Here is a 72,089-nt window from a genome sequence, read left to right on the forward strand (position 1 = left end):
TTTGAGACTGAACTCCTTTCTATCTCTTCTTCTCCCTCTCCCTCTCCTTCTTCCTCTCTATCTCCCTCTTCTTCTAGCCCTCCTTTTCTCCCTTGTTCTCTCTCTTTGTCTCTGTCTGTGTGTGTGTCTCTCTCTGTCTCTGTCTCTCTGTCTCTCTCTCTCTCAGATTGGATTAGATAATAATAGAGTGCATACAGAATAAGGCTGAGAAAATAGATAGGAGCCTGACTATGGAGGTAATCCCAGGCTAAGAACTGTGTATTTTATCTCCAAGAGACTGCTAAATTAAGGAAAATTTTTTTAGCAATGGGAGTGATGTGCTCTGACTTCTGTATTAGGAATATTACATAAATCATATAGGACACTCTATCAGGGATAGATGTAATGTGGAGAAACTGAAATAGAGGTAAATTAGGAGACTGGAGTACAAAGAAGCATACAGATTAAGATTTAGTAGGGAACATGATATATACACAGATGTCTGTAATATCAATTTGAACATGAAGGGGCATTAGAAAGATATCCAGTGCTTGGGAAGGGGTGGTGATGAGAGTTAGGAGAGAGCTTTTTGGGTAGAAGGCATCATCATAGCCATCAGCAACTTAGTCATCTCCAAAATTCTGGCTCTGTGCCTTTCATGACAAGGTAAGATAGAACTTAGAATCAACAAAAGAACAATTAGACATGGATAGGATGGTTTGAGACACAATATTTGGGAAGTGAGCGCTTAACTTATGAATTTTACAGATATTTAAAGAAAACATGAAACATCTAAACATCATTTAATTGTCCTTTTTACCTTATAATTTCACTTTAAGGAATCATCAGTTTTTTTTTTCTTCCAGTTAATTCACAGGTGTTCTGATAACATGTACACAGAGACATTAGAGTGGTAGCTAAAAGTAGCAGTTGCTTGGTATCCTAGGAAACAATGCAAGAACACAGTGACTCTTCCCCTCAACTAAAGACAAGTTTAGTCAATGTCCAACTTCTGCCTAAAGTTTAGCATTCAATACTAAATCTGTTAACTCTATGTCAAAATATATGGACACCATTCTGCTGGATTCTTTAATCACTTTGCAAGTTGTATATGCATAAGTCTTGGGAAAAGATTTCTGAAAGCTGACCATTAATCTGTATCATACAGGAACTGTTTGTTTAAATTATTATCATATAGACACTGAAAAGAAATTAATATAATTAAATGGAGAGACATACATTTACTATAACCCCTCATAGGCTTTCTACTCTTTTGAGAGCTTTCCAGACGAGCTTCAAGAAGTATAACCTCCTTTTTCAACCGCTGAGTATGCCCTTGTCTTTTTCCACTCTGATTTCTCCTATCCCTCTATGCTATCATCCTCTTCTGAAAATAAAATCCTAGACACAATTTCTTCTTAAAGAATAATTTCCTGAGAATGTCAAAAAACCAAACCAAAACAAATAAACAAACAAAAAACCAACCAACCAACAAACAAAACAACAACAACAAACACCCTCCAAAGACATGGTAGCCAACCATTAGATTTTTTAGAAATGGCAGAAAATATTTCAATTCTACACTGAATAAAGATAACTTTAATGTATTTATGCTTACTCTTGCCTTGCAAAGCATAAAAAGTTGTGAATTAAACAGAAATCTAACAAATCCATTTTCTTCTACAAGCTAGGGGGGTAAAGGGGGTGAGGAAATGAAAAAATAAAATGTATGAAATATTCTCACAGTGTGCAGGGGGGCAGGAAGGGAGAAACACTTTTCTCTGAGTAGAAGTACCAACAACAGTGTAACAGAGATCCATTTAGGATCTCTGCTGGGCAGTTTGAGGTCAAGATTCTTTAGTTTAACCATCCATACAATTGTCACTGAATAAGAAGTGATAGAAACATTTATTCTGTGTGTTAAGATGTAGGTAGAGGACAGAGACAAGAGGAGAAAGAAAAGATATACTCGAGTACTCTAAGGAGTTCAATCTTCTTGAAGTGTGACTGAAGAGCTCTCAAAAGTAGAAAATCTAGGAAAAGGTTAATTAAAATTGATTTCAGTCAAAATGGTTAAATGGGTTATGGGGATAGATACCCTCTTATTTTTAAAGGCTTATTTCTACTGCTCTCTCTCTATAGTATCTGCACACCAAAATCTGATTTCTAAGTCCTCTTCCAGCTCTAAATCACATAATCTTATGTTACTCTAAACTGTAAATATGCCTGAAAGCATCTTCTAGCTCTAGTTAGTCTAACTTTAATTTATGGAGGTCATGATCTCCTATTCCCTACACCATGTTTATTTGAATGGTATTATTATTATTATTAACAATAACAGCAATAATAATAATAATTTTTAACTCAAGTGCCACTTCCTACATAAAACCTTATGTAACCCTCTTCTATCTCCAACACCCCCTTGGTTTTTGTTGTTGTTGTTGTCGTCGTTGTTGTTGTTTGGGGGGGATTATTGTGTGTTTGTTTAGATATTTTAGAGTTCCTTACATGCGTCTACTTGGTAAACAACAATGAACTTAAAAAAACATTTATGTACAACATATATTTAGGCTTAAACTGCATTATTATTTTCTCTTTTATTTTCTTAAGTCAGTCATTAAGAAAAGAGTAAATTAAACCCTCATCTATAGTCTTTTCAGATTTTCTCTTAAGAAGCTAGCTCCAGAATGCCCATGTGCACACATGCACATTTGCATATATATATATATATATATATATACACACACACATATCTGTGTGTGTTTGTGTATGTATATATTTGTATATATGCATATACACATATATATTGTATATATGTCTTATTTTATAGGTACTATTCCCTATGTTTATTACCTATATTACCCACATTTATGACTTTATACCTATATTCACTGTACAGCTATTACTCCTATGTCCCCTCTCACCACCATCTAGTAAACTTCTTGCAGGGAAGGTATGTTTTATTTCTGTTTTTGTATCATCTGGAAAATAGTAATAGCTTTAATAATAATAAAAAAAATTGATTGAAATGAATTGGTATATACCTATCCACATAGTCTGTATCCAGTTCAGGATCAATGTAAAGGATCAATCAAAAAGTACTCATTAAATGCCTACTATCTCCCAGACAGATGACCTAAACAATTACCCCATGCAACAAAACATTCTCCAACTGATATTTACTTTGATTTTCTTTTCAATTCAAAATTTTCAAAAGAAAATTACCAAATATATAAGGCACTCTGCAAGGTGTTCTGGAAAATACAAAGTAGAACCGGGCATAACCTCTATCAGTTTGTTTTATTCTACAACTACATGTATAAACTTAAGTGAGAAATGGAATGATTATCAAGAAATGTTTTCCCCGAAATCTACAAACAAATGATCAAAGAATTTTAGGTCTGAAATGCCGTATCCTTTCCTCAATCTATTGGAAGATTATTAGGCTATCAGAACTGTTCATCCTTTCAAGTACCCAAGAAAGTTTATCTCAATCTGAAGTTGTGGGTTTAATTGTTATGTAATGGATGGACTTCCTGAGAAGTTTCCCTGAAAAGAGACATTGAAAGTTCTTTTGGTTTGATGCACTATGTAGCAAAATGTATATAATATATTTAATTTTATTAAGCTCCAGAGAGATAAATAAAAATTGAAAAAATATATTTATAAAACAGAGCCATCAGAATTAAAATATAATTCTTAATGTCATTTTAAATGTTTATTGATATTTGTTTTTTGAATGTGTGGTGGAAAGAAAAGTCAGATGAGAAAATACCTTAAAAGCTGATATATAAATATGTTTTTCCCCTTTTTTTAGAATAAAGCTTTTTTCTCCTTTCTGTGAGATGGAAAGAACTCTTCCTAAGAAGACAGAGATAACATTTTGAATGCAACGTCTTCCAGACAAACAGGTATCTAATGAAATTTAAACTTCAAGAATATTTACAATATGAGGGCATCTAGGTGGCATAGTGGATAGAGCAGTGGCCCTGGAGTCAGGAGGACCTGAGTTCAAATTTGGCTTCAGACACATAACCCTTACTAGCTGTGTGACCCTGGGAAAGTCACTTAACCCTCATTGCCCTACAAAAACAAAACACCAAAACAATAACAACAAAAAAACCAAGAATATTTACAATGAAGCAATGGAATTTTGTTTTCAAAAATGAGTATGGGAGACATCTGGCTGACAATATGAATTTCAGTTTTCAATTAAAAGAAAATATGCAGTTACTGAACAAGAAATATCTGGTATCTTGATCCTCATCTATATTATAGTAGTTTCCTATATGACTTATTCATTGTTACACTTTCAGTTATCTGGTTTCTACCACAATGAATGAATGAATGAATCAATCAATATTTATATTAAATTCCTACTATGACATAGGCATTGTTCTTAGGTATATTAGATGGATCAGTTAATAATATATAAATATAATATATATATATATATATATATATATACATATATATTATATATACACATCTACAAACACATACACACATATGTGTATTTACCCATGCATATATGTATATGGAAAGACAATGTATATATAAACTAATTACAAGGGATTTAAAGGTGTGGAGGATCTATGCAGATGAAGGGGTATAGAAAGGTGATATATAGGAGAAGTCTCTAGCTGAACTTTGAAAGAACCTAGGGATTTTAAGAAGTAGAGATAAGGAGAGAATATCTTCCAGGAATAATACATAGCCTGCATGAAAGGGAGAAAGACTATAGAATGCCATGAGTGAAGGAGAGCTGTTAGATCCATTTATTAAACCTTGGAGTGCATGAAGTAGATGAATATGCAATACACCTGGAACATTACATCAGATCCAGGGTATCTAATGTCACATGAGGAATTTGGTTGCAACAGAAGCCCCTAGAAGTTTTGTATAAAATATTTGTGTGTCACTTTAAGGTTTTCAAGCACCTATTTGATCCTCACAACCACTATTAGGCAAATGATTCAGGTATAAGTAGCCCCATTTTGAGAATGAGGAAACTAATAAGTGTCAGAGATAAGACACAATCAAAGCTCTTCCCTCCAGATCTAACATTCTTTTCACTGTACAACTAGGTTATTATTGCCAATAATGAATCCTGTGAAGTGTTTACATTTTGTGAATTCACACTTTATTTCCATTAGGCTGGAACCAGTGGCTATATTTTTACAAAATTAAAAATCTAAATAATATGAAGTGGAATATTTATGACCTCTGACATTCATTATTTGTATTTGTCTGGACCTGGATTTACTGTACTTCATCTAGTTGTAATGAGAGAATGAGGTCATAATTATGAAAAAAAAAACTTTAAAATCTTGTAGCTATGTTATAAAAATAACAAAAACAATAGGATTTACACATTGCTTTAAGTTTTATAAAGTGCTTTAAAATTATTACCTCATTTTATCCTCACAGCAACCCTGTGAGTTAGGTGCTTTAATTATCTTCATTTTAGAGATGAGAAAACTGAGACAGAGAGAATTGACTTGCCCAGGGTCACACATCTAGTATGTGTTTCTGGAATGGATTAAACTTAAGGTTTTCCTGACTTCTGGCCAAGTGCTTTAATACATTGTACCACCTACCTGCCCCATCAGGCAGTGTGCTATAAGAGAAATTTCAGGATCTTCAACTGAGAGATTTGGTTTCAAATATTATCTTACTAGTTGAATTGCTATGGACAAGTTACTTAACCTTTCTCATAATCAGTTTCCTCATGTGTAAGATAAGGGCATGATTCAGCACTTGCATGGCTTACATCAGTTAGCAATTATGGGGGAGAAAATTTTGTAAACCTTATGGAGCTATAAGAAAATAAAGTATATTTCATTAAGTCACCCTTCTTGCTCTGCATTGAGCAGACTCCCCAATATCATTTATGTTGTTCTTTTCAAATATTATCTTCATAACCAATCCTTTTGTAGGTATAGTTTTAACTAGTTTTAAAGCATATAGATACATGTGGTCAGGATCTTTAAATGTTGGGAAATGATTCATAAGAAGAAAAGTTTAAAGAAATAATAGTACTCAGTCCTGAGTAAAACAAAGGTGAATTTATTCTAAAATTTATTCTTATTCATTGCAGTTGTTTTTTGTTTGTTTGTTTGTTTGTTTTTAAGATGACTGGGTTAGTGAATGGTTCTATGGAAGCCTGAAATGGAGAAAACATAAGGAAGGCATTTTCTTGACTATTAGGAATGGGATACTGAGGGAAGATCTTCAAGAAGATATGAGACAACTTTTCACCTTGGATGGTTTAATCAGCTCTCTACTTTAAGGCATGGGCCTGGACCAGATCAGATAATCTCTGAAGTTCCCTTTATGGGCTATCTTTACCCAATTCTGTGACATCAAAAGGAGCTAAATTTAGGTCTGAAGCCTCAAATACTTGTTCTTTTTGTTTCTTTCTCTTTTCTTCTTTTGTTGTTATTAAAATTTTCAAACTGATCATTTAGCCATATCTTTATGTCCTTCAGGCAAAAAAGAACTTGTTAGTGTAATGACAGTTTGCAGATATGACTCTCTGAGATAATTTTGGCTTTATTCTTCAGAAGCATGTGATAAATTTAGACCAGTAATTAATCCCTAGTAGACATAAATATCCAAGCTAATTAACGTGCTCATAAACCTGGAGCCTAATGTCAATGATAGCATAAAGAATATCTACTCTCTGCATAGCACAGTTCTCATAACTCTGATAACAAATTCAGATAAGTTATGGTTCCTACCCTCCTGGAGCATACATTCTAGTAATGGGGCATGAGCCTTGCACATAATAATTATATAAAATAATAAATATTCAACAATTATAAATATTTCTATACAATAGGGATTTGGGAACATGTGACTATGCTTTCTTCCACTTCACTAAGGGAACTCTATCAACTATGGAACCATACATACCTGACTGCTTTCAGTCCATACTGAAGGTGGTTAACCAATTAAAAGAAAATTCATCCTCTGTTTCATAGTCCATGGCATTTTATATATCTCCCCTTTCCCAAAACATCCAGGTACTCTTAGGAAGCTTGCATTTAGCTTACATTTTAACTAATTTCTTGAATTTTAGAAGACGCAAGAATAATAATATAATATCAATGTAAATACGAATCAGACATCAGAGAGATAAAAAGATTAATAAATAAATATGTAAAACACATTGGGCTCCCTAGCATTCATTCACAGAAAATTATTCCAATGGAATTGATATTAGGGAATAATTTGAATAAAAAGCAAATTGTTCCACTTTATTAAAAAATAGTAATAATTCAGTGGCTTTTTCTACAGACGTTCGGGGTGCTCCCTCTCCTCCCTCAATGGATTTGTTATATCCCTCACGTTTTTCTTTCCTCCCCAAATCCTGCCCTCATACTAAGGAATTCGAACATATATATTGACTTTCCCTCAAACATCATAACCACTAAGTTCTTCAATCTACTTGCTTCGCATATCTACTCCTGTGTCCCACCTCAACCACACATATTTGTATGTGCTGGTAATCTTAGCAACATATACAAATGCACCACATTCATGTTCAAGAATTCTAAAACCCCTTATCCAACCACTACCTATTGGCTTTTCACCTCTTCCCTGTTTTACTATACAATTTGTCTCCATCATGACCTCCAATCCCTTAACCCCTCAATTCTCCCTTAAACTAGCAACTCTTTCCTTTTCCCCACAACCAATCAGTTATCAAAGCTTGTTAATTTCACCTTTGCAGCAACATCTCTCAAATAAACCTTCTCTTCTCTGACAATGATGACAACTTGATGCAGGTCTTTATCATGTATCTTGGACTACTGTAATAACTTACTGGTGATTTTCCCTGCCTCAAGTCTCTCCCTATTCCAATCTGTCTTCTATTTAGCCAATAAAGTGATTTTCTTAAAGCAAAGGTCTAAAAATTTTACCCTACTACTCAGTAAACTTCAATGGTTCCCTATCACTTCCAAGATCAAATACAACATCCTCTTTTTGGCCTTTAAAGCCCTTTAGAACCTTACCCTTTCCTATTTTCCTATCTTCTTATGCCTTACTTCCTGTCATATTCTATATAATCCAGTAACACTGACCTCCTTGCTGTTCTACAAACAAAAGACTATCTCTCAGATCTGGACATTTTGTTTGGCTATCCCCCATGCCCCAAATGCTCATCCTCCTCATTTTTGCCTATTGTCTTCCCTAGATTCCTTCAAATTCCAACTAAATTCTCAATTTCTATAGGAAGTCTTTTCAAACAACTCTTGTTCCTAATGCATCCTCTATGTTAATTATTTTCTATGTGTCCTGTATATAGCTTCTGTGTACACATTTGTTTATTGTTTCTCTTTTTAGAATTTGAACACCTTGAGGAGAAGAACTATCTTTTGTATCTTTATTTTTTATCCCTAGTGCTATCACAGTGCCCAGCACATAGTATGGACAATTATTAATAAATGCTTATTGACTTATTAAACTTGTGTTTCCTAATGTCCAAAAGACAAGAAGACAATGAGCCACACCAGTTCGTATCTATATTTCCACCTTTCCATCTGATTTCTGAAAACCTTTCTTCCACCACTTGACAATAATTTACAAGCTCTAACCCTTCCCATGCCCATTTCCATAGGTAGACCAGTTTTTTGTTTTTTGTTTTCTTTTAAGTCAAAGTGCCATATTTTTTATGTATCTTCTGATATGGTAGACAATGTTGCCTGAGAAGGCTGGTCATCACTGGTGAACTCTATTTTCCCTTCTCCCCTTCTGTATAAGACCATAGTACTTGACACTATTTTAGTATAACAGTGAAGAGTATGAGTGGGGTACACATGTGTAGAGAAACTCAGATGTTGCTAGAGTTCTATCCTTGTGCAGCTCAAAGGGCGATAGAATAGTAATCTCTAGCCTCTTCTCCCTCTATTTTTCTTCATTCTTGCCAAGAGAGAAACCTGGAGTTTGAATCTGGAGGACACTACTCTGCCCTTCTGAGAAAAAAAGAGGGCTACCAGGTTATAAGTATACCTATCTACTCCCATGGGCATCTATTTAAGACTTGAGAATTGTTCTACCAATTACTATTCCATAATGAACATACTTGGAGAATAACAAAGACGACTCATTTATACAAATTGTAGCAAAAAATAATAGAACATATACATAGGTTAATATATACATATGCATAGACATATACATGTACAGATATGCATATATGTATGTGTATGCACATATGAATATGCCCCAAATGCTCATCCTCCTCATTTTTGCCTATGTGTATGCATGCATGCCTGCATGTATGTCTATGAATTATATAGATTGAATAAGCTCTCCCATTGGGAGAAAGCTGATAATTTACCCCTGTCTCCCCAATCTCTCCTCTGTTTTATCAGCCCCCCTCCATTTTCTTTACCCTTTTCTCCCCTGCTTCTTCATTCCCTTCTATCAGTGCCCCCTTTTTGACCTTGACCTTTTACTTTCCTAAAAAATAAAGGAAATTTCTTTCTCCAAATGAACGTATGTGTTATTCCCTCTTTGAACCAAATCTGATGAAAGTAAGGTTGAAACAATGTACACCCCTCCCTTCTTTCCCTCTATTGTAATAGGGATTTTTTGCACCTCTTCATATGTTGTAATTAGCCCCATTCCACTTCTCCTTTCCTCTTCTCCCCATTAACTCAATTTTTCACCCTTTAATTTTCTTTATATAATCACATCAAAGATAATGTATATTTAAACACTCTATGTATATTCATTCTGTGTGTCCAAATAGAGATACAGTTCTCAAGAGTTATAAGTATTATCTTCCTATTTAGGGATATAAATAGTTTAACTTTATTGAATAACATTTTTTGCCCCTGTCTACCTTTTTAAATATCTGTTGAGTATTGTATATTAAGATCAAATTTCTTATTCAGTTCTGGTCTTTACATCAGGAATTTTTTAAAGTCCCCTATTTTATTGAATGCCCATCTTTTCCCCTGAAAGACAATGATCAGTTTTGCTGGGTAGTTTATTCTTCGGTGCAATCCAAGCTCCTTTGCTTTCAAAAATATCATATTCCAAACCTCGTGATACTTTAATGTTGAAGCTTCCTGGTCCTGATACAATCCTGACTGTGGTTCCATGATATTTAAATTGCTTTTTTTTGGCTGCTTGAAGTGTTTTCTCCTTCACCTGATAATTCTGGAATTTGGCTATAATATTCCTTGGAGTGTTCCTTTGGGATCTCTTTCAAGAGGTGATCAGTGGATTCTTTAAATGATGTTTTTATCCTCTGATTCTATAATATCAGGACAGTTTTCCTTGATAGTTTCCTGGAATATTGTGTCTAGACTCTTTTATCTGACCATGGCTTTCCAGCAGTCCAATGATTCTCAAATTGTCTCTCCTCGAACTGTTTTCCAGATCAGTTGTCTTTCCAATGAGGTATTTCACATTTTCTTTTATTTTTTCATTCTTTTGATTCTGTTTGACTGATTCCTGGTGTCTCATGGAGTCAATAGTTTCCATCTGTCTGATTCTGATTTTGAGGCATTGATTTCTTCAATAAGCTTTTCCATCTCCTTTACCATTTGGCCAAAGGAATTTTTAATTTTAATTTTTTTATTTATTTTTTTTTCATGAGGCAATTGGGGTTAAGTGACTTGCCTAGGGTTACACAGCTAGTAAGTATTATTTGTCTGAGGCCAGATTTGAACTCAGGTCCTCCTGACTCCAGGGCCAGGGCTCTATCAACTATGCCATCTCGCTGCCCCTCCAAATGAATTTTTTAAGGAATTCTTTTTGTCAGTCAATCTTTGTGCTTCCTTTTCTAAGCTTTTAATTCTTTATATTTTCTTTTCCAAGCTGTTGATTCTTTGTGCTTCCTTTTCCAAGAAGTTGATTCTTTTTTCACAATTTTCTTGTGTTGCTTTCATTTCTCTCCCCATTTTTTCTTCTACCTCTCTCAATTGATTTTTAAAATCCTTTTTGAGCTCTTCCAAGAAGACTTTTTGGTCTTGAAACCAATTCATCTTCCATTTTGAGGCGTCACATATAAGCAATTTGAGAGTATTGTCCTCTCTGAGTTTGTGTTTATCTCTTCCCTGTTGACACAGAAGTTCTCCATGGTAAGAGCCCTCTTCTGTTTCTTACTCATATTGCAGCCTATTTTTTTTAAAGTTGAGGTCTGCTCCTGGGGCACAAGGGTCACTGTTTCAAGTTTCTTGTGCTGGGGAATAGGGGCTGTTTCACTGGCTTTCTACTCTGAGGGATCTATGGGTTGTGGATTTCTCACCATCCTGAGCTTGCTTCCTGAGCTTTCTCCAGGTGATGGGATGGCCAGGCCCAGTCATGACTGTCCCATGGGTGGTCCTCCAGGTGGCAGCCTGCCCTCTCTGCTGGTGCTGGGGGATCTCACAACTGGCATGCTGTGCCACCAGCTTGCTGAGCCAGGATCAAGGGGCCTCAGTTGCTCTGCTCTGGCCAAGAGCTTCCTTCTGACTTGCCAAGACCCCTTCTGTCCTGCACAGCACCATGAATGGTGCTGCACTACCCTTTTGCCTCAGTGAGACCGACCTTTCCTCAACTCTTATAAATTATCTCAAGTTGGAAGATTGTGTCTCTCTGTCTTTTTGTAGGTTGTGTAATTTGAGAATCCATTTAGAAGCTTGATTTAATGTTGTTTTTGAGGGAAACTTGGGAGAGCTCAGGCAACTTCCTGGTTTCTCTCAGCTACTTTGGCCCTGGGCCTCCCCCCCTTCTCCATCAATTATTTTATAAGTAATACAAAGACAGATGTCATCTACCTGCTGTATGCCTTCAATAAGTGTTCCTCCTTTCTTCACAACTTCCCATCTAATACATCAAATCTCTGATACGTGTTTCCTTTTAGAAGGGTGTGTTTATCCCTAAGTAGAAGTACATTAATATAAAACATAAAGAGAATTTTTATTTTGGGGGGTTCAATTATCTTTTATATTTCTTTTGACATTGATGCCCTGAGATAGATCATTTAGGACAGAATTTGTTAATCCCATCTACCTTGGCTGAAAAAAGAATTATTTGATAAGTGGTAAAATAAGCTTACTGCCAGCTCCTTCTCTGATTACTAGGGAAGCTGAAATAATTCCAAAATGTGCTGTACATTTAGCATTACATGTTCTTCATCAGTTTTGATCAATGTTTTAAAGCTTCACTGCAGAGAGAAAAGAGGAAAAGTAGCTATACTACATTACTGTTGATCTTAAGCTCCAACTTAAACTCCAACTTAAGCTCCAACATAATAACTTTTTCAAATTCTTTTTTTTTCTTCCCCTGCTTTTTAAGATATATTTTGGATCACTGACATAAACTATCCCATTTTATTCTGATCTATTAAGGACTTCCTTTCTTACAACTAAGGCATTGATAAAAGCTTCTTTATCATGCAGAGAGCTAATTGAGGCCTTTGTGTATGGGGGAGGGATAGAACATGAAGACAGGTCATGTGAATCCTTTTGTTACATTTTTTTTTTTTATTTTAAGCCTGGGTCTAAAAGAAAGCACTTTTAGAAGTATGAAAAGACAACTGATGCTGTATTCCATGTATTTGTTCAAATGTCTAAGGATTTTTTTTTCTTTGATGAATCTTTCTCTGCTAGGATGACCTTTCCTCAAAATTTCCAAGCATTACTTCTAGATTACAAAGTCATTGGTTATTGATGCACAGTGGACAAAATAAGAATGAAGGAAAGACTTAATTCAGACAAGGGTTTTGAGTTCTGAAGGCTAAATTAACATAATTGATATTTTTTATCTCAGGAAAATTTATGTAAGGGGCTAAAATTCTAGCTAGTCTGTCTAAAATACCTAATGAGTGGTTGCCAATAAATTATAAGCTTTATTAAGAGTTAGACTTTTAAGCATTTATTAAGGAGAATAAGAATTTGGTGAAAAGAAAGAGAAAGGCCTAGAGTAATCTATTTATTAAAGGGAGAACACATTTCTAGCTCCTTCTCCACCCGAGTCCTGAGGAAAAAGAGCAAGAGTACCAGCCTCATCCCCCTCTTCTTCCCACAAGCAAACACCACTTCCTGATGCCAAATAAATGCATGTCTTGCCCTCAGACACCTTCTCCTCATGGCGGAGCTTCACTACAGTAAGTCTCCAGCAGGTGGCATCATTCCAGTCATTACATTTAGTAACAGTAAAATAATTTTGCTATGATCTGAATAAAATTCATTTCAATTCAACCAAATGAAGAACAGTGGAAAGAACATCTACTCTGAAATCAATCTTATCCTGCCTGTTCCACAACTGGTGTGATATTAATCAATTCATTTATCTTATTTTTTTTTTTTGGTGGGGCAATGAGGGCTAAGTGACTTGCCCAGGGTCACACAGCTAGAAAGTGTCAAGTTTCTGAGGCCGGATTTGAACTCAGGTCCTCCTGAATCCAGAGCCAGTTCTCTATCCACTGCTCCACCTAGCTGTCCCCATTTATCTTCTTGAACCTCAATTTCCTCATCTCCAAATTAGGGGAATGGGGTAGCTTGATTCTGAGAACCTGTCAGTCACTAGATCTGTGAATCCACTGTGTCTATGATCAGTACAGTATACTAGGCCCTCTGGATACAAAAAGGAATAGAAACTATATTTGTGATTTTGCTTATATAGGGTTCTCTTAGTTGAGTAAACTACAATTGTAGGTTCCCACCTTCTGTGCAACTTTTAATCTTAGAGATATGTATAAAATTATGAAAGGTTACGTTTCTTGGCCAGGGTAATATATGTGTTGTAGACATATACATATGAATGTTCTTGATGTGATGAAAGGTTTGGGGGTGGGAGGGATTTTTCTATCTTTGACAACAGAAATCTATCCATTTTGCCATATAGTTTCTCTAGGCATATAAATATAATAATTAAAAAGTTCATGCCTCAAGTGTATTACATATTTCTAATAGGTGCACAGGTAAAAATGTACAAGGTATTATAAGGTGGTAGGGATAGACTTTGGTAAAGAATCTTCTTTCTACTTTCCACTTCTAAAGGAGAATATTGTGGGGCTCAAAAAGAAGGAAATTGTGAAAGAGGTATTGATATTGTCAGATTTATAAAGAAGGCCAGGGACTAAATTGAGGGAGTAGACATTTGGGAAAACTTAAGGAAAAATTAAAGGAGAGTAACTCAAATTGAAGGAGGAGAAGGACTTAATCTGGGCAATGGAGAAGATTAAAAACAAGACTATAAGAAAAAGGACTAGTGGAGAAGAAGGGGGTAGTCAATAAGACAAGGTAACTAAGAAAAATAAAACAAATAAGAAAAAGAAGAGAAAAAAGGTTAGTGAAAGAAGGGAAAGTAAGTTGGCTGCAATTGTGTAATTGAAGGGGCGTGGAAAAATAAAATGGATAAATTTTTATAGAAAAAAGCAAATGTAAATGAATGTGATTATGCAGTAAAACAGGTGAAAAAAGAGTATATAAATTCAAATACCCAATTAGATTTCTGTTCATTTTGAGTCTAAAATTCTGTCCAATAATGAAAATGAAAAAAAAAATCCATGTCAGCCTGCTCCATTTAAATAGTGTTACTGTCTTCCAAAGTTTACCTTAATGAGTCTATCCAATGTGATGGAGCCCTACCTTGATTTTTCCTTGCAAAGTAAAGGAACCAATAAAACACACTCAATGGCCCCATGTCATCTTTTATCATTTAACAGGTGACTACTTAATATTCTTTTCCTAATACACAGTTTCATTATGATAACTTTTATTCCTGTTCTTCAGTTTGTCATTGGTTATATAATTCAGTCTGTTCACTCTTATGTTGTGTACCCCAGTGACATGTGTGCTATTCATTTTTGATTGTTCATAGAGAGTTGTTTCTCAGTTCTCATATGGCATATTTATATGCCAATATCTATATTTTTCATATGCCATATCTATATGGCTACTATCTATCTCCACTATACCTGTTGATGGAGAAAGTGCAGGATATAAATCTAAATATTTGTTCAATTCAGGATAATAGACATTCTTTATCTAATTCATCTTTCTACAGTGGCTAGGCAGTCAAACTCTTTTTGGGAATTCCAAAACTGTTCCAGATGGCTGCACTATCATGGGCAGGAAGCTATCAGCAGAGTATCATTCACTAACATAAGCAACTTTAAATCTTCAATATCCCCAGGGTATCTTCTCTCATACTGGATTATAGGATGAATCTCTTCCATCTCAGTGGCAAAAACAATTGTAAATGATACATATCACTAATCTCTTCTTCACCTGATGTTTCTTATAGGATCTTTGACAAGTAGTCTTTTTGTGGTTATATTTTAAGATACTTTGAGTCATTTTCATATAGGAATTGGAGAGCCTTGTAAAACAAATATGTAAGGAAGTGTTTTGTTCAACTAAATCTAATACTTTTTTCATAATGAATAAATAATGTCATTCATTAATTAAATCAGTTAATTTGCATTTATTTAGCACCTATTATATGTATGTCACTGTAATAAAAATGAAATGAAAATCAAAAAAGAGAGATAGTCATGCTGCAAACACCCACAGAGAAAAGTCTATCAAGGAGAAAATGGTGATATGATAACAGGTCACTGGATTTAGGTAATTAAGTGACATTTATTAAACTCTTACTGTGCTAGGGGATGTGATAAATCCTGGGAATAAAAAAGTAAGACAGCTCCTGCCTTCAGGAAACTAACAGTCCAGTGTAGGAAGAAAACACCTGAAAAGGCATTGACCAGGTTGAAAAGGGACAAGAAGAATGTTTGTATCCAAAGGATGTGGATGTGAAAGTTCTGTGGATATAAATCTGTAGTGCAGCCTACGGAAAAATGAAGAATTTTTTGCTCTATGCCTCTTCAAAGAACTGTAAATTGCTGGGATAACCATAAATTCGTGAATGGCTGAAAAAGTTGTGGTATATAATTGTGATGGAATACTATTTTGCTAGAAGAAAGCATGAGTTCAATGATCTTAGAAACAGAAATACATATGGAGTAATGAAGAGCAAAATTAGCAAAACCAATATAACAATGTATATAGTAACAGCAACATTGTTTTAAAAATGGCTAAGCGAATAAGCCATGTTGACTGTTTGATATATCAAAATTAACTACAAAGAACATATAAAGAAAGACACTGTCTGCATCCAGAAAAAGAACTGGTAAATTTAAGTATGTATAGAATAATGTCACATTTATATACATATATAATATATACATATATATGGGTATGTCAAATCATGGCTGTCCCAAGGTTGGGTAAGAAGGGGAGAAGAAAAAAAAGGAAAAAATAACTTTTCATAACTTTTTGTGTATTTAAAATCAGCAGCAAGTTGTAAACAGTAGATCTTTAATTTCATGTGCAATCATCTTTTTCTTATACTATGTTATAGAAATCATTGTTTTATTTTGTAAATTTAAAATAAAATAATTTTTAAAAAAATTATATTTACATAAGTAAAATGGGATATAATAATCTCTAAATCTTTCACTGAATTGCTAAATAATATATGTGGTCTATTATTGAATGTCTTTTGTCAAATTCTGCTTGTTCAAAAACCAGCTGGTTAACTATTAATAAACCAATTGAAGATATACTTGATTAGGGCATAACTGAATCACTGCATATAACTCTCATAAAAACTTTGTATAGATGAGAAAGTAGATATTTAATAGTAGTTAGGAATGCCCTCCTTCATCATCTTTTTTTAAATGAGAGTATTAATAAGGAAAGAGATTTTTCCTTCATCTTTGTTACTTTTCCTTCCTAAGCCTTCACAAAGAAGAGATAAAAGATTATAGATATGTTAACAAGTGCTAATGAGCTACTAACAGTATCATCTTTTAACATTCAGAGGACTTTGAAAGAAAAGGATTGAGGATCATCATCAGAAGGGAAGATAAGTAAAAGTAAAGTAATCTGTGTCAAACATACAATATTTCATTTCACCTAGGGCCTGAGAGCTGTTAGCTATGTCCTTGGGGAAAGGATTCTAGGAATGCATCTTTGCACTTCTTCTTGTCAAGGTCAAAAACAAGCCTTATAAAACATGAATTGAGCCTTTATTGAAAGGGAAGAAGTAGAGAAAAGGATCTGAAAGACAAAATAGAATCTTATATGTGTCAGAAGGATGAAAAACAGAAATTCATTGCACAGAGGATGTAAGGAAGACAAAGAAGCAGTGAGTAATTGAAGATTAAAAATGACTTTTCCTGAGGAAGATGTAGCTGGATACTTCAAGGAAGAAGAAACTGCTTATCTCCAAAAATGACAAAGTATATCTACGAATATCAGAAGAGATCACAAAGGGTCAGAGGTAGAATGGAAGAATTGTGGTGGTTACTAAATCCCAGCGGAGAAGGTATTAAAATGGCAGAAAGTGGGGAGAGAGATAAACAACAGAGATATCTATTCTTCTAAAGGTTTGCATGTAGGACAGAAGAGGACCCCATATAGCTATTCAAATTATTGGCTAAAACCAACCACCTTCTGGAGATCCATATGATCACAAATGATAAAGCCAAAAGGAACGTGATAGTGATAGACAAATATAAATTCCTGAGAAGTAAAACTGGAGAAGATAAATAGTGTTTTTATGGCTATTTTTATCATGAAGGTAGGGACTTCAGGAGAAAAGACAATTTGTCAACTGCTTATATAGCTAAGAGGGGGTGTCAGAAAATAGGGCTTGAATTAATGAATTAATTAAGAATAAACTTGGGGGCAGCTAGGTGGCACAGTGGATAGAGCACCAGCCCTGGATTCAGGAGTACCTGAGTTCAAATCTGGCCTCAGACACTTAACACTTACTAGCTGTGTGACCCTGGGGAAGTCACTTAAAGCCAATTGCCCAGCAAAACAAAACAAAACAAAACAAAAATACAACAAAAAAGAATAAACTTGGCAGGGACTTCCAGGGCTAGAGCCAAGATGGCAGAGAAAAGACATTAAAGGCACAGAGCTCCTGACACAATTATCCCCAAAACAGCAATAAAACAACCCCTGGAACAGCAAAACCCACAAAAAGATGGAGTGAGATTGTTTTCCAGGCAAAGACATATTAGAGGGGGCCATGCTGGGCTGTAAGAAGATACCAACCCCACAATCAGGCAGACTGACCCAAAGGAACTTACCTCTGAGCCTTCAAATTAGTTGCAGCACCAGCATATTCTAGAGATAAGCTTAAGGTCATGTGAGAGGACAGAATGGTTGGCCAGGGGAGAAAATACTGGGGTGCCTGTGGGACCTAAGGAGGAATTTGGCTATCCCACCCCAGCAGGGAACAAGGAAGAAATCCTGAGCAGCAGGAAGCCCAAGGCCAGGAAGGGGGCCAGCTCCTCATAGCTAAGAACCACCACAGCACACAAAGTTCTGTGGGCTGGTTAATAAGAAAGTTGGCTCGAGGTTATATTTGGACCAGAGAACAGTCCAGGCAAGAGAAAAACCTGCACTCCCTCAAACCAAAACACCTGGGACCCTATGAAGCTTGGGACAATGTAGCTTGGAAGTAGAGTCCCACTGTAAGAGGGAGTTAAAAGTGAAGTTAAAGATAGAAAGAAGAGCAAGCAAAGAAAGTTGAGAACTATAAAAAGTTTCTTTAGTGACAAGGAAGATTGAGGAGCAACCTCAGAAGAGGATAACAACCTCAGGGCCCTTACATCCAAAGCTTCCAAGAAAAATAGGAGTTGGTCTCAGGCCATGGAAGTGCTCAAAAGGGACTTTGAAGAGAAAGTAGGAGAGATTGAAGGAGAATGTAGAGAGGTGGAGGAAATAATGGAAAGAGAAATGTGAGTAAAGCAGGAGAGTCATGAGAAAAAAAATCAACAACCTGAAAGCAAAATGGGAAAGGAGATACAAAAGCTCTCTGAAGAAAATTATTGCCTAAGAATTAGGAGTAAACAAATGGAAGCTAGTGACTTTATGAGAAACCAAGACAGAGTAAAGCAAATCCAAATGAATAAAAGAAATAGACCTCCATATTAAATATCTCCTTGGAAAAAAGCAGATCTGGAAAATAGACCAGGAGAGATAATTTCAAAATCATTTGACTACCTGATAATTTGAAAATCTTTGGACTACTTGAAAAACATTAAAGAGATCCCAAAAGGAAAACCTTTAGTAATATTATAGCCAAATTCGAGAGCTCCCTAGTCAAGGGAAAAAATAGTGCAAGCAGCGAGATAAAAGGAATTCAAATACTGTGGAGCTACAATAAGGATAAAATGAGATCTAGCAGCATGTAAATTAAAGGACTGGAAAGCATGGAATATGATATTTCAGAGAGCAAAGCAACATGGATTACAGCCAAGAATCACCTACCCAGCAAAAATGAATTTAATCTTTCAGAGGAAAACATGAGACTTTGAAGAAAAAGAGGACTTTCAGGCATTTGCGATGAAAAGACCTGAAGTGAATAGAAAGTTTTACTTTCAAATACAAGACTCTAGACAAGCATAAAAAGTAAACAGGACAAAGAAAGTGTGAGGGATATTAAAAGATTAAACTCTTTACATTCCTACATGGGAAGATAATACTTCAAAGTCATAAGAACATTCTCAGTATTAGGGTAGCTGAAAGGAATACACTTAGACAGAGGACACAGGTCTGAACTGAATATAAAGAGATGATATCTGTAAAGCATTTATTTTTTGTTTATCCTTGTTTTTTGTGGGGCTGGCAGGGTGGGGTGATATGTCTGGGGCCATATTTTGGGCTTTGGGTATCCTGGATCCGGGGCTGGTGCTTTATTCACTGTGCCAATGAGCTAACCCATGATGACATCTTCAAAATATGGTTGAAAGGTAGGAGGAATGCACTGGAGGAAGGGGTAGGGGAGAGGTGGCCTGGGGAGGGAAGGCTGAAAGAAAGGAGGGCAGAGCACGGGAGGGGGCAGTCAGAAGCAAAACACTTCTGAGGAGGAATAGGGTAAAAAAAGATAGAAAATAGAGTAAATACCATGGGAAAGGAATAGGATGGAGGGAAATAGTTATGATGATTGATTAGAATGGCAAAACATATGGTGTCTACTTTTCTGGGCTATTGTGAAGAAAATTCTTTGTCAAGTTTAAGGTAATACATAAAAGTTATGATAAGCAGGATGCTATAAGAAAAACCTGGAAAATCCTCCATGAATTGAAGCAGAGAGAAATGAACTGTATACAAAATAAGAGCAATAGTGTAAGATGATCTGCTGGGAAGCACATGGTTATTTTTTCTTTTTTAGGTTTAATTTTAATTCATTTGAATTATTTTTGAAGGATACATCATATTAGCACCAGTGTGACCTTGGGTAAGTCACTTGACCCCTATGGACCTCAGTTTGCACATCCATAAAATGAAAGTTATACTAGATGAACTTAGAGGTCACTTCCAATAATAAATGTAACATCTATGGCTTTAAGGCTATGAGAAAATCAGGGTAGGGTACTAGTAGGGAATGTCACTGCATCACACAATGAGGAGGGTCAAAATGGTTAGGAATCACTGTGATTCAATTTATTGGAGAAATGCTCAATTCTCTATTTCAATGTAATTGTGTAGACTTGAGCCAACGGATGCCATTTTCAAATAGCTGGAGAACTTGTTTCTCTGTGGAATGATGAAGCAATTGACTGCTAGATTTCATCATAAAAGTAACTAGAAGCTTAGTGAGTTTCAGGAAGTGTTCCATTTCTAGAGACACATATTGAGTAAAGTTTTCTCAATGACTAAAGAAACTCTGCTAGAATCAAAACATGTAGAAGGGGCAGCTAGGTGGCACAGTGGATAAAGTACCAGCCCTGGATTCAGGGAATACCTGAGTTCAAATCATCCTCAGACACTTGACACTTACTAGCTGTGTGACCCTGGGCAAGTCGCATAACCCCCATTGACCTGCAAAAATAAATAAATAGATAGATAGATAATAAAACTATGTAGAAAAACCTCTTATGGTTTTCTGCTGTAGTTTATATAATAATTCCTTTGATGTGAAGCAGAAGGGCTTAGTATTAATATGAATACCATAAAAAAGGGAAAAGTAGTCAATGGAAAGGAATAATTATTTATGTTCATGTCCATGTAGGTCTTTCCAGGTTTTTCTGATAGTATCCTGTTCATCATAACCTGTATATAGTACCATTAAACTTGACAGATAATTTTCTTCATAATAGCCCAGCAAAGTAGGTAACAATATGTTCTTGCCATTATATCAATCATCATACTATTTCACTCCATCCTATTTACTTCCATGATATTTACTCTATTTTCTACCTTCTTCTACCTATTCCTCCTCAAAAGTGTTTTAACTTCTTACTATCCTCTCCCCCACTCTGCACTCCCCTTTTTTCACCCTTCCTTCCTTATCCTCTTCCCTCCTATTTTTCAGTAGGGGTTAAATAAATTACTCCTCCCAATTGGGTATGAATGTTATTCCCTCCATGAGTCCATGCTAATGAGATTAAGGTCTTTGAGCTAATTCATGTTCTAAAGTTTTCTTCCTCATTCCTCTTCAACCTCCCATAGAGATCAAGCAATTCATTATGTCATACTTGTGCAGTAATGCAGAACATCTTCACCTTCCTCAAAAGTGTTTTGCTTTTGGGGCAGCTAGGTAGCACAGTGGATAGAGCACTGGCCCTGGAGTGAGGAGGACCTGAGTTCAAATCTGACCTCAGACACTTGACACTTACTAGTGTTAAGGGCTAAAATTCTAGCTAAACTGTCTAAAATATCTAATGAGGTGATCGCCAATAAATTATAATCTTTAGCAAGAGTTAGACTTTTAAAGCATTTATTAGGAGAATAAAGAATTTGGTAAAGAGAGAGAAAAAGGCCTAGATTCCTATCTATTAAAGGGAGAGCACATTTCTAGCTCCGCTCTCCATCAGAGTCCAGAGGAATAGAGTGAGACCGAGCGCCAGTCCTCTTCCTTCCTCCTCCCACTAGTCCGCGTCACTTCCTGATGCCAAAGAAAAGACTCCTGGTCTTGCCCTCAAAGACCTTCACTTCATGGGTGGAACTCTTCTACATAAGTCTCCAGCAGGTGTCGTCATTCCAATTGTTACAGTTCCCCGCGCTTTGTTTCCTCAAGAAACGGTACGTTTCCTTGATGAAACAGTCAAAAACTAACAGAATATAATAACCTATGCTAACTAATAATATGGTTAATATCAATATAGAAAAAGGAAGAGAGGAAAGTTTTGTCCAGAGGGGCAATTTTTGTCCTCATGAACCGACAACTTTGACATTGGTCTTGCAAAGGGAGGGCCTCTGCAGAGAATACATGTTACAGATGGTGTATATTATAACAGAAAGAGAAAAGAGAAAAAACAACAACAACAACAACAACAAACAACAAAACAAAACTGTTCATTTAAGTCTCTTAAAGTCTTTTCTCAGATGTCCTCTAGGTATAGTTGTGGAATGGAAGTCTTTTCAGTGGTTGATGTGTAGATGCTGGTAATCATCCAGGAAAAATTTCCTACAAAATTGAGCTTAATAAAACTTTAAAATAGCTTTTGTCAATAATCAAATCAAACAATGAAAGTTCTCAAAACATGTCTGTAAGGGTTGTTACACATGAAAACATATAATAACAAAAATTGAAACATTCTTTAAAATTATAATATTACTATAGTCCCCCCCTTATGGAGGTTAATTGAGAAGACAATTGCTGCAATATTAATTTTTAAAAATAATTTTTATCTTTGTTTCATCACTTTTTGCATCATCTGCCTAATTATCCTCATGCCATTATGAGAAATTAGAAAATCTAATATAATTGGTAACAGGTATCAAGGCCAAATTCAACACTGTATTTATCATGACACCTGAGATAATTATGGGGGTTACCATAAAAAGAACAGAGAAAATGATGGATATGAGCATTCCCACACTTGAGCATATGTACTGCCCATGCAGTATGCCAGGCTTAAAATAGGTGGATGGAATATATGTCCATGCCACCGAATATATTGGAGGGAAACTGAGTCAGACTTAATCAGATGCATGGGAATCAGATGTCGCATAGGCATCAGGCATATAGGAGGGAGCATAGAAGCCATGTGTAGAAGTGAGATGGGTGGATGAATACTTCCAGCCATCGTACAATATTGTGGGGAAAAATAAAATAAAATATTAAACCAAGAGAATCCAACCTCACATTTGTCAAAAGCCGTTCCCTCGGCCATACCTTGACTTCATGCATGTCCTCCCCTCATGTGACAGTTCAGTGTCTGCTCTTGCATGTATTCCTCTTGTGATTGGATGGCATCTTGGCCAACTGGCATCTGATAACTCAGAATAAAGGCAATTAATGTCTTAAATGATAAGTTCCCATAATCCAAGTCTCATATGGATTTAAAAATTGAGGATAATAAAATGATTTCAAAAAATGTGAATACATCTTGACTCAGAACACAATATATAATTATGCAACAATTTCAAATAATACCCCTTTTTGTTACTTAGTATACAATTACTCTTGTGAAAAATCAGACATATTTAAAATACAAGTTAAAGCATAACGGAATCTCAAAGAAAACTTTTTTTTTTTGAAAAAAGAAAACTTTTACAAATGTTCCCCTCTTTTTTTTTTTTTTTTTTGGAATATGCTTATCAAAAATAATACTTCTAGAATCAATTTACACTTGCCTTGGCAACCAATTTGCCAGGGAAATGCTTTAAAGAGTTTGATCAAATAATCAGTTGAGGAAAAAAAAATAACAAAAAACAAACAACTCAGAATATGGAGCACAATACTCCTAGAATTACATTGTATTATGAAATCAAAACCTCTTGCAATTTTTCAAAATTAGATAGATAAATGAATAGAAGAAAATACACATGGAACATAAAAGACAATGAAATTCAAACTAAGGAAGTCTAAAATGAATGTGAAACTAATATTAATAGAGTCTTATAAAATATAAACTTGATCACATGACTATAAAAAAGCTTTTACAAATATTCTCCTTGTTTTAGAAACTAAGTATAAAACACAATCTCAAAAGCAGGAAAATCTCTATGAAAATAAACCCATACCATTAATTTCAAAATGTATATATGATAAGCATAGAAAATTCTATGTAACCTCTGAACTGATACTATTACTCTGGGTGAATTCAGAACACTTGATTCTGATATCTAAAATCCCCAGTACTCATATCAGTACCTTGCTGCTTACTTCTACATTTCTGTAAAAAAATATTTACCCTTCCATGGCAAAAGAAGCGGAGCCTTGAACTATGTTGATGATTGTCATTCTTATTCGGCTTAAGTTTTTCTTCCTTAACCCCTCTATATTGTCTGTCGTCTTGTCACCATACAAATGTTCATAAAGATTACTAATTAAAGACAAAAGCAGTTAGCAAAATTATGAACAAAACGAGTATATCTGGAATTTCAAGGGCTTTTTAAGGTTGTCTCAGAAGCACAGCCAGGCTGGGGAAGGGCTGAGCCTGAAGCTTGCAAATGTAGTTAGAGAAAGTTGCGCATGAGCATTAGATCTCTGGACTTCCAGGCCAGGGAAGCAAATGGCTTGGCCATGGGAGGAGTAGAGGGTGGGGTCTGGAGAGGAGGGGAGGGACCAGAGCAATTTGAAATCAGACTGGATTTTGAACTCAGGCCTGGATTCCTCTTGCCCCAATTTGCCTCCAGGTGCTAGGGGATTAAAAGCTTCTAGAGGGTGGGTCCATTGCCTCCAGGCATGCAAAATTAGAACAGGGAAAAGCTGCAGGGAAGCTCTTCATTTTCTCTGAAAAAGCATGGTTGGGAGAGGGGGGAGATATTCCTTGTGTGAGTACATTGCTGGCTCTTCTAACAAAAGAAAAAGAAAAATAGAAAATCCACAAAAACAAAGCATTAACATGATCTTGTCTGGTTAAACAGACTAAAATCAAAAATAGGGTAATTAGGGAGTTTAAAAGGTCCATTTGAAAAAAGTTAAGGGAAAACAACAGCCAGTCAACCAGTACTTAGCAATTTAAAGGGTAGGGGAAATTTCTTACCCAACCAGAAGATCAGAAGAAGACTGAGGTTAGCTTTCCTCTTCGTGTCAGCCATCTGGCAAAATTAAGCAACAATTAGTGTTAGAACTGGGAAAAGCTGTTAAGGGCTAAAATTCCTAGCTAAACTGTCTAAAATATCAATGAGTGGTCGCCAATAAATTATAAGCTTTAGCAAGAGTTAGACTTTTAAGCATTTATTAAGGAAAATAAGATTTGGTAAAGAGAGGGAAAGGCCTAGATTCCTATCTATTAAGGGAGAGCACATTTCTAGCTCCGCTCTCCACCAGAGTCCAGAGGAAAGAGAGTGAGAACCGAGCGCCAGTCTCTTCCTTCCTCCTCCCACTAGCCGCGTCACTTCCTGACGCCAAAGAAAAGACTCCTGTCTTGCCCTCAAAGACCTTCGCTTCATGGTGGAGCTCTTCCTACAGTAAGTCTCCAGCAGTGTCGTCATTCCAATCGTTACACTAGCTATGTGTCCCTTGGCAAGTCACTTAACCGCAATTGTTCACCAAAACTAAAAACAAAACAAAAAACGTGTTTTTGCTTTTTCCTGCTCACTCCCCCAATAGGCCCTCCCTCCTTCCCTTATCCCCTCCCTTTATCTCCCTCCCCTTGTTCGTGGCAAAAATATATTACTATACCTAATTAAGTATGTATGGTAGTCCTTCTTTGATCCAATTCTGATGATATTAAGGTTCCCTCCCTCCCTAACCCCTTACCCCTTCTCCTCCCCTCCATAAGCTTTTTCTTGTTTCCTCTCATGTGAACTACCTCTCCCCAGACCACCCTCTCGCCTTCCCCCTCCCCCAGTCTATTCCTCCTATACTTCAATCCTATTTTAAAGATGTCATCATGGGTTAGTTAGATGGCAGAGTGCGATAGAGCACCAGCCCTGGACCCAGGAGGCCCCAAGCCCAAATCTGGCCCCAAACACTAAGACACTCCACCCAGTCTGCCTCACAAAGAACAAAACATAAATGCTTTACAGATATCATCCCTTCATATTTATTCCAGACCTGTGTCATCTGTGAATTCTTACTGAGATTGTTCTTATGAGTTCGAAATATTATCTTCCCAAGTAGGGAAGGTAAACAGGTTTAATCTTTAATATCCTTCGTTGAAGTTTTTTTTCCTTGTTACCTTTTTATGCTTTTCCAGGGTCTTGTATTTGGAAGTCAAATTTTCTATTCAGTTCAGGTCTTTTCATCACAAATGCTGAAAGACCTCTTTTTCATTGAATCCCATTTTTTAACCTCGGAAATATTATGCTGAGTTTTGCTGTGTATGTGATTTTTGGCTGTGGTCCCAATTCCTCTTGCCCTGTGGAATATCATATTCCATGACCGCTCTGATCCTTTAATGTAGAAGCTACTAGATCTTGCTTTATCCTTATTGGAGCTCACAGTATTTGAATTCCTTTTTCTAGCTACTTTGCAGTATTTTTCTCCTTCACCTGGGAGTTCTGGAATTTGGATATAATATCCCTGGAGGTTTTCCTTTTGGGACATCTTTTGGGAGGTGATAGGTGGATTCTTTCAATTTCTATTTTAGCTTCTGCTTCTAGAATATCAGGGCAATTTTCCCTCACAATCTCTTAGAGGATGGTGTCTAAGCTTTTGTTTTGGTCATGGTTTTCAGCAAGTCCAATAATTTTCAAATTATCTCTCCTAGATTTATTTTCCAGGTGAGCTGTTTTTTCTGAGGACATATTTCACATTGCCCTCTATTTTCTCATTCAATTGGATTTGCTTTACTGTGTCTTGGTTTCTCATAATGTCACCAGCTTCCATTTGTTCAATTCTAATTCTTAGGCAGTTATTTTCATCAGACAGTTTTTTAATCTCCTTTTCCATTTGGCTTTTCAAAGTGTTGGACTTTTTTCTCATGACTCTGCCTGCATTGCTCTCATTTCTCTTTCCATTCTTTCCTCCCTTTCTCTACATCTTCCTTCTATTTCTCCTACTTTCTCCTCAAAGTCCTTTTTGAGAGCTTCCATTGTCTGAGACCAGTTTCATATTTTCTTGGAAGCATTGATGTTGCAGCTTTGACCCTGTTTATTTTCTTCTTCTTCTGAGGTGTGTTGTTGGTCTAACCTTTCCCCCAAAGAAGTTTTCAATGGTCTTCTGCTTTCTCTGCCTACTCATCCTGGCTGACTATTTTCTTAGCTTTAACTCCTTCTTAAACTGTTGTACTGCTTCCACGACATACTCTTCAAGCTACAGTGTGGCCTGGTGGGTGATTGGCTTCTTCTCAGCCTTATTTGATTTTAAAACTCTCCACTAGGGTTTGTAGGGGAGGTGGGGGGGGGGAGGGCTCTGTTTCTTGGCTTTGCTCTTGTTCCTAGCTTCAGAGAGTCCCAGGTGTTTTGGTTTGAGGCGGGGGGAGGAGGGGCAGGATTTAATCTTGCCTGGCCTATTCTGTGGTCTGGAGATGACCTCAAGCCTACTTACCAAACATCCAACCAAAAAGCTTTCCGTGGTGTGGTTCTTAGCTTTGACTAGCCTATTCCCCTGTTCCTTCCCCAACCTGGCTTCCTACCCCTAAGGTTTTCTTCCCAGTTTCCCGCTGAGGTGAGACAGTTGAATTCTTCCCCCCAGTCTACTGGTACCCCTGCATTTAACCCACCCCCACCAGCCATTCAACCTGACTGTATGTTCAGTTCCAGAAGATGGTGGTGCTGCAGCCCATTCAGAGCCTCTGGGGCAAATTCCTCTTGCACATGTCTGGTTTGTCAGCCCAATTGTGGGGGTAGGCTTTACTTGTGGCCCAGCATGGCCCCCTGAAATCTATCTATACCTGAGAAGACTCTCAGCTCATATTTTTTGTGTGTTTTTCTGCTCCAGGGTTTCTTTTATTGCTATTTTGGGGGGTGATATTATCAGGAGCTCTGTGTGTTTAATGTCTTTCCTCCACCATCTTCACTGCACCCCCCCAGTATGTGGTTATTTTCAGCAATGCAATGATCCAATATAACTCACAGATTTATGAAAATTGCAATCAATCTACAGAGAAAAAAAAACTGATGGTATCTGAAAACCAATTTGAAGCATATTTTTTTGACAGTTTCCTTAATCTGAAGTTTTGTTTTTATGTGTTTTCTCTCACAACCTAGGTAATGTGCATATGATTTCCATGACTACTCAAATATAAACTCATATTGAATTTCTTGAGATCTTGGGATTAGGAAGTTGGAAGGGAGGGAGGAAGAGAAGTTGGAAGACAAAGTTTTAAAAATTTGATGTCAAAATTTGTTTTTTAGTGTAAAATAAAAAATAAAATACTGAAGAAACAAAAAAAAGGATAAACTTGGCAATAAGACAAATTGTCTTCACACAATCTTTGCCTTATTTGTCATTGAAGAAATTCCCTCCTATTTTATATTTTTCTTGAGAAGCCTCAAGTACATTAGCAAGGTATCATCCATTCTTAATGATATTCATTAGCCTTTCTTCTAGAACTTTCTGAAGTTCACTGCTCTTCCATATATTTGAATTAACATTTATTCCCTTTTTAATAAGAAGGTAATGGGGCTAGAAACTGGAGGTAGAACATAGATATGCTACACATAGGCATGAACTTGTCTTTAAGGCCAGAGTGTTTAGGAAATTGCTCTAAAGATCCACGAGAACCATCAAGTAAATTGTGTGTAAAGAAAAGAGAATAGATAGTATGAAATAGAAACAGGGGGTTTGGCATATAGATTCCACAAGGAATGGGATGTAGGTCATCATAACCACATGACACCAAGGAAAGGGGAAAGCAAATAGAGGAAATGTAAGTATCACCAAAAGCAACCATGGATAGAGCAAGATAGCTGCCTTATAGCTTTAGATGCCTTTTGATACCTTTATTTCCCCCTAACAGATCATTGATCTGTGTGTAGGAGGCTAGGGTACTTGCATTTGTAGTTCACTATTCAGAAAGATAAGTGAAGAGAGATGTAAAAAGAAGGGAAGCTTATTTATATTATATTATATCATATCATATTATATATATCCACACACATGTATATATGTATATGCATACACATACAAAGACATATATGTACATATAGAGATATACATGTACACACACATATATACTTACAGAATGGCAGAAATATAAAAGCCTCAAAGGCCATATATTTCAACTCATATTGGAACAGGAATTCCTCTACAACACACGTCACAAGTGATCATCCAGTTTCTTCTTCTTGTTCTTGTTCTTGTTCTTGTTCTTCTTGTTCTTCTTGTTCTTCTTGTTCTTCTTGTTCTTGTTCTTGTTCTTCTTGTTCTTGTTCTTCTTCTTGTTCTTGTTCTTGTTCTTGTTCTTCTTCTTCTTGTTCTTCTTGTTCTTCTTCTTCTTCTTCTTGTTCTTGTTCTTCTTCTTGTTCTTCTTCTTCTTGTTCTTCTTCTTCTTCTTCTTCTTCTTCTTCTTCTCCTTCCTCCTCCTCCGCCTCCTCATCCTTCTGGGCAATAAGGGTTAAGTGACTTGCCCAGGGTCACACAGCTAGTAAGTGTCAAGTGTCTGAGGCTGGATTGGAACTCATGTCCTCCTGAATCCAGGGCCAGTGCTTTATCCACTGTGCTACCTACCTACCCCCAAAGCTTCAAAATATTATTTAATTTCATCCTAAGAACAGCCCTGCAAGATAGGTGCTATTATCTCCAAGCTATATTTGAGGAAACTGAAGCAAAAAAGGATTAAATGATTTGCCCACTGTCACACATCTTGTAATCTTTGAAGCCACATTTGAATTCAGACCTTTCTGACTTTAGAGCCGACAGTTAAATACTCAGATATATATTAGACTATTAGTTCACTTAATAATTATGATTGAGGATGAGGAAATACATCAGAGTAGGAGACAAATTCTAAGATAAACTAGTAATAAAACTCAAAGCTTCAAATGTCCACATATAATTGAGTAATGTGGAAAGAAATAATGAATTATTGCTTTTAATATGGTATATAATTTAAAATTCTAAATGTGGGTTCTAATCTGTTCCCCCAGTTTTGGGGGGAAGCTGACTAAAATCACTGATAAATGAGTTTAGGGCTTTTTAAGGGTTTATTGAAAAATAGTAAAAGAAAGAGAAAGATTGAGAACAGATTTCCTATAACCTGGCAATCATAGCCTTCCTAATCTCCCACTTCTGAAGTTCTCTGCCACCACGCAGATGCCTCACAGCCGAAAAGGAAGAACCGTCCCCCAGCATCTGCTTCCTGCTCCCCCACCAGACATGGGAGGTTCCTCAAATTGATTGGCTAGTGTCATTCAAATTCATTAAGTACCCTTAAGTACCAGCTAGACCTGCTTACAATCTAGTATGCCAGTCACTTGCTCTTCCCCAACTCAATCAGCCAGTTCAATCTCTAGGTGAATCCCTGAGTTCCATTATCTTGACACTTTCCCCCCCACCTTGTTTCTTTGAGGAATAGGGTGTTCTTTGATGAAACACACCCTATGCTAACAAGCTATATGTAAATAATAATATAGGAAAAAGGAGAAAGAGGAAATTTTGTTCAGAGGGGTGGTCCCTCATGAACTGATGCTTTGACCTTGGCCTGCAGAGGGAGGGCCTCTGCAGAGAATACATTACAAATGGTGTATATAACAGCAGAAGGAAAAAAGAAAAAATAACAAAACAAAACTTTTCATTTAAAGTCTCTGAGATCTTGTTTTCTTGGAGTGGTCATCAGAAAAAAAAACTAGACTCTAGTCTGGACACTGGTCTGGAAAGCTGGACTCTGGTCTGGACTCTAGTTTCTGGACTCACTTCTTTAGCTGTTGAACTCCTGGATCTTTACTAATCCTTAGCATAGCATTCTTAATGATCAAATTAACAGTGACAGTTCTTCAAAATATAACTCATACTCAAACTTGATATATATATCATATTACATTCCCAACTTTTGGAGGATTTATACCCATATAATACAGAGTTGAGGTAGTTATAAAATCTATAACATTTCTTAGCACCATGTGTCTGGGTCAAGGATAAATTTTGTAAAATGTCTATGATGACACTTGAAAATGTTATGGAAAGGTTCCCATACTACATCTCATGGTTCTGAGACATACAACAATTGTGCTAGGCCATAGGTGGATGGATTCTGACCATGACATCATTAGGAGGGAGAGAGGAGACACTGGATTATGTCCAGCAATTTTGGTCTACATAGTCACCATCATAAGCAAATCATGGATTTATGTGTACCCGTCTCTCCTCCTGTTGTATATGTATTCCCTCGAGGGCCTGTACCCATCTCATTGTAAGAGCAATTAGTCTCTGAAATGATAAGTTTCCATAATACATAAATCTTATATTAATTTCACCAAAGACAATATTATGGTAAAAATGCATGTTATGCTGCATAACTGAGGATATACTTATATATAATGATTCCAAACTGTCCCCAGAGTATACATAGTCATAATGACATATAAATGATAAATGAATGTAAATGGCTGATAATATTAGACATTATTACATAATCTTCTTTTAACAAGTAAACCACATCATCTTGTACATGAATTCCCTATCTAGTAAGACAATAACAGATAATTAAAGTGATAATCAATTTATCAAAACAAAATAAAATTTCAATCAGCAAGACTCAATATTCAATATGTTCATTGATAAATCAAGCAATAGGTTTCAATAACACTTTTTTAAGCATAATACCATAAACAAGCTTATTAAAGCCATGGTTCTTTTCAGCTTCTGAGGTCCAATGGCCCCACAGAATATACTTCAAATGTCTTTGAAATTCACTCAGTTTACAAGATTGAGTTAAAAAGAAAACAAAAGAAACAAAAGTCAAAAGCAAAACAAAAACAAAACCCAAAACAAAAACAAAAAAGCAAAAGGTTTGCTAAGTATCCTTTTGTGCTCATAGGAAAACTCAGGTATGTGGTGAATTCCAGGCCTTTTCAATGCCTTTCAAAAAAAAAGAAGAAGAAGAAGAAGAATGGTTCTAAGGAACAAGGGTTAAGTAGGGGGAAGGGAAAGGGGTGGGGGAGGTAGGCTAAAAAACAAAGCCATGTGCTTCAGTGGTTACCTGTAGAAGGAAAAGCTTGTTAAAGTTTAATTAACGTGCTGCTAGAGTTTGGGTTTTTGCTCTTTAACATCGGCTTGAATTTTATTTGAAATTTCTTTACCTATAAATGGTGCAGGTTTTACATGAGAACAAGGAATCCAGGATTCTTTTTCTCCAATTTTAATAGCAGTAGGAGTTGTCAATAATACCTGAAAAGATTACTGCCAAGCAGGCTAGGTCCCACTGGAGTGCTGAAAGTTCTTAATATAAACATTGTCTCCAGGATTTAAATCATGCAACAAAAAATCTAATGGACCATCTTGTACAGGAACTCCTGCCTCATGGAGTTCACTTTAGCCTACTTTGTAATTTCTGTATATAGGAAGCAACAGAAGTATCACCTCCCACCAGTGATGTATAAACTGGGGAAAAGTTTTAGCTTGGATAGGAGGGTGGCCAAAAAGCATCTCATAAGGAGATATATGAAGTTCTCTTCTTGGTCTACTGTGTAGCTAGAATAATGCCAATTGTAGAACATCAGGCCATTTCAAATGGGTTTCAGTACATAATTTGTTAATCATGCTCTTAAGCTCTTTATTCCTACATTTAACCAGGCCTGAACTTTGTGGGTGGTAGTGTGTATTGAATTTTGGAGTTACTCCCAAGACAGAGTAGATTTGGGATAAAACAGAATCAGTAAAATGTGTGCCTTTGTCAGAATCAATTCAGGCTGGTGGACCAAAGCAAGGAACTATCTCTTTAAGAAGAGTCTTGGCCACAAAGGCAGCTGTGGCTCCGGGGCCAGCCTGGAAAAAGCCTCCACTGACTGAGTGAGTTGGTCAACTATAACAAGGCAAAATTTATAATGTCCTGCCTTTGGCATTGTGATATAGTCAATTTGCAAGTGCTCAAAGGGTGTATATGCTAGAGAATGTCCTCTATAAGCTTTGGCCTTGAGAGCATGTTGATTATAAGATTGACATATGGTGCGGCCTGAGCAGATTCTAGATGCTGTGTTAGTCACACCTGGTGCTATCCAGGTCCTCTTAATAGAGTCCACAATGCCCTGTGTACCAAAATGGCCTTTTTTGTGAATAGAGAGGCATACCTGGTGATAGAATTCCCAGGGAAGAAGTGGCTTACCTTCCAGAGACTCCCAGACACCGTTGATTGGTTTTGCCCTAAATTTCTTTCTCCATTTTTCCAATCAGAAGATCAATCTCCAGGTGAACCCCTGAGTTCCATTACCTTGACATAATGGGAAAGCAAATTTGACTGTATAAATAACAATGAGATGTGGAAAGATAAACACTTTTACAGGACTATTACTGTGGAGAGATTTACCTTTGCCAAAAGAAACAAGATAGGTAACAAGGGGATGAAGTAAAATAGTACTGTTGTATCCACAAGGTATCCTCGTGTAAAGAAATCCAGAAATCAGGGAGGGGGGAAGATAACGTAAAGTAAATAGGAAATTTCAATGTAGAGGGAAAAATAGTGATTTTCTTACTAAATTGTGCTTTAGATCACCTATACAGAAAGAGAAAATAGAAAAGTAGGTTGGCATACTGATTGTAAACTTGTAACAAAGGTATGATGTAATACTGATGGGGGAGTAGTTTTGATTAATCTAAATATCTACCGGAGCTCTTCTACCAAAAACTGAGCAGCAAACAATTTCTTGACTTATTTTAATAATAGTTTCATCCTTCAATGGATGGGATAATCAATAATTAGTAGCTCTATATTGCATATTATTCTCAGTAACAAGGAAGATCTTGTTTTCTTCTTCTTCAGGTATGGACATGACACAAACTCAGGAAAGAAGAATAACTCACTCCCAAAGTTTGTAAGAAAGGAGAGAAAAATCGGTCTGTAAACTGGCACGGAGACTAAGTTTTGGGGAAAGCAAATTTCAAAGGATTTAGAGGAAATGCAGATATGATCCTTTGAAAGGTAATATTTCAGAAGTCAGCCTAAGAGGATGGGAGATACTCAGGAATGAAATTCTGAAGACAAAAAGGACAGTGATTCCAATGAGGAAAAAAAAGTAGATTTGTATGACATGAACAATGTGGATTCACAGGGAACTCACTAAACAATTTAGATTTTCAAAAATAAGTATAAAAAAGATATATTAGGTAACTGATAATGATTATAATTTGATGGAAAGGTATTTTAAATATGTTATGTATGCTAAAGAACAAAATAAGTTGAGGCTTGCAAGGGAAACTGAAGTAACCAAATCTTAATTGCTTATTTGCTTAATTGCTCAGTTTGGTACTTCCCTTGAGGTATAGTAATAATAAAAACAGATAGGAGTCAGGGTTGTTTAATCATTATTTCATTTATGTTTTTTTTTTCTCTGCCAAAGATAAGTACCTTTCCTTTACAAATAGGATGGATGGAGTAAAGGCATTAACAGCTCAGAGCTCCTGACATAATTACTACAAAAAAACAGCTATAGCACAACCCTTGCAGCAGTAGAACCCACAAAAAGATGGACTGAGATTATTTTCCAACCAAAGACAGCTTAGAGTGGGCCTGGGGTGGGCTGGTAGAAGAGTCCAACCTCGCAATCACTTTGACACAGATCCAGCCCCAAGCAGGCTGTTCCAGGGAAACTTACCCCTGAGACTCCAAATCAGCTTCAGTGCCTGTGTCTTCTGGAACTAAGTTTACAGTACTGTGAGAGGGCTGAATGGCAGGGGGAAAATACAGGGGTGTTTGTATGACTTAAGGAGCAAATCTGTAATCCTCACCCAGCTGGGAACCAGGAATAGCTTTTCTTAGCAGGGGGTGGTCAGGATTGGTGAGTACCCTGTGTCTGAAGACAGATATGGGATAGGGTCCTCCTGTGTCAAGTGAGGGTACTTTTCCATTGTGTCACCTAGCTGTCCCATTATAACATCTTTAGGGTAAAATTGAGGGGGTAATGGAATGCACTGGGGAAGGGGAAAGAGGAGAGTTAGAATGAAGTGAAATCTGACAGGAAAGAAGCAGGAAAAGGTTTATAGAGTCGGGGAAGAGATGGGGGAGGAGTGTGGAAGTGAATGAGACTTACAATCACCAATTTTGTTCAAATACCTTAATCTCATCAGAGTTGGCTCTGGGAGGGAACAACATACAAACTTAATTGGGTGGAGTAATCTATCCAACCCTGCAGGAAAGTAGGATGGGAAGGGGATAAGGAGGGAGGAATGAAAGAAGGGAGGACAGAGTGGGCCAGGGGGCAGTCAGAAGCAAAACACTTTTGAGGAGAGATAGGGTAAAAGAAGATAGAAAATAGAGTAAATAGCATGGGAAAGGAATAGGATGTAGGAAAACAGTTAACAATAGTATTTGTGGAAAAAAAAATTGAAGCAGAGGCAAGAGTAATGTAAGATGATGATAATGATTAATGATGATGATTGATTGATGGATGGATTGATTATGAATGGATGAATATGAACATGGATTGATGATGAGGATTGATTGATGAGGAGGAGGATTGAAAGAAGGTGGATTGATTGACAATGATAATGATAGATGGATGATGCTTGATTGATGATTGACTGAAGATAATGATGGCAAAATGTATGGTATTTATTTTGCTGGGTTATTGTGAAGAAAATTCATTTTCAAGTTTAAGGTACTATATAAAAGTCTTCTATTATTGTTGTTTCAATAATCAACCTTGAAAAGCTCAAGTTCTGCCTCAGCATGTATAGCTTATATTGAATTGCTTTAGTTCTTGGGCAGGGGAGAAGAGAGGGAGGAAGAGAAGTGGGAACACAAAGTTTAAAGAAAATTCATGTCAAAATTTGTATTTACATGAAACATGGAAAAAAAATAAAATTCTAAACATTAATGAATGAATAAATAAACTTGGGATGGAGATGGGGTTTGAACTTGTAAGTTCATTCATAAAGGGAATTTCAGCCTTAGGAAACCTTCTCTCAGTGTATGTTGCCAAATTCTCCACAACACATTTTTTACTGTCCCTATACTAGAAATGACCCAAAAATGACACATAGGGAAATAACACCGAAGATAAGGAAATAAATAATGTGATAACAGGAATTCAGTGGTTATTATATAGAGATAGACTGGATATAGTTGGAAATACTTGAATACAAATACTTCCCCAGAATTGCAATAACTGTGTGACCCGTGGTAAGTCACTTAAACTTCATCTGCCTCTCTTTCACAGTCTATAACATGGGGGTAATAATAATAATAATAACGATCTGTCAAAATTGTTAGTAAGATAAATTAAATAATGATTATAAATCACTTTGTTAACCTTAAAACATTATATAAATGTTAGCTATTATTATTATAGTTATCATTGATGAATTAAATTCTCCTGTCAAAGATGAGGTGCATTCTCTTGTGTAAAAAATTTCAGGTGTGATTACTAAGCCTTTGTATGTGCTATCTGAAACAGAATAGAAAATTAGAAGCAGTAGCACTATATTGGAGAATGAAAATTTTATTTTTTTAAATTCATTTTGAATTTAAAGATAAAATGACAAAAGGAACATGACAAAGAACAAAATAAAAAAGAAGATTCACTTCAATAATATAAATTTACATTTCACACTGTAATGATTGGAATGACAACACCTGCTGGAGACTTACTGTAGAAAAGCTCCTCCACGAGGTGAAGGTCTCTGAGGGCAAGACCATGTGTCTTTTCTTTGGCATCAGGAAGTGATGTTTGCTTGTGGGAGGAAGAAGGGGGAGGCCAGCACTCTGATTCACTCTCTTTCCTGTGGACTCTGGTGGAGAGCAGAGCTAGGAATGCTCTCTCCTTTTAATAGATAGATGAATCTAGGCCTTTCTTTTTCTCTTCACCAAATTCTTATTCTCCTTAATAAATGCTTAAAAGTCTAACTCTTGCTAAAGCTTATAATTTATTTGTGACCACTCATTAGAGATTTTAGATAGCATAGCTAGAATTTTAGTCCTCACAGATGGCTGACTACGAAGAGGAAAGCTGAACCTCAGTCTTCTGATCTCCTGGTTGGGTAAGAAATTTCCCCTACCATGTCCCTTTAAACTGCTAAGTACCAGCTGTTTTCCCTTTAAATTTTATCAAGTGGACCTTTTAAACTCCCTAATTACCCTATTTTTTATTTTAGACTGTTTAACCAGACAAATGGGAGATAAGATCATATTAATGCTGTGGTAAAAAAAATATGAAAATTTTTTAACAGTCGGTTAGGATAACTGAAAGACACCAGTTTTTGAAGGACCACCCTTTTGGGGAGGAGATCAACAGTCCACCTGCTGCGCACGTCAGACTGCCTGCTATGCACTCAACTTCCGGGGTGCAAGCTTAAAAGACAAGGAGAGAACAGAAGTGCAGCTTTTTCCTGCTCTGCTGGTCTCCTGAGTGCGCTGCACAGACGGTCTCTCTCTCTCCAAAGGTGGCCTTCGGTTTTGGTGAGTTTTTATAAGCAATATAGACTAAGCTTAGACTTAAGACGGTTTGTATTGTGTTTCTACTTTCCTATCCTTCTAATCAACATCACCTTGTGACTACAATAACAATAAAAGGTCTATCTAGAAAACCAAAAGTTTCTTCCATTTACTAGTCTGGGAGATAAATTAAGGGAAAGGTTAAGTAGGGGAGATTTATGATCTAATATCCAATTTTAAATCTCACAATGCTTTATTTTTGTGGATTTTCTACTTTTCTTTTTATTTTTGTTAGAAGAGTCAGCAAGGTGTTCACACAAGTGAATATAAATATCCCACCCTCTCCCAGCCATGTTTTTTCAGAGAAACCTCTGATTTCTGCAGCTTTTCCAAATTCTAACACTAATTGTTGCTCTAATTTTGCATGCCTGGAGGCTTTTCTAGAAGCTTTTAATCCCCTAGAAGCTAAAGAAGGGGAACCCAGGCCTGAGTTTGATTCCTGGGCTGTGCAACATGTAGGAGAGGTGGTCCCATCCCCTTCTCTAGGGACCCTACCTCCTCCCCCTCCTCTCCTTGATTCTCCTGCCAGTGAGGTCACGAGATCTAACCCACCTTTCTCAGGTCCTGATCTTGCACATGCACAACTTCCTCTTCCTGCATTTTCAGGCCTACCCAATCTGGACTGTGATTCTGGCTCAACCTTAGAAAATCCCAGATATGCTCGTTTTGTTCATAATTTTGTTAATCTGCTTTTGTCTTTAATTAGTAACCTTATAAAGCATTTGTATTATGAAAGGACCGACAGATAATATAGAGGGGTTAAAGAAGACAAACTTAAACTGATTAAAAATGACAATGATCATCATAGTTCAAGACTCCGCTTCTTTTGCCGAGGAAGGGTACATATTTTACAGAAATGTAGAAGTAAGGAACAAGGTATTGATATAAGTATTGGGGATTTTAGATATCTGAATCAAATGTTTTCTAAATTCACTCTGAGGAATAGTATCAGTTCAGAGGTTACAAAGGATTTCTATGCTATTACATCTGCATTTTGAAATTAATGGTACAGGTTTATTTTCAGAGATTTTCATGCTTTTGAGATTGTGTTTTATATTTAGCTTTAAAAAAAGAGAATATTTGTAAAAGATTTTTTATAGCCATGTGATCAAGTTTATATTTTATAATATTCTTATTAATATTAACTTCATATTCATTTAGATTTCCCTAGTTTGCATTTCATTGTCTTTTATTCTTCCATGTAAATTTTCATCTATAAATTCATCTAATTTTGAAACATTGCAAGATGGTTTTGATTTCATAATACAATTGTTAAGGGTTAAAATTCTAGCTAAACTGTCTAAAATATCTAATGAGTGGTCGCCAATAAATTATAAGCTTTAGCAAGAGTTAGACTTTTAAGCATTTATTAAGGAGAATAAGAATTTGGTAAAGAGAGAGAGAAAGGCCTAGATTCCTATCTATTCAAGGGAGAGCACATTTCTAGCTCCCTTCTCCACCAGAGTCCAGAGGAAAGAGCAGGAGACTCAGCGCCAGTCTCTTCCTTCCTCCTCCCACTAGCCCGCGTCAGGAAGTGACGCCAAAGAAAAGACTCCTGGTCTTGCCCTCAAAGACCTTCGCTTCATGGGTGAAACTCTTCTACAGTAAGTCTCCAGCAGGTGGCATCATTCCAATCGTTACAGTCCCCCCTGTTGTTCCTCAAGAAACAAAATGTTTCCTTGACGGAACAGTAAAAAGAATATAATAACTATTGCTAACTAATAATATGTGAACAACAATATAGAAAAGGAAGAGAGGAAAGTTTTGTCCAGAGGGGCGATTTTTTTTTTTTTGTCCTCATGAACCGACGCTTTGACATTAGTCTTGCAAAGGGAGGGCCTCTGCAGAGAATACATGTTACAGATGGTGTATATTATAACAGAAAGAGAAAAAACCAACAAAAAGAACAAATCAAAACTGTTCATTTAAAGTCTCTGAAAGTCTTTTCTCAGATGTCCTCTAGGTGTAATTGTGGAATGGAAGTCTTTTCAGGGGTTGATGTGTGGATGCTGGTAATCAGCCAGGAAAATTTCCTACAAAATTGAGCTTAACACAACTTTAAAATAGCTTTATCAATAATCAAATCAAACAATGAAAGTTCTCAAAAACATGTCTAAGGGAATTCAGAATCTTAGTTGTTACACATGAAACATATAATAAAAAAAAATTGAAACATTCTTTAAAATTATAATATTACTGAGAAGACAATTGCTGTGATATTAATTTTTAAAAATAATTTTTATCTTTGTTTCATCACTTTTTGCATCATCTGCCTAATTATCCTCATGCCATTATGAGAAATTAGAAAATCTAATATAATTGGTAACAGGTATCAAGGCCAAATTCAACACTGTATTTATCATGACACCTGAGATAATTATGGGGGTTACCATAAAAGAACAGAGAAATGATGGGATATGAGCATTCCCACACTTGAGCAATATGTACTGCCCATACAGTATGCCAGGCTTAAAATAGGTGGATGGAATATACGTCCATGCCACCGAACATATTGGAGGAAACTGAGTCAGACTTAATCAGATCCATGGGATTAAGATGTCCATGGCATCAGGCATATAGGAGGGAGCATAGAAGCCAGGTGTAGAAGTGAGATGGGTGGGATGAATACTTCCAGCCATCTGTACAATATTGTGGGGAAAAATAAAATAAAATATTAAACCAAGAGAATCCAACCTCAACATTTGTCAAAAGCCGTTCTCTCGGCCATACCTTGACTTCATGCATGTCTCCCCTCATGTGACAGTTCAGTGTCTGCTCTTGCATGTATTCCTCTTGTGATTGGATGGCACCTTGGCCAACTGGCATCTGATAACTCAGAATAAAGGCAATTAATGTCTTAAATGATAAGTTCCCATAATCCAAGTCTCATATGGATTTAAAATTGAGGATAATAAATGATTGCAAAAATGTGAATACATCTTGACTCAGAACACAATATATAATTATGCAACAATTTCAAATAATACCCCTTTTTTTACTTAGTATACAATTTCTTTTTTGAAAAATCATAACATTTAAATATAAGTTAAATCACAACACAATCTCAAAGAAAACTTTTACAAATGTTCCCCTCTTTTTTTTTTTTTTTGGAATATGCTTATCAAAAATAATACTTCTAGAATCAATTTACACTTGCCATGGCAACCAATTTGCCAGGGAAATGCTTTAAAGAAAGAGTTTGATCAAATAATCAGTTGAGGAAAAAAATAACAAAAACAAACAACTCAGATTATGGGAGCACAATACTCCTAGAATTAACATTGTATTATGAAATCAAAACCATCTTGCAATTTTTCAAAATTAGATAGATAAACGAATAGAAGAAAATACACATGGAACAATAAAAGACAATGAAATTCAAACTAAGGAAGTCTAAGTGAATGTGAACTTAATAAGAATATTATAAAATATAAACTTGATCACATGACTATTGTAAAAGCTTAAGTATAAAACACAATCTCAAAAGCATGAAACTCTCTATGAAAATAAACCCATACCATTAATTTCAAAATGTATATGTAATAGCATAGAAATCCTATGTAACCTCTGAACTGATACTATTACTCTGAGTGAATTCAGAACATTTTTGATTCCGATATCTAAAATCCCCAATACTCATATCAATACCTTGCTGCTTACTTCTACATTTCTGTAAAATATATACACTTCCATGGCAAAAGAAGCGGAGTCTTGAACTATGGTGATGATTGTCATTCTCATTCAGCTTAAGTTTTTCTTCTTTAACCCCTCTATATTGTCTGTCAGTCTTTTCACCATACAAATGCTTTGTAAGATTACTAATTAAAGACAAAAGCAGGTTAGCAAAATTATGAACAAAACGAGCATATCTGGAATTTAAAGAGTTTTCTAAGATTGTCTCAAAAGCACAGCCAGGCTGCAGAAGGGCTGAGCCTGAAGCTGCAAATGCAGGTAGAAAAAGTTGAGCATGCGCATCAGATCTCTGGACTTCCCAGGCAGGGGAAGCTATGGGCTTGGCCATAGGAGGAGTAGAGGGTGGGGTCTGGAGAGGAGGGGAGGGACCAGAGCAATTTGAATCAGACTTGATTTTGAACTCAGGCCTGGATTCCTCTTGCCCCACTTTGCCTCCAGGTGCTAGGGGATTAAAAGTTTCTAGAGGGTGGGTCATTGCCTCCACGCATGCAAAATTAAAGCCACAATTAGTGTTAGAACTGGGAAAAGCTGTGGGAATCTCTTCAGGTTTCTCTGAAAAAGCATGGTTGGGAGAGGGAGAGATATTTCCTTGTGTGAGTAAGTTGCTGGCTCTTTTAACAAAAATAAAAAGAAAAATAGAAAATCCACAAAAACAAAGCATTAACATGATATTATCTCCCATTTGTCTGGTTAAACAGACTAAAATCAAAAATAGGATAATTAGGGAGTTTAAAAGGTCCATTCGAAAAAATTTAAAGGAAAACACAGCCAGTACACCAGTACTTAGCAGTTAAAGGGAGAGGGAGGGGAAATTTCTTACCCAACCAGAAGATCAGAAGAAGACTGAGGTTTAGCTTTCCTCTTCGTGGTCAGCCATCTGTTAAGGGTTAAAATTCTAGCTAAACTGTCTAAAATATCTAATGAGTGGTCGCCAATAAATTATAAGCTTTGGCAAGAGTTAGACTTTTAAGCATTTATTAAGGAGAATAAGAATTTGGTAAAGAGAGAGAGAAAGGCCTAGATTCCTATCTATTCAAGGGAGAGCACATTTCTAGCTCCCTTCTCCACCAGAGTCCAGAGGAAAGAGCAGGAGACTCAGCGCCAGTCTCTTCCTTCCTCCTCCCACTAGCCCGCGTCAGGAAGTGACGCCAAAGAAAAGACTCCTGGTCTTGCCCTCAAAGACCTTCCTTCATGGGTGAAACTCTTCTACAGTAAGTCTCCAGCAGGTGGTGTCATTCCAATCGTTACACAATGTTAATTTTAGGAGTATTGTTCTCCCATATTTTGAGTTGTTTGTTTTTTTTTTTTCTCTCAACTGATTATTTAATCAAACTCTTTAAAGCATTTACTTGGCAAATTGGTTCTAGAAGTATTATTTTTGATAAGCATATTAAAAAAAAGAGGGGAACATTTGTAAAAGTTTTCTTTTTTAAAAAAAGTTTCCTTTAGGATTGTTTTGTTTTAACTTGTATTTAAATATGTTCTGATTTTTCACAATAGCAATTGTTTTCTTAGGTAAAAAAAAAGGTATTTGAAATTGTTGTATAATTGTATATTATATTCTGAGTGAAGGTACATTTTTTGTGATCATTTATTATCTTCAATTTTTAAATCCATATGATACTTGGATTATGGGAATTTATCATTTAAGACATTAATTGGCTTTATTCTGAGTTATCAGATGCCAGTTTCCCAAGATGCCATCCAATCACAAGAGGAATATATGCAGGAGCAGACATTGAATTGTCACATGAGGAGAGACATGCATGAAGTCAAGGTATGCCCAAGGGAACAGCTTTTGACAAACGTTGATGTTGGTTTTTCTTGGTTTAATTTTTTTCCCACGATATTGTACAGATGGCTAGAAGTTTTCATCCCACCCATCTCATTCTTCACCTGGCTTCTATGCCTCCTCCTATATGCCTGATGCCATGGACATCTAATCCCATGCATCTGATTAAGTCTGACTCAGTTTCCTTTAATATGCTTGGTGGCATGGACATATATCTCATCCACCTATTTTGAGCCTGGCATACTGCCTAGCTTGAGCAATAGCTCAAGTGTGGGAATGCTCATATCCCATCATTTCTCGGTTCTTTTATGGTAACCCCCATAATTATCTCAGGTGTCATGATAAATACAGTGTTGAATTTGGCCTTGACATCTGTTACCAATTATATTAGATTTTTTAATTTCTCATAATGGCAGGAGGATAATTAGGCAAATGATTCAAAAAGTGATGAAACAAAAAGTAAAAATTATTTTTAAAAATTAATATCACAGCAATTGTCTTCTCAATTTACCCTCCACAAGGGGGACTATAGTAACATTAAGTTTTATAGAATGTTTCAATTTTTGTTTTATTATGTTTCATGTGTAACAACTAAGATTCTGAATTCCCTTAGACATGTTTTTGAGAACTTTAATTGTTTGATTTGATTATCAACAAAGCTATTTTATAGTTGTGATAAGCTCAATTTTGTAGGAAATGTTCCTGGCTGATTACCAGCATCCACACATCAACCCCTGAAAAGACTTCCATTCCATGACTACACCTAGAGGACATCTGAGAAAAGCCATTCCGAGACTTTTAATGAACAGTTTAGTTTTGTTGTTGTTGTTTTTCTTTTCTCTTTCTGTTATAATATACACCATCTGTAACATGTACTCTCTGGAGAGGCCCTCCCTTTGCAAGACCAATGTCAAAGCGCTGGTTCATGAGGACAAAAAACTTCTCCTCTGGACAAAACTTTCCTCTCTCCCTTTTCTATATTGTTATTAACATATTGTTAGTTATCATAAGTTATTTTATTCTGTTCTTTTTGACTGTTTCATCAAGGAAATGCCCGGTTTCTTTAAGAAAGAAAGTGGGGACTGCAACAATTGGAATGATGCCACCTGCTGGAGACTTACTGTAGAAAAGCTCTGAAATGAGGTGAAGGTCTCTGAGGGCAAGACCATGTGTTTTTTCTTTGGCATCAGGAAGTGACATTTGCTTGTGGGAGGAAGAAGGGGGAGGCTTGCTCTCTGACTCACTCTTTCGCGTGGACTCTGGTGGAGAGCAGAACTAGGAATGCTCTCTCCCTTTAATAGATAGATGAATCTAGGTCTTTCTCTCTTCACCAAATTCTTATTCTCCTTAATAAATGCTTAAAAGTCTAACTCTTGCTAAAGCTTATAATATATTGGCGACCATTCATTAGAGATTTTAGATAGCATAGATAGAATTTTAGTCCTCACAATATCTAGGTGGCATAGTGGATAGAGCACCAGCCCTGGATTCAGGAGGACCTGAGTTCAAATCCAGCCTCAGACACTTACACTTACTAGCTGTGTGACCCTGATCAAGTCATTTAACCCTCATTGCCCTGAAAAACAAGCAAACAAAAAATTTGTAATAAGTACTACACATCAGTTTCAAAGCTACTCTGCTTTCCACTCTTTTAAAATTTTATTTTATTCACTACTATGCATATTTTATATTTTTTTTCTTCCTCCCCACCCTGACCTAGAGATGGCTGCTTTTAGACACAAATATGTTTATATATTTGTATATGTGTTTTTGCATGTGTTTGTAAAACCGTAATATACATCCATTTATCACTTCTTTTTCTGGATGTATATAATCACTCCCTTCATAGATCTTTCATAATTGATTTGAGTATTTATAATACTAAAAATAATCTGGTCACTCAAAGTTGTTCTTGAAATAATATTGATGTTACTGTGAAGAATTTTCTCTTGTTTCTATTCATTTCATTCTTCAATATTTCATATTTCCATGTTTTTCTAAAATAAATGAGCTCATCATTTCTTGTAGCACAGTAGTAATCCATCACAATTATAAACCACAACTTGTTTAGCCATTCCCCCATTGATGGGCATCCCCACAATTTCTAGTTCTTTGCCTCCACAAAGAAAGCTGATATAAATATTGTAAGAAAATAATGGGCTTTGCCAATACCTAAAGGCCCCAGATTGATTGGATTGTTTGGATTGACTGAGATTAATGGACCTTGCTTACTCAAATTTAATTCAATTGAAACCACACCTGCTTGTCTCTGAAGAGGGTGTTTTCTCAGAGAAAGTGGACTATGACCTCAATACGGGACCACCCTCAAGTCCAGTGAGCCGATTAATTTGGGTGATGCTAGCAAATTAGCTTGAATTAGGGTGGAAGGACAGCCTCTCCTCAGGATGTGGAAGAGGGATCCTAGGACAGTTGGCTGAGCAAACATGCTGGTGGTGGGAGAACTTGAGAACTCTAGATTAGATAAGCCTTTTTCTTGACTTTCTGTCCCAGGAGTTCTCCTTTTCACTAATAAATGCTTATTGCCCAAAAAAACTGGTGCTAAAACTTCTAATTTATACTTAAACCCTAGCTAGCTTTCCCTACACTTGGGACAGGAATAAGATGAACATATATTAGATTTTAAACCACAATATTTTATAACTCTTTTCCTTTTTCCCCTAATTATCCACAGGAAAACACCTAATGGTGGTATTGCTGGGCCAAAAGTTCTTTAATAACTCCTTGAGCATAATTCTAGGTTGTTCTCCAAAATGGTAAGATCAGTCCACAGTTCTACCAACAGTGTTAGGAACCCAATTTTTCCACATTCACTTAAACATCTGTTGATTTCCCCTTTTATCATTTTAGTCAATCTGATGGGTATAAAGTAATATCTCAACGTTGGTTTCATTTACATTTCTCTGATCAATAATGACAGAACTTTTTAAATTTGACTATAAATTGTTTTGATTTCTTCATCAGAAAATTGACCATTTATCAATTGGAGCTGACATATTCTTTTGATTTTCTGACTTATATTCTTAACAATATGACAAAGTATATGAGGCCTTTATCTTAGAAACTATAGAAATGTTTTCCCAATTGTCTGCTTTTCTTCTGATCTTGGCTATATTTTTTTTAGTTGTACACAACCTTTTGCATTTAATGTTATAAAAATTATCCATTTTAAAACTCATAATGCTCTCTATCTCTTTTTATTGATAAATTTTTCACTTATCCATACATCTGATATGAAATATGTTCCATGTTCTAATTTTCTTGTGATATCTCACTTTATAACTCTATCATGTACCCATTTTGACCTTATAAAAATTATAACATACTTGTCAATGTCCAATTTCTGCCAGACTGCTTTCCAGCTTTCTGAACAACTTTTTACAAAAAATTAATTCTTATCCCTAAAACTTAATTCTTTACATTTGTCAAACATATGGTTACTTCAAGCATTTGCTACTGTGTATTGCATGTCTACTCTATTCCACTGATCTACTTTTTATTTTTTAAGCAGCACCAGCTAGTTTTGATAATTACTGCTTTATAATATAGCTTAATATCTAGTACTGACAAACTTCATTCCTTTACATTTTTATATTTTTTAATACAGTTTTTTTAAATGTCACATCCCTTACAATTTCTTCTTGCTGAGTTTCATTTATTATATGTAGGATTGCTGAAGATTTATGTGGATTTGCTATTTTTATGATATTGTTTCAATGAATATTTTGGTTGAGTCTTTTTTATTTTCCATCACATTTCATCATATTTTCTGAAAAAAGATATATATTTATTACCCCATATCCTTTTCTGATTTCTTTGATTTTTTTTCATTTCTTCTCTTATTATTGCCAGGATTTCCAATACAATATAGAATAACATTGGTCACAATAGGCATTCTTGTTTCACTCCTGTTCTTACTGGAAAAAGCCTATAGCTTATCCCTATTATAAGTAATATCCATTGATGGTTTTAGGAAAATTCTTCTTATCAATTTGAGAAAAAATACATTTATACCTATACTTTCAAGTGTTTTTAATAAGGAATTAGTGTTGTACTTCTTAAGAAGTTCTTTCTTCATCTATTAAGATAATTATGTGACTTTATTATTGATTTAATTGATTTTGTTAATACTTTTGTTATGTTAAACTATCACCACATTACTGGCATAAATCCTGATTGGTCATAATGTATAATCTTTGCAATATATTGTTTTAGTCTTCTAGCTAGTATTTTATTTAGGATTTTTGCATCCATATTCATCAATGGAATTGGTCTATAGTTTTCTTGTGTGAGAATCAGGGTGCCACCCCCTTGCTTAGAAAGACAACACCCCCCTGAGGAGAAAGCATGTAACTAGCATCTGAAGTTACATCTGTTCATAGAACCATTACATCTATTCATAGAACTCATCTTTAAGTCATGTCAATCAATGCTAACATCCAATTACCTTGGAGCTGTGTGTGGGGAATGCACCTGGATGGGCCCACAGGGAGTTTGCCCTTGAGGGAACTGGGGGATTTTTCTTTCAGTTGGAGGTTGAGGTAGGAGCAGCAGTCGCAGGGAGCTAGGCTCTTTCCTTCTGAACTACACATGTTCTTCCTCTCTCTTTTGCTGACTTCCAAATACTTTAATAAATGCTTAATGCCCAAAAGATTAGTGCTATAAGTTTCTAATTTAGGGTGACTACACATTAGATTTTAATCATAGCAATTAGATTTTAAACTTCACACTTGTTTTTACTCTTCCTGGTTTAGGTATGTGTTATATTTCTTTCATAAAAGGTGTTTGGTAGGATCCTTACTTTGCCTGTTATTCCAAGTCATTTATTAAATATGTGAATTACTTGGTCTTTAAATGTTTGGTAGAATTCACTGGTAAATCCATCTGGTTCTGGTACTTTTTTTTTTTTAGTAAGCTTATTTATGGACTGTTAATTTCTTTTCAAAAAATAGGTTTTTGAAATACTATATTTCCTTTTCTACTAATCTAAGTAGTTTATATCTCTTTAAATTGTCTTCTATTTCACTTAAATTGTTAAATTTAATGGCATATATTTGGGAAAAATTTAAAAAAGTCTAGGGATATTCATGGATGGCAAGCTCAAATGAGTCAGCAGGGCAACATAGCATCCCCAAATGCTGATGTGATCTTCGGTTGCATTAAGAGAAACAGATTCCAGGAATAGGGAAGTTATAGTACCACTATACTCTGCCCTTGTCAACCTTTTCTCTAATGTTGTTTTTACTTTTCAGTGTCATGGCCGAAGTAGGACGTTGATTTATTAGAGATTGTCCAGAGGAGGGCAACCATGCAACCATAATGTCGAAAGGTCTTGAGTCTTAATTCCATATTATTATAATGTTGTAATTCCATCAGTTGAAATAACAGAGCAGGTTAAGTCTAGAACAAAGAAGAATGTGGGCAGAGTATGGATGAGTATAATAAATGTTTCAGTATTAGGTTTTTTTTTGTTTTTTGTTTTTTTGTTTTTGTTTTTTTAATGTGGAGGAGAGAACAGACTACTTCTGTTTGAACCGAAGAGTGCAGAACCAGGAGAAATAAGTAGAAGTTGCAAAGAGGCAAATTTAAACTGTAATTTAAGAAGGCTGTGTGTGTGTGTGTGTGTGTGTGTGTGATTATCCACAACCCCCAGACATCAAGCCTGATTTTTTCTCCTTGGAATTTTAAGAAGCAGGAGATATTTTAAAAATGAACTGCTTAGGTAATCTCATATCGCAAAACTTTGGTTTGGAAATTTAGCTGATGGATTTTCAACATATTTTGGACCTTCACTCTCAACTTACATGCACACAGGCATGTTGGTTTCCTAAAGCATGACTGAATGTCTCCACTCATTGTTCTGGGGTACCTCTGAGCAGGTAGGGCTTCCTTTCTCTAATGCTATCAGCTCAAGTACTCATTCTGGTGTGGTGTACTCTATATCAATCGCCTACTACATTTAGTTTCTCTCTTGATAACATTGATAGCAATTCAGTGATTAGCATCTCAGTCTTATTTAAACACAATTAATTAACTTTCTATACATGATATTTATTAAGAAAACTTAGAAAGAAGTACAAATTCTTCTCCATACCATGTTGACTACCAGGACAAGTGAGCTAAGGCTGAGAGCTATTTCTACATAGCTATAAGTCTGCCAGTTGACACCTGAATGAGATACACATAATGGAGGCATTGCTGTTACTGCCTATTGGTTGCCTTAGATACATTTCTATATTACCTCAAGTAGACAATTTAGGATTATTTTACTTACCAACTCTTGGTTCCCACAAAATGTAGAATGGATTTTACCTCCCAGACTTCTAGTATTTTGATGTCCCAACATTTCAAAGCTCATAAAATTGCATCCTAATTTGATATTCCACCTAAAAAATAGGAAAGAGCAAATTCAAAGAGGCAAAAAATAGAGACTCATATTCAAAGTATTTTTTGGACCTGATGATGAGATTGCGATCCCTCTACCTACTACCTGACAACCCCAGTAGAAGCTTAAAGCATTTGTGGCATCCATTATGGACTGGGACACTGCCTTTTGCTTGCATTCTTAGTTCTGTTTTAGCACTAACTGAATGGCTCTCTACAACATTTGGTAAGTAGAACAGAAATAATGCCAGCCTAATCTATGAAGTCCACTTGAATATTGCATCAGTAATATACATTTGAGACTTTTATAAGAATTACATTCATTGGACCATCCCCCAGGTTTACATAACTGCAATTATGAGGGAAACATTAAACATGTAAAAGAGCTAAATCCATGGAAACATTCAGTGGGGTTTGGTAAAAAGCAACTAATTCTTGAACAATTTAATTTCCGTGACTCATTATAAACAATAGATTTACTCTGGATGAAATTTCTAGACTTTAGAATAATATTTTGAGATATGTTCATCTACCATGACATGGTTTAGTTCATGTGTCCCTAACTTAATTCATATAAAATCAATAGCTTTTGGAATAATGATGGCAATAGTTAAATTTTTGGCTCTATTGGTTTAGGGGGGTTTACAATGAAGGGAAAGCATGATAGGGATCTGGTGTGCTTAAATTAAAGTACAAACTGCTTACCCATGATGGGGAAAGAGGTATGGCCAAAGGCACCTGATTTTTTCCTCTCTCTCATCAGGTTCCTAGCAAAATTTCCCTGTCAGTGTCCTGACCAATTATTTATTAGCTATTAGAAAGTGTTAGAGTAAGGAATAAAGGAATGGTTCATTACAAAATATCTAGGTCACTAAATGGAGACTCAATAAGTTCACTATCAATTTTAGGAGTATCTTTCTGGGGATGTTTTCAGTAGGGTCTCAGAGAGAATGTCATGAAAATTGTATCTTATCAAAGACTTAAAGGAATTAATATTATCAACAACAATTAATGTTAATATTGATTAATGTGTAAGTGTAATAAAATTGAGTGACTAATGCTAACGGTAAAAATCTAATTCAAATTGAAGTTTTTAAATTTGAGAAAGTACATATATTTAAGGAATATATTAGGTACAATGATAATGGCTGACACTCTTATAGCACTGAGCAATTTTTAAAGTGTTTTTCTTTTTCTTTTTCTTTTTCTTTTTTTTTTAGTGAGGCTATTGGGGTTGAGTGAGTTGACCAGGGTCACACAGCTAGTAAGTGTTAAGTGTCTGAGGCCAGATTTGAACTCAGGTACTCCTGACTCCAGGGCTGGTGCTCTATCCACTGTGCCACCTAGCTGCCGCTAAAGTGTTTTTCTTAAAAAGAAAACTTTGATTGAGGTCGTTGTAGTACTTCCCTTGCCCCCATTTTACAAATGAGTAATAGAAGGTCCAAGAGATAAAGTGACTTATCCAAAGTTGTAACTTAATAACTGGTAGACCTGGAATTTAGATGAAGTTTCTCTGTCATCAAATCTAGCATATTTTATACCACTTCTTACTGTTTCATTATTTCAAAGAAACTTGTTCTTTGCAAAAAAATAAAAGAAAAAAACTAAGATATAGAAGGTGATCTAGAAAAGATCAGCACAGATGTGAATAAAGGAATGGGAAGAAGTCTATATAAAGAAAGAGAGGAGCTATGATTGTTTGTACTAAAAAAGGGGAAAAAAACACACACTAAGAATCATGTCTTTAAACTTAAAAAAATCATCCCAAACAAACAACCAAAAAATCCATACATTTCCTGCTTGCCCTTCCTAAAAAGTAATGGACAAAGGACCGTGAACTTCAACAGCTACAAACAAGAACCCATTTGGACTTAAGGAACATCTTCTTGAGATGTATAATTAATAATAATAATCAATAATAATAACAAACTAATATTTATGTAGTCATTTAAGGTTTACAAATTGATTTACATATGTTCTCAAATTTTATACTTTCAACAATACTGTAACATATTTATTATTATCCCCATTTTATAAATGAAGAAACTGAGACAGAAATTTAAGAGACTTGCTCAGGGTCATTCAAGACAACATATAACATAACATCTAAGGTATTTTTGACTCTCGGTCCAATGCTCTATCCACTGTGCTACATATCTTTCTTTAAATACATTAAATTATAATAAACTAATAAAGTAATCTATTGAACCTCTATTCCTTTGAGACAATGAAAATATCTCCACTTAGCTCTAACACAGCTGTATAATCAAATGGTCCAGACCAGATGATTATTATGATTGATCACAGGTTTTTAAAGTGTTCTCTAGAGTATTGGTGCTAATAATTATGTGCAAACCCTGAAGTAATTATTTTTAGCCTACGTAGTCAAACTCACTACTCCTCAGATTTTCCTGTGAAAATTCATTTATGACATTTTCCTCATTAATGGAATTTTAAGAAAACCAAAATATTGAGTAGCCTAATCTCTCCTTATCCAACCCGTTCCATATAAATGGTACTTAATAATTGTTTGATCTCTTCCTTCATTCATCCCACCTTTCTCTTATAGTAATAATGAGTAATGTACTATATATCATTAATGACAGTGATAAGTTAAAATTTATTACCAGAAAAAATGTAATAATTTTCTAACTAAATAATTCACAAGATTTTAGTTCTATACTTTATTGACTCCATTGTCAATATGTGTCTATAGTTGACTCCAAATATAAGAAAATGTCAATATGTGTACTTTTTCCAGGAATTTTATATTATCCATATATATGCTTGTATTTAAGTATTTCAAAAGTGACAAAATTAAACCCAAAGCCTTTTGTAAGATTCAAACATAGTCAGGAATTTTTTCACAGAATAAATTATTATGCACACATACGCACACATACATACACATATGCCTTAGTTTTATTCAGGATAGGGTGGAGAATGTCTTAAATTCTCTTTTCCCCTTCAGTGAATTATGCCAAGTAGGTAACCACACTTTGGTACTCTCACCTTCTCATGAAAAGATATTAAATAGCAAACACAATGCCCTAAAATATATTAACCTGGTATCATGGCATCACACCTAACATGAAAACCTAAGTAAATTATTAGGAGTACCTCTTACAAAAAAATTGTCTTGTTTCTACCTAGTCAAACCATCAATACTCCAGTATCTGGCTTATTTTATTACCTCAAAAACCCACTCTGCAAGTAATTATAGAAAGAATTTTTATTTACACCACAGCATGAAGGAGGCAAAAATGCCATGATGAAGGCAAAAGAATGAGAATGAGGTAAGAGAATGAAATCTGCCAACATGAAGACTAATAGGGGTGATTATATAATTCCTTATCATTCCAATCCTAATTTTCCCAGTTTGGCATCCCTATGTAGCATCGAGTATTTTCCCTTGTAAGCCATATGGAATCAATATCTTCTAATACAAGCATTTCTAAGTGTTATTGAAATATTTCTTCATGTTTTTGTCTTCATCTTTCCTTTGGATATATCATATCTATGTTAAATCCTCTATTTTTTACATGCATATTTTTTATATGAGAGCAGCTGACCTCCTAGTCAGACACTCCAGAAGAATCTCAAGGACAAGAGGGGAAGGGTTTATCTAACTTCTCTTGCTGAATGCTTATTAAATTCCATTGGGCAAATTGATCAGGAGAGTTCAGATCAATTGACTTCCTCCAGGTCACAGGATAAAATCATAGACTATAAGGATAAAGGAAAAAGATAACCAGATATTATGATATAAAAGTCTAAAGAAGTATGACAGTCGTGCCTTATGACATTAGGATGTCTTAGGCAAATAAAGGTTTCAAAATAACCTTTTACAAGGTATAAAGAAGTGTGCATTAAAATGTAGGAAAATAGAGAGTGGCTAGACATTGGCTCTGAAGGATCACATTCCCTTGCCAGGTAGGTTATCTGTCTCTACTCTTCATCAACTGTCATGGTGTCTATCAGTAGAACTACTATTCTAATACAAGAAAAAATGCCCAGAAGGGAGCATGCAGAAAAAAAGTCAAAGCAAGATGGGGCAGGTAAAACTATATGTGGTTACCCTATTTCTATCCCAAGTGTAGGGACAATTAGCTGGGGTTTAGCGTATATTTGTTACTTAGAAATTAGAGGCTACTGCACCAGTTTGGGGCATTAAGCATTTATAAAGTATATTAAATATTAGTAAAGAGAGTGAACATGGCTCGGAAAGAGAGGAAAGCCTAGCTAGGATCTAGGGGAAGAGAAAGAGAGGGCTGAGTCCACTCACATCAAGTTCGCAGGCCAAAGTGAGAGATCAGTGAGTGTAAGCTCTCTGAGGGAAGTGGCAGAGTCCACTCTAACACTCTACTTGAAGCTAATTGTCTGGCTTCATTCAAATCTATTGGTTCACTGGATTTGAGGGTGGTTCAGCACATTCTTGCTTATGTCAGAGCACAGAGAACAGATCCTCTGGGGGGAAGAAGGCTTTCAGGTGGTTGTGGTTTTGAGTAAGGTAATTTCCTGACTCTGGACTGGCCCCAAGAAAGGTCAGGCCAGGCTATCCCAGTGGAGGGACCCTGGGAGTCCCCAAACCCCTATTATCAATTATTTTCTCACAAAGAGATAGACTTAAAGAATGCAAACACTGCAAGAAAGAAGAAAGACACCTTTGGTTGGATTCAACAGAGAATTAACTGTGGCAGTCTGGGATTGATCAATAAAAAGGATCAGACCCAGAAAGCCCAACTAACTGACTTACCTAGCCAAAATTATTGTGGCCAGAGGTGAATAGTTTGAGAATACAATGAAAAATGAAAGGGTAACATGACTCTGTAGAGTTGGAGGAGTTAGTTACCTTGGCCACATGTATTCCTTATGTGTATATGCCTTTCTCTATAATTTCACTGAAACTATTTGCCACTTCCCACTTCCATACATTTGAGGAAGAGTATGCACCATATTTATTGGGGGAGGCATTATTTTCTTACAATTTATTCATATAATGCAACTTCAGTAAATTTATTTTCTTTGGGCTAATTGTGACTACAGTTTGACTCAAGTAAAACACACTAACTGCAATATTTACCACATAAACTCAAGGTTTAGGACTGTAGAACCATGGAGTCCCTTGACTGTTGAGTCAGCAAAAGTAGCCACCTCACAAAACTGGGGAACGAACCTACATGTGTGAGTTCTGAGAGTAGCCTGAGAAAATATTACCACCTAAGAAAGATGTAATTTTTCTCTTCTTACAAACTATCATAGCACTTGATGTGTACCCCTTACATATTGTTAAGGGCTAAAATTCTAGCTAAACTGTCTAAAATATCTAATGAGTGGTCGCCAATAAATTATAAGCTTTAGCAAGAGTTAGACTTTTAAGCATTTATTAAGGAGAATAAGAATTTGGTAAAGAGAGAGAAAAAGGCCTAAATTCCTAGCTATTAAAGGGAGAGCACATTTCTAGCTCCGCTCTCCACCAGAGTCCAAAGGAAAGAGCCCGAGACTCAGCGCCAGTCTCTTCCTTCCTCCTCCCACTAGTCTGCGTCACTTCCTCCCCGCCAAAGAAAAGACTCCTGGTCTTGCCCTCAAAGACCTTCGCTTCATGGGCAGAACTCTTCTACAGTAAGTATCCAGCAGGTGGCGTTATTCCAATCGTTACAGTCCCCCCTGTTGTTCCTCAAGAAAATGTTTCCTTGACGGAACAGTAAAAAGAATATAATAACTATTGCTAACTAATAATATGTGAACAACAATATAGAAAAGGAAGAGAGGAAAGTTTTGTCCAGAGGGGTGATTTTTTTTTTTGTCCTCATGAACCGACGCTTTGACATTGGTCTTGCAAAGGGAGGGCCTCTGCAGAGAATACATGTTACAGATGGTGTATATTATAACAGAAAGAGAAAAAAAAACACAACAAAAACAACAAATCAAAACTGTTCATTTAAAGTCTCTGAAAGTCTTTTCTCAGATGTCCTCTAGGTGTAGTCGTGGAATGGAAGTCTTTTCAGGGGTTGATGTGTGGATGCTGGTAATCAGCCAGGAAAACTTCCTACAAAATTGAGCTTAACACAACTTTAAAATAGCTTTGTCAATAATCAAATCAAACAATGAAAGTTCTCAAAAACATGTCTAAGGGAATACAGAATCTTAGTTGTTACACATGAAACATATAATAAAACAAAAATTGAAACATTCTTTAAAATTATAATATTACTATAGTCCCCCCTTATGGAGGGTATTTGAGAAGACAATTGCTGCGATATTAATTTTTAAAAATAATTTTTATCTTTGTTTCATCACTTTTTGCATCATCTGCCTAATTATCCTCATGCCATTATGAGAAATTAAAAAATCTAATATAATTGGTAACAGGTGTCAAGGCCAAATTCAACACTGTATTTATCATGACACCTGAGATAATTATGGGGGTTACCATAAAAGAACAGAGAAATGATGGGATATGAGCATTCCCACACTTGAGCAATATGTACTGCCCATACAGTATGCCAGGCTTAAAATAGGTGGATGGAATATATGTCCATGCCACCGAACATATTGGAAGAAACTGAGTCAGACTTAATCAGATGCATGGGACTGAGATGTCCATGGCATCAGGCATATAGGAGGGAGCATGGAAGCCAGGTGTAGAAGTGAGATGGGTGGGATGAATACTTCCAGCCATCTGTACAATATTGTGGGGAAAAATAAAATAAAATATTAAACCAAGAGAATCCAACCTCAACATTTGTCAAAAGCCGTTCCCTCGGCCATACCTTGACTTCATGCATGTCTCCCCTCATGTGACAGTTCAGTGTCTGCTCTTGCATGTATTCCTCTTGTGATTGGATGGCACCTTGGCCAACTGGCATCTGATAACTCAGAATAAAGGTAATTAGTGTCTTAAATGATAAGTTCCCATAATCCAAGTCTCATATGGATTTAAAAATTGAGGATAATAAATGATTGCAAAAAATGTGAATACATCTTGACTCAGAACACAATATATAATTATGCAACAATTTCAAATAATACCCTTTTTTACTTAGTATACAATTACTTTTGTGAAAAATCTGAACATATTTAAATATAAGTTAAAGCACAACAGAATCTCAAAGAACTTTTTTTTTTGAAAATAGAAAACTTTTACAAATGTTCCCCTCTTTTTTTTTTTTTTGGGAATATGCTTATCAAAAATAATACTTCTAGAATCAATTTACACTTGCCATGGCAACCAATTTGCCACGGAAATGCTTTAAAGAGTTTGATCAAATAATCAGTTGAGAAAAAATAACAAAAACAAACAACTCAGAATATGGGAGCACAATACTCCCAGAATTAACATTGTATAATAAAATCAAAACCATCTTGCAATGTTTCAAAATTAGATAGACAAATGAATAGAAGAAAATACACATGGAACAATAAAAGACAATGAAATTCAAACTAAGGAAGTCTAAATGAATATGAACTTAATATCAATAAGAGTATTATAAAATATAAACTTGATCACATGACTATAAAAAGCTTTTACAAATATTCTCCTTGTTTTAAAAACTAAGTATAAAACACAATCTCAAAAGCATGAAAATCTCTATGAAAATAAACCCATACCATTAATTTCAAAATGTAGATGTAATAGCATAGAAATCCTATGTAACCTCTGAACTGACATTAATAATCTGAGTGAATTCAGAACACTTTTGATTCCGATATCTAAAATCCCCAATACTCATATCAATACCTTGCTGCTTACTTCTACATTTCTGTAAAATATGTACCCTTCCATGGCAAAAGAAGCGGAGTCTTGAACTATGGTGATGATTGTCATTCTTATTCAGCTTAAGTTTTTCTTCTTTAACCCCTCTATATTGTCTGTCGGGCTTTTCACCATACAAACGCTTTATAAGATTACTAATTAAAGACAAAAGCAGGTTAGCAAAATTATGAACAAAACGAGCATATCTGGAATTTAAAGAGTTTTCTAAGATTGCCTCAAAAGCACAGCCAGGCTGGGGAAGGGCTGAGCCTGAAGCTGCAAATGTAGTTAGAGAAAGTTGCGCATGAGCATTAGATCTTTGGACTTCCCGGGCTGGGGAAGCAATGGGCTTGGCCATGGGAGGAGTAGAGGGTGGGGTCTGGAGAGGAGGGGAGGGACCAGCGCAATTTGAATCAGACTTGATTTTGAACTCAGGCCTGGATTCCTCTTCCCCCACTTTGCCTCCAGGTGCTAGGGGATTAAAAGCTTCTAGAGGGTGGGTCATTGCCTCCAGGCATGCAAAATTAGAGCAACAATTAGTGTTAGAACTGGGAAAAGCTGCAGGAATCTCTTCAGGTTTCTCTGAAAAAGCATGGTTGGGAGAGGGAGAGATATTTCCTTGTGTGAGTAAGTTGCTGGCTCTTTTAACAAAAATAAAAAGAAAAATAGAAAATCCACAAAAACAAAGCATTAACATGATCTTATCTCCCATTTGTCTGGTTAAACAGACTAAAATCAAAAATAGGGTAATTAGGGAGTTTAAAAGGTCCATTCGAAAAAATTTAAAGGAAAAACACAGCCAGTACACCAGTACTTAGCAGTTAAAGGGAGAGGGAGGGGAAATTTCTTACCCAACCAGCAGATCAGAAGACTGAGGGTTAGCTTTCCTCTTCGTGGTCAGCCATCTGTTAAGGGCTAAAATTCTAGCTAAACTGTCTAAAATATCTAATGAGTGGTCGCCAATAAATTATAAGCTTTAGCAAGAGTTAGACTTTTAAGCATTTATTAAGGAGAATAAGAATTTGGTAAAGAGAGAGAAAAAGGCCTAAATTCCTAGCTATTAAAGGGAGAGCACATTTCTAGCTCCGCTCTCCACCAGAGTCCAAAGGAAAGAGCCCGAGACTCAGCGCCAGTCTCTTCCTTCCTCCTCCCACTAGTCTGCGTCACTTCCTCCCCGCCAAAGAAAAGACTCCTGGTCTTGCCCTCAAAGACCTTCGCTTCATGGGCAGAACTCTTCTACAGTAAGTATCCAGCAGGTGGCGTTATTCCAATCGTTACAATATCTCTACATTCAATTTGGAAGTAAAGCATTTTAGGGATTGTTTTGCATTCATTGTGCTAAATGCAAAAGTTGGGGAGTTGATGGAGCTTTCCTGCCCATTCACCAACATTTATCAGAAATGATAGATTAAATGTTATTTCCTTGACACTAAAAGATTAAAGGCACAGCCCATTCTTGACATATTCCGCCAGAGTTTATTGAAGGATGTGCTAGAGCCAATCAAGTTTTATATGGGTAGCAAGTACAGAGAACAAGAAAATTTCTAAGACCTTGTCAGATGTTTCCAAATAAAGGTCATGATGCTCTGAGCCTATGGACTCCCTGGTCTTCTGCCAATTTTTGACAAGCCAATATAAGTACTAGCATCTCTGTAAGAGTAAAAGAAGCCTTGAGCAACAAAGCAATTTGAGATTGGATTGCTCTTGCTTACAAAGAGAAAAAGCTCTGCCTTTAAAGTAGCTGCTTCTATTAGATTCATTTTAAAATGAAGTCTGCATATTTAAGACTTCTAATTGGCTGGGGCACCTGAGGCTAAGCTCATGAATATTCTTTTCTAAACTAGAGATTAGTCTTTAAAAGATTTAACCTGGGCACATTTTCAGGACCTTCAGCAGCTTCTGATGCAAGGAGTTGTTTTCTGGTGGGAAACTCTTAAGACATATGTTCTAATAATTATGCTAATGTGTGAGATCTGCCCAATTCAGGTACTAATAATTGTATGAGAAAAACTTTGAGAGATATTACTGTATTTTTTTTGGGGGGGGGTGCAAAGTAAGAGGGAAAAACCTTTTGAAAAAAATACAAAAATTAGCTAAACATTTAGCATAAAAACTGTAACATCAAAACTGTTCTAAAGAACACAATTTACTTTTAACATGCAAAAAAAAGATTTATTTTCAATAATATGTAATACAGATATTTCTTTTATTACATACGTTTTATTGTAGAAAAATGAGTGTCCCCAAAGTTTCACTTTGGAAGTTTTAACCTATGAGATGATAATTGATTCATTTGTCAACTCTGTGTTCTGGCTCTGTGCTGGGCTCTCTTTTCTCTTTGCCCTCTCTTAATTTGTAACCTAATCAACCCTCCTGGGTTCAATTATCATCTTAATGTAGATAATTCCCCAATCTATTCATCTAGCCAAAGTCTCTCTCTTGAGATTCATTCATTACTTACCAAGTATATGTTGGACCTTTTGAAATGGATGTCCCATTGAGATCTCAAGTTCTTAAAGACCAAAATTCTGACCTTCCCTATTATTTATAAAATAACTTTTTTTGTGTGTGTGAGGCAATTGGGGTTAAGGGTCACACAGCTAGTAAGTGTCAAGTGTCTAAGACCAGATTTGAACTCAAGTCCTCCTGAATCCAGGGCTGGTGCTCTATCCACTGTGCCACCTAGATGTCCCACTATTATCTTTTAATTTACCTAGCTTCAAAACATGTTTCCTTTTGTGTTTTACCCCATATGTCCAGTTTATTAACACATCTGATAATTTCTTTCCCTACAACAACTCTCAAATGCATTTCTTTCTCTCTACTCAAATTTCAGTTCTAGTTGAGGTCTAAATCACCTCTAACCTAGGCTACTGTAATAGTCTTTTCATTGATTCTCTCTGCTTCAAGTCAGACACTACTCCAGTTTAACTTCCATTCAGTTATCATAATGATTTTCCTAAACTATGCAGGCTACTATGTCACTCCCTACTCCAAATTGCTTCTAATATCAAAAATCAATTTTTTTGGCATTCAAAGCATTTTATAACCTGACCCTATCCTACCCTCCCAAACTTCTTACATTTTACATACACACACACATACATGCACACTCTATCATCCAGGAGTTATGGGGGAAAATGGGGTACGGGTTGGGTTTTGGTTTGGAGTTCTTAGGAATTCCTCTTTAAAGAATTACACCCTCTTGCACACAAAAGCAGTTAGAATGAGATGGTAGTTTATTTAGGGGCAAGGGAAGGGAAGGGGGGAAGGAAGGGAAACCATGAAAGAAATCCTTGGACTTCTCATGGGGAGATAGTTATGGAACAAAGCACGTGGCTCTGAGGTACCAATCTTCTCGAGCAAGAGACCAGCAGGTACTTTTATAGGGGACTGATGGGGGTGTGACCATCTGCCTATGGAAAGTTCCTTTAGTGAGGAAGACCATCCCTCACTGGTGGTGGCTAGTGGAATTGGGTGAGGGGTGGCTAGGGATCTCTCAAGCCATCTCTCTCTTCAAGGACAGAAAGGCCATAGCCACACCCAAACTTATCTCCCCAGGGGTAAGGGAGATCAGAATGAAGGGTGGAGGTCCTGAAGCTAGCTCAGTTAGATATGGTTCTGCTTATCTCTCTAGGTGTATCTATCCTCTGGTTTAGTTTCTCAAGGAGAAGATTCCTTAGTGTGCCACAGAGAACTTCTGGGGAACTTTGGACCCACAACACAGGCACATTGTCCTTTCCCTTGTTCTTCCCACATGGCACACCATCTCTCTTCTATGTGCCTTTTTACTGGTTGTTATCTATATGTGGAATGATTTCCCTTCTATCTTCTAATTCTTAAGAACTTAATTTTTTTTTTTTTAAGATTTATCTTAAACACCAGCATTTGTGTATCCCTAGAGCATAGCTCAGCACAATATTTGGCACATAGTAAGTGTTTCATAAATGCTTGTTGATGAAGTAACTTATTAGTTAAGTGATTGATTCTAAAATTAGAATTCATGCATCCGGATACCTCAAACCATGAGGAGAATGATAGCATTCAAAAATAAGACATAGATTGACTAAAAAAACACCAAAAAACAAAACAAATCAAGGGGCAGCTAGGTGGTGCAGTCGATAAAGCACTGGCCCTGGATTCAGGAGGACCTGAGTTCAAATCCGGCCTCAGACACTTGACACTTACTGCCTGTGTGACCCTGGCCAAGTCACTTAACCCCCATAGCCCCTCAAACAAACAAACAAAACCAAAACAAAACAAAACAAAAAACAAACAAAAAATGTGTATAAGCCACATCTCCAAAACTACACTCTATGATTCTTCATGTAAAATATGTCTTATATGACTTTGTATTGTTCTGAATACCTATGGTAGTTCATCATACACAATAGATATTTAAAATTCTGGAAACACAGGACCATGGATAATTTTCTCAAGCACAAAAATAGAGATTCCTCACTAAGTTGATATATGTCCATAAGTCAACTTGAATTTTGTTATTCATTTAGCAATACTATTATCTAGCTCTACACCTATACCATATCCATAAGGATGTCATCAAGGATTATCAACTGATTTTTTTTGTTTGTTTCTTTTGGCGAGGCAATTGGAGTTAAGTGACTTGACCAGGGTCACTCAGCTAGTAAGTGTTAATGGTCTGAGGCTGGATTTGAACTCAGGTCCTCCTGACTCCAGGGCTGGTGCTCTATCCACTGTGCCACCTAGCTGCCCCCTATCGACTGATTTTTTTGTTTGTTTGTTTTTTGTTTGCTGGGCAATGAGTGTTAAGTGACTTGCCCTGGGTCACACAGCTAGTAAGTGTCAAATGTCCGAAGCCAGATTTGTACTCAGATCCTCCTGAATCCAGGGCTGGTGCTTTCTCTACTGAGCCACCTAGCTGCCCCTTATCAACTGATTTCTTTAAATAAAACTGAACATTTTCAAATGAGAAGCTGTGTATCAGAAATAGATAGGAAAAGACAAAATCTTGAACTAAAAAGAACAAAATTGTGGAAGCAAATTAGTAGGGTATCACATTATAAAAGGTTAGACCAGAATTTAATGTGGAAAAGGGAAGTTTGTGGGGGGAAAAAGCAAAAGCTGAAGGAGAATGACTTGGTTAAAAGAACATCAATTTGGAGAATTCAACCTAAAATAGAAGTACTGAGGAAGAGGACTAAAGGAAAAAGAAAGTTATTTGGAAAGGAAAGATAAATAAGTAACTATGAAGAAAATAAATTAACAACACAGTGGAAGGTGTTAATGAGAGAAGTGAAAGGGACATAATGGAAAAAGTGAGGCTTTCAGGTGATAAAAGTTGTTAAGGGAAGCTACTGTGCTAATAGCACTGTGCAAGTATAATCTGTTGCAATAACTCATCATTATTATGACAGACAGGTACTAATTATCTTTCTCAGTATGGAGATAATATAACATTTTGCAGTGATTTGTTTTGATTCACCAATTGACTCTCTATGGTCTCCATGCAAAAACTAAGATTTGGTCTCCTGGCTGGAAGAGAAGATGCAGTTGATAGTTGAACATGATTTTGCACTCTGCATTAGCAGGAAGATTGTAGAGTAAGCTCATTAAAATGTAAAGGGGATTCAAACATAAAAAAGAAGGCGCCAAAAATATTTATTTTTTAAAATTTCATTTCCAAATTCTCTCCCTCCCTTCTGTCCCTTGCCCACCCATTGAGAAGGTAAGAAAATATGCTTCAATCTTTACTCAGAGCTCATCAATTCTCTTTCTGGAGGTGGATAATATTTTTATTTCATCACTTCTTTGGAATTGTCATGTATCATTTTGTTGATCAGAGTATCTGTCTTTCACAGTTAATGATCATTACAATATGGCTGTGACTGTGTACAATGTTCTAAGGGTTCTGCTCACTTTACTTTGCATCACTTCATATAAAAGTCTTCCCAAGCATTTCTGAAATTATTCCTTCCATCATTTCTTACAGCAGATTAGTTTTCCATCACAATCATATACCACATCTTGTTCAGCCATTCCCAATTGATGAACATCCTCCAAGTTTCCAATAAGTAACCACTACAAGAAAAAAAATAGTTATTATATTGTTTGTACATGTGAGTCCTTTTCCTTTTGGTTTGGTCTCTTTAGGGTACAGACCTATTAATTGCATTGCTAATGTAAGGGGTTTCCTTGGATTCTTTTGACATTTTTGATCTTTGGTTTCCCTCAATGAATTTTATTTTTTTCTAGCACTTTAAAGTAAAAATTATTTGTTACTTTGATGATTTAACACTGATTAAGTATGTTAATAAGAATAGTATTGACATTTTATTCTACTGGCTAGACCTACCCAATATTTAATATTTATCTAATTTGAAAAAAAAGGATTATGTAATTTTGCTCATAGAGCTAGTGTGTATGTCTTGGGAAGTAGATTCCAAAATCTTTTATATTTTCAGGAAATATTTTAAAAATTTATTTTTGCCTCTTCCTCCTTGGTTTTGTTGGTAAAATATAGAAATGCTGATGTGTAATATGTAATGTTGTGTAAGTTTTCTTTATGCCCTGAAATTTGCTAAAGTTTTTAAGTGTTTATATGAGTATATTTCGTTGATTCTCTAGAGTTCTTTATTTTTGCCATTATATCAGTTGGAAAAAGTGACAGTTGTATTTTGTCATTACTCATGCTTATTTTTTCAGTTTCTTTTTCTTGACCCATAGACATAGCTAATATTTTTAGTGCAATATTGAACAGTAATATTTATATTGGATGCCTTTGCTTCACACTTGATCTTATTGGGAAGATTGTTAGGTTACCCACATTGAAAATACTGCTTACTCTTAGTTCTAAATAGATAATACTTATCATTTAATAATATCTCCATTTATTCTTATTTTTATCAAAATAGGTATTATATTTCTTCAAAAGGATGTTTGTGTATCAATTCTTATCTTTGATCATTTTTGTTATGTTATTGATAGGGTATTGTATGTTATAGTTTTCCTAATATTGAACCAAACCTACATTCCTGGTATAAATCTCAACTTTTCATTAGGTATGATAATTGTGTCATATTACTGTAGTCTCCTTACTAGTATATCATTTAAACATTTTTTATTAACATTCATTAGGGAAATTGGCCTATAGAAGTCTCTCATGTTTTGTTCTCCCTGATATGTATCAAAACTGTATTTTTATTATGGAAGTCATCAGTAGGACTCCTTCATTGCCTATTTTTTTTTCAAAGAGCTTATTTGATATTAGAATTAATTGTCCTTCAAATGTTTTATAGAATTCACTTGTAAGTCCATTTGATCCCTTTCTTTTTCCTTAGGGAGGTTCTTGAACTTTTGTTTTACTAGATGACTTTTGGTTATTCTTTTTTCTATCTCTGCAAATTATTTTTGATAGTTTGATTGGTATAGTACCAAATAAATAAACTTAGGTAGGATTGTCCTTTTTATTTTATTGGTTCTGCCTACCCATAAGCAATTAATATTTTTCCAATTGTTTGGATCTGACTTTATTTTTGTGAAAAGTATTCTGTAGTTCTGCTCATATAGTTGTGTTTATTTTGGAAAGTCGACTCCCAAGTATTTTTTATTGGTTACAGTTATTTTAATTGGCATTCCTCTTTCTATCTGTTCTTGCTTCATTGGCTAGATAAAGAAATGTTGATTTATATGGGTTCATTTTGTATCCTGCAACTTTGATGCAAAGGGTGATAATTTTGTTTCCTTATTACCTATTCTAATTCCTTAAATTGCTTTTTCTTCCCTTATTGCTATAGTTAACATTTCTAACACAATATCCAATAATATAGATTATATTGGGCATCCTTGCTTCATTCTGATTGTATTGGGAAAACTTTTAGATTATCTCCATTACAGATAATGCTTGCTGATGGTTTAAGATAAATAGTACTTAACATTTTAAGGTAAACTCCTTTTATTCTATGCTATCTAGTGTTCTTAATAAAAACGGGTATTGTCTTTTGTCAAAGGCCTTTTCTGCATCTATTGAGATAATCATATGCTTTCTGTTGCTTTTCTTATTGATATGGTCAATTATGCTTATAGTTTCCCTAATATTGAACCAATCCTGCATTTCTTGTATAAATCCCATCTGCTGATAGTGTATAATCCTTGTGATATATTTCTGTAATCTTTTTTGCTAATATGTTGTTTAAAATTTTTGCATCAACATTCATTCGTAAGATTGATCTATAATTTTCTTTCTCAGTTTTGGTTCTTCCTGGTTTGGGTATCAGCAAAATATTTGTCCCATAAAAGTAATTTGGTAGGTCTCTTCCTTCACTTATTTTTTCAAATAATGTGTATAGTATTGGGATTAATTGTTTTTTGAATGTTTGGTAGAATTCACTTTTGAATCCATCTGGTCCTGGGGAGTTTGTTCTTAGGAAGTTCATTGATGGTTTGTTCAATTTATTCTTCTAAAATTGGGTTATTTAAATAACTTATTTCTTCTGCTAATCTTGGATATTTATATTTTTGTAAATTTTTCATCCACTTCATTTAGACTGTCAAATTTATTGGCATATAATTGGACAAAATACTTCCTAATAATTGTCTTAATTTCCTGTTCATTGGTGGCGAGTTAACCCCTTTCAATTTTGATACTAGTAATTTGGTTTTCTTCTTTCTTTTTTTTTTGATCAAATAAACCAATGGTTCATCTATTTTATTGACTTTATCATAAAACCAGGATCAAGTTTTATTAATTAATTTAATGGTTTTATTTATTTCAAATTAATTAATCTCTTCTTTGATTTTCAGAATTTCCAAATTGGTGTTTAGATGGGGATTTTTAATTTATTCATTTTCAAGTTTTTTTTTTTAAGTTGCCTAAATCATTGATCTGATTTTTCTCTATTTTATTGATGTAAACAGTTAGGGATATAAATTTCCCCCATAGAACTGTTTTGGCTGCATCCCATATATTTTGATATGTTGTCTGATCATTTTCATTTTCTTTATGAAATCATCAATTATTTCTATGCTTTGTTCTGTGAGAATTAGAGCACTACCAACTTGCTGAGAAAGATATTGCAGGGAAGCTCTACCATGAAAAGAAAGCATGTGAGTTAGCATCTGTAAGTGAACTTTCTGGGGTTTCAAAGATCAGATTGGCATCAGGAAGTGATGTATGCTGCCTGTGGGTCTTATCTATCAAAGTTACTGGTCAGTTAGCTTGGAGCAGTGTATGTGTACAGCCCTGTTTTCTGTTTCCCAGAAGGCTTCTGGGAGAAGCAAGGTTCTTTTCAGTTCCAGACTTGGGACTTGGTGGGAAGATGGATGCTGGCCCTTCAATAGCTTAGATGAAGGCTATTTTACCTCTCTTTCTCTCTCTTCTCTAACTTTTAATACACTTTCATAAATACATAAAAGGTTAAAACTCTTGCAAAAGCTTGTAATTTAAGTGACCATTCATTAGATTTTAGACATCACAGCTAGAATTTTAGACCTTACAGTTCTTTGACCCACTTGGTTTTTAGTATCAAATTATGCAATTTCCAATTATTTTTTGTTTTGTTTGTTTATTTTTTGCAGGGCAATGAGGGTTAAATGACTTGCTCAGTGTCACATAACTAGTAAGTGTCAAGTGTCTGAGGCCAAATTTGAATTCAGGTACTCCTGAATCCAGGTCCAGTGCTTTATCCATTTCACCAACTAGCTGTCCTCTCCAATTGCTTTTTAATATCTATTTCAATTGTCCATAATTGGGGCAGATAGGTGCTTCAAAAATGTTTCTTATAAATAATATATTTTAGGATTTTGGTTTTTAATCCATTCTGTTATCTGTTTCTGTTTAATGGGTGAATTCATCCCATTTACATTTATAGTTCACCCCTTTATTTTATTTTTTGAGGTGCTGTTCCACCAACGACACCCTCAGTCTATATATACTCCTAATTATTCTTATAGTAAAGTTTTTAAATGGAATTTAGTAAATATAGTAAATATTCATCCCTTTAATATTACCTTATGACCACATCCCTTTTTCATATACTCCTAATTGTTCTTATAATAATGTTAAGACTTAGAAATATCATATGATATAGAACTAGAAACAGTTTAACCTTATTAAATTTCTTTCTTGTTTTCTTTTTACCTTTCTATGTTTCTTTTGATTCCTGTATTTGGTGGTCAAGTTTTTTATTAAACTCTGGTCCTTTATTCAGAAATGCCTGAAAGTCCTCTATTTCATTAAATGTTTATTTTTCCCCCTGAATGAATATATTCAATTTTGTCAGGTAGGTGATTCTTGGTTGTAAACCTAACTCCTTTGCCTTCAGGTATATTATATCCCAAGTGTTGTGATTCTTTAATGTGGAAGCTGCCAAATCCTGTGTAATTCTGACTGTAGCTCCATTGTATTTGGATTATTTCTTTTTGGCTGCTTACAATACTTTTTCTTTGAACTGTGAGCTTTGAAATTTGGCTATGATGTTTCAGGGAGTTTTCATTTTTAGATCTCTTTCAGGGGGGTGATCAGTGGATTCTTTCAATTTCTACTTTTTCCTCTGGTTCTAATATTTCAGGGCAGTTTTCTTGGATAATTTCTTGAAATATATTGTCTGAGCTTTTTTTTATAAGTTTTTGATCATGGCTTTCAGATAGTCCAATAATTTTACATTATCTCTCCTGGATCTATTTTCTAGGTCAGTTATTTTTCCAATGAGAAATCTCAAATTTTCTTGGATTTTCTTTTTACTTTTTTTGATTTTGTTTTATTTTATCTTGTTGTCTTATAGAGTCATTAGTTTCCATTTGTTTAATCTTAATTTTTAAAGAATTATTTTCTTCTGTGACCTTTTGTACTTCCTTTTCCATTTGGCTAAATCTGTTTTGGGGGGAGTTATTTTTCCTCAGTACATCTTTGTTTTTCTTTTTCATGGTTCTCTTGCATTATTTTTATTTCTTTCCCCATTTTTTTCTTATACTTCTCTAATTTGCTTTTTAAAGTCCTTTATCAGCTCTTCCAGGAATTGGTTTTTTTTTTTTTGGTTTTTTGTTTTTTTTCTTTTTGTTTTTGTTTTTTTTTAGCTTGAGACCAATTTGTATTTTTCTTTGAAGCTTAACCTGTAGCCATTTTGTTACTATTCACCTCCTCTATGGTTATACCTTGATTTACTCTATCACTGTAGTAACTTCCAATAGTCAAGCTTTTTTTCATTGTTTTTTTTTTTTTTTTTGCTCATTTTTCTTCCTTGATTTTTTTTTTTTATTTGAGTTGGGCTCTCTTCCCAAACTGTCCCATTTTTGGACTGGGTTTGTGCTCAGGCTCTGGGTTTTATTGGTGGTTTTCACTGGGATTTAGGGCTTAGCTGCTTGCTTTTGCTGGGTTGTTAAAGTTAACAAAGACTTTCTGGTAGCTAGCCCTGGAGGAGTGATCTTGTTGTTGGTCTGTCCCTGGGGTGGTGCCCTGCAACTGGGTTACTCTGCTAACAGGGACTCTCTGTTAGCAGGCCCTGGAGGAGTATATTTGTTTCCAACCTACCCAAGTTTGTGTCTGTGTGTGTGTATGTGTGGGGGGGTTGTGGGGCTGTGGCAGGGTTGCTATGGTAACCAGTCACTGCTAGCCTGGAAAGGTAATTTTGTTGTGATCTGATGCATCCCTGGTGCTGATTTTCCCTGTAAATATTCTCTTTGCTAGGAGGTTGCAGGAGTGGAAACTTGCTTTTGACCAACCTTGACCAGGGCTGCAGTACTGGTTAGTAGTGCGGTCAAAGACCCTCTGGTGGTCTGTGCTCACCTTGAGTTACCTGGTGAGGGTGCCTGCTATGCTGCTCAGACTGCTTACCAGCCAAGTGAGCTGCTGGTTTGCAGGTGAGCAGAGCCTTGTTGGTATATTCCAGGCTCAGAGCCATGTTTCAGGCCCCCTGCTGTGAGCCCAGAAGCTTTGGCTGCAGGCAATACAAACCTTTCTTGCTGGTCTGGTAGGCTCTTTTCCTGCTCCTGGGATGCTTTGGAGGCAATTTCATGTTAGTTTGGAGGGATAATCTGGGGAAGCTTCAGTGGGTTGCTTCCTCACTTGTCTATCTTGGCACAGGAAGTTCTCTATTAATAGATTTAACTTATTTTTATATTTATTTTATGACTAGACATCTTATTCTGAGGAAGATAAATTTATGTCTCCCACTAGTATAGTTTTGTTGTTTATTTTCTCCTGTAACTCATTAATGATTCCTTCAAGAATTTGGATCCTAAGACATTTGGGTCATATATGTTCATTAGTGGTTTAACTTCATTGTCTATTGTACCTTTGGTCAAAATGTATTTTTTTTCTAAATGAAGTAAAATAATCTCTAAGGTAATAGAAGAATACTTGCTTTCATCAGAAGTTTGGAGAGATTTGAGAATGATTTACATAGTTTGAAGCACAGGAGGAAAATTCAAATGCTTATAGATTTGAATTTTTTTTACTTGTAAGAAGAAAGAAAACTGAACATTTGTCATGTAGAAAAAATAAAGATTCCATCTAAATAGGAGAGACCTCTCTACTACAAGAAATAGAAGAGGAAGTAGGTCTATTGTTGCTATCAAATGCTACAAAATTCAATCAAGTTTATCAGAAGATAAGTACTGGCAATTAGTGACTATTTGCTGAATAAGTATTAAGAAATTTATCACAAACAAGAGAAATGTGTTGTTCTCCAATAGTAGGTACCCAAGATGTTACAAATATTTACAAAGTTTATTAAAATTAAAGATAAGTATCTCTTTCTGGTAATTTACATTGACACCAGTGATATTTCCAGAAAAGCATCCTATAAAGTATCACCTTAGAGTTAAAAATCTTGGTCCAGCGACTCATTCCATGAAGATGTTATATTCCTCACTTCTAGCCAATGAATAAAAAGGTCACAAAGAAGATTTAAATTTCAAAAGTCAAGGGTTTGTTAAGAATATAGTGCTTAAGAATGGGATTTGGATATCTGAGTCACAGCTAGTAATATAAAAATAGGAGTTCAAGTAACAAGTGCTCACAAAAATATGTTTCCTTGACATGAATATCTAATTAAAATTTTTAAATTTAAAAAGAAAGAGGATAGAAAATCTTTCTGGGTCTTTCCAATAATCTGGATACAAAACAGTGTACCTACAGCAAAGGATGAAGAGAGGTTATGATACCCAAATGTTTACAACTACAAGTATCTAGGTAAAATAGCATTAAATATTTCTTTTTTATTATAGCAACTCCATATCTTGATTTGTCTTTTTCATAAAACTGAATTACTTTGCTGAGAGTACTGAAAAAGAAGCAACATCTTTCTTGGCCAATCAGAAATTGATTATATGAAGAGATAATGAAATTGTAAGGCACAAGATGAGACAGAATGCCAATGATGACTGGTATGAGAGAGTGGAAATCCTACTTTGTGTTTGACATTTATCCTTTATGTTCACTTGAAAAGAACACATGCTGAGGATCACACTGGAATCCTACATAGCTATGCTAAGGAAGAGCTCAGTGTCAGTTAGCAAAGGATCTAGATCAGAAATGTGAGCAGAAAAGTGATCAAGTAATGTATTAGCATTGAGGCTCCCACATATTTAGGTTAGAAATATTTGAGTTGGTCAGAATTTGTGGACTCTATTATATTTCATGACAAATGAACTATTTCCTAGAATTCATGCTTTTGGAACCTTTGTAAAGTTTAGATAAAGTCTGCCTAACTGATGCAAAAGCTATGAGCAGATCGCTTGCATTATAGTTCTTTAAACATATTTTCTGTTTCATCACTTTTCTTTATTCTATGCCTAATAAATTTATCACTATTTAAAATTTGTCTACTTGATGGACAACAAAATTTTATAATCAAGTGCCTGGTGCTCCATGAAACAAAACTATTTATACACTGAAGAAACTTTCCTAATGGAATGGTGTCTCAGAGCTATACTATTTGTTAATGTACTCTAACCACATATTAAATCTTTGAGAACTATAGAGAGATTGGCAAATTCTTATAATTCCCTCGAGTGTCATTTGTATCAGATAGACTACATCCTCATGTAGTAATAGAATAATCAGGTTTGTTTGCTGAGCCACTGTGAGTGATCTTTAAGAGAGGGGAGACAAAAGGGCATATGTCTACTTGATTTTCAGAAAGAGAAAGGAAGAGATTGGAATCTGGAAAGTAAATATAGCTCAAAAATTAAAAATGGTACCCTTGATAAAAGTTATTCAGGTTAAAGGCACAATGTGGGTCTGTACCATTCCAAATAATGCTTGACTCATGTGTTTACTTTTGTGACTCAGTGACAAAGCAAAATTCATTAAAATAAAAAGATTTAAAGTAGTAGTAAAAAGAAAAAAGAAAAGAAATAAATGAAGCAATAAATATTCCCCACAGAAAACTAGGGCAGGTGTCCTCAAAAAGAAATGACAACAATTTACAAGTAAAGGAAACATATATATAGAGACCACATATAGTGAAAGCACATGCATGTAGGCTAAACTCATTATTTGGGGGTTGTCTGGCAATTCCTACCTCCTGTTGATATCATTGCATGACTCCAAACTTTCCTGATTTCTAATAATTCTTCATGGTACATACCCTTTGTTGGATAGATAGTCTATTCCAGGCATGTAGTATCAATTGCCAGCATCCTCTCCTTGTCTACTGGCTATTTTCCTACAGGTTGAATATGTCACATGCTTTCCCCAATGTCAGAAACCCCTCATTTTACCTTTCTAGCTCCTCTACATATCATCTTATATGTGGTCTCAAATTTGTGGCTAACCTCATTGAGTAGATTATCTATGCTAGATGACTCTGCTTCTTTTCTTCTCACACTAATTTTAACTCTCTGCAGTCATGATTCAAATGCACCTGGTCTCTTCAAAGTTACCAATAATATCTTGCAAAATCTAATTCCGTGATTTTTTATTTTATTTATTTTATATTTTCTCTATAGCCTTTAACACTATCACTCTCAGCTTAATACTTTTGTCTCTCTGGTTTGTCTCAGTAACTTTTTTCTATTTTCATCCTGGCTCT

This window comes from Dromiciops gliroides, chromosome 1 (genome assembly GCF_019393635.1).
Source record: "Dromiciops gliroides isolate mDroGli1 chromosome 1, mDroGli1.pri, whole genome shotgun sequence".
In the NCBI taxonomy this organism is placed as follows: Eukaryota; Metazoa; Chordata; class Mammalia; order Microbiotheria; family Microbiotheriidae; genus Dromiciops; species Dromiciops gliroides.